Source organism: Lactuca sativa, chromosome 8 (assembly GCF_002870075.4).
Source record: "Lactuca sativa cultivar Salinas chromosome 8, Lsat_Salinas_v11, whole genome shotgun sequence".
In the NCBI taxonomy this organism is placed as follows: Eukaryota; Viridiplantae; Streptophyta; class Magnoliopsida; order Asterales; family Asteraceae; genus Lactuca; species Lactuca sativa.
In genome coordinates, this window is record NC_056630.2 from 227278028 (window position 1) to 227350116 (window position 72089).

Here is a 72089-nt window from a genome sequence, read left to right on the forward strand (position 1 = left end):
TAGCAAGATCGGTATTCCGCCATCCAATAGAAAAATTTTGTTTAAAAATATAGTTTCAAGATGCTTCATGTTTTTACCCAAATTTTGATTGTTCAAATGTTATTTTAAATTTCAATTATGTTTGTAACCCCGTATTAAAATTCCTGACTCCGCTACTGGTCAAGCTTGTTAGAAGTCACTATTTAAACATATGCTTCACAACCACATATCATTAAGTAAGACATTGATGGAAGTTTTCCATGCCATAACTCGTAGGGACTCTTAATAACCTTTTTAGTTGGGACAATGTTTACAATTTGAGTTGCGGTTTCAAGGACATAACCCCAAAATGAGTAAGGAATGGAAGTAAGACTCATCATCGATCATACCATATCAAGTAGAGTACGACTTTTCCTTTTTAAGACACCATTATGTTGAGGTGTTCCCGGTGGAGTGAGTTGTGACACTATGCCGTAATTCTTGAGAAGTTCATAAAATTCTTAGCTTTGATATTCACCACCACGATTTGATCGTATAGTTTTAATCTTTTTACCAAGTTAATTATGTACTTCATTTTGGAATAACTTAAAGAAATCCAATTCTTCATGTTTGTGTTTCATGAGATAATATATCCAAATATATTGAAGTCATCAGTAAATGTAATGAAGTATCTTTCACTGCTTTTGGTCATTGTTCTAAAAGGTCCACATACATCGGTATGTATGAGTCCTAACAGATCTGAAGCTCTTTCACCAAAACCAATAACATGAGCTTTTGTCATCTTGCCACATATACATGATTTGCATACTTCAAAAGACTTTGAGCCTATTGATTCTAAGATCCATCCTTTTGAAGCTTAGCAATGCGAGTTTTGTTTATGTGCCCAAGTCGACAATGCCATATATAAGTTTTATTTGAGTCTAACGTTGTTTTCTTATTTGTTAAGTTTTACATTGAATTATCCTTTTGGTATGAACCATTTAAACTGATTTCATATATTCCATTATTAGGACTAGTCTCAAAATAGAACACCTTATCTTTAAACATAAAGATGTTTTCAGGATCAAAGTCAAACTTATAACTAAAACCTTGTTCATAGAAAAGAGAAGTAGAGATAATATTCCTAGTTCTACTAGGTACATAACAAAAATTGTTGAAAATAATAGTAATACCATTTGGAAGCAAAAGATAATATTGTCCTATGACTTTGACAGCTACTCGAGTGCCATTGCCCTCATGGAGTTCCAAATCGCCATCTCAGATATCTCTAACATTATTTAGTCCATGCAAATCGTCGCAGATGTTAGTACCACTTTCAGTATTGTCACACCCACAAACCTAAATGGCGGAAACGTTCGGGGGCGGAGGACGTCATGTACAGTATCACAACAATGCATAATAGTAAACGAGCAACAACATCATCCATTATATTAATAGTAATATTTAATACAAGTGTGTTCTGTATAGTTTATAAGACACCAAAAATATGAATTCAAAATAAAAGATGAGTCTTGAATGTGCTCCATCTTCTCAAAACCTGGCATCGGTACCTGTCTACTGATGACCTGAGAATACAAGTTATTTTGAAAGCGTAGATCAGCATTTAAGCTAGTGAGTTCATAAGTATTTTAGTGTCATTGCTTGTATGAATGTATTTGTAGTAAATGTTTGTAATTGTATTGTAAATGTTTGTATCTCCTAGAAAATCCTATATTTTCTACTAAAAGTAGCCTTCTACCAAGACCCAAATGTTCTGTATATTATTTGTTTGTAAAAGTGTGTAATTTTCCCCAAGTACAGACTATCATTTACCAGAAATGTAGATTACATTACCGTTTATGGAGTAGCTTACTATATGAATGTAATGGGAAAATAATATTGATGTGCTTGTAGTATTAGTATATAACTACTACCATTGTAGTAACTACCTTAAAACCATTGTTTTTAATTAAGGCAAAATGCGATATAGTTATAACCATGCTCGATCGACTAGTTGAAACACGACGCTCTAAGGCATCGAAATGGTATGACATTAGTCACCCGTAGACCTGCTAGTCCCACTATAGCTAGCAGCAAGGTGTAGGATAGTCAGTCACGTATAGATCAATACACCAATTCACGCTCTCCCTCCAAGAGACTCTGGTTGCAAAACACAACACGGAAATTGCTTTCCATGTCATGAAGTAGTGGCACACATTAATGTTATAGTGTTCTATTGTTTGTATGTTCTCTCTGTACTAGTGTAGTGTATTGTATGTTCTCTTAGTTTCTCATCATAGTATGTTCGTTCTGTTTCTCATAATAGTAAGTTTGTATTGACTCATGAATGAACTGGCTCTTGTATGTTTCATTGTACTAGAAATAGTGAGTAGTGACTTCCTAAACTATACCAATTATAGTTTACTAGTAAAGTTGTTAGTATAAATGAACATGTTTGTACACCTTTGCTACCTAAAGGTATTGAACCGAATGTTTGAACTTTAATATCCATATACATACACATAATATATAACTAAGATTCAAACGACCGTCGGACAAACAACCGAATACCCTAAGTCCACAACCAAACAAGGAACAGAAAGTAAGGCGAGTTATCAGTCCTAAGTCCTTTCAATCCTACTTATATAACTATATATGTATATAGATATGATTTTGAAAATATATAAGTTTGAAAGAGTTTAATAAGTAGTTTCGCACGTAAAAGAGTTTGTAAAACGATTTGAAACAGTTTGTTTGATAACACAGTTTGAAGTATAGTAAATCTGTTTGTTTGATAGTTATTAATCACATGTGATTGATATAATGACTATAATGTTTCTACTTGTATTCCCCCCCCCCCCCCATAAAATCATTTAAAAGATAAGTTAAGGGGTATGAACTCACCTGCTGTGAGTGATATGAATGAAAGATCAGTTTGTAGGATGCTAAGTGTCAAGTGTAGACTTGAGCACAACGGATCCTAATAAGCATATAATGACACATATATGTATATAATTAGTGTTTAAACAACTAATTATGCAAGGAAATACACCCTAGGACGTAGAAAACACTTAGATTCAAGTGCTAAAAGTACCAAGGGTGGTATATAATGGTTGTATGGCCATACCTTGGAGTGTACAACCAGAATAGGGTGTTTCATGTGTGTGTACGGCCAGAGTGTACGGCCCAAGTGGGTGTGCGGCCGCACACTCATGGTGAAACATGCCCATGAGTTATTTAAAGTCTTATTAAGCATCTAGGAAGGGTGTTTTGACCCATACTTAGCTTAATTGAGAGTTGGTTGCCAGTTTGGGACTTAAAAAGGGTGTGTACGGCCGTACACCCTTGATGATGATGTAAAAGTGGTCAAAAGTGTATTCCAAGTCTCTATCTTGCATCCTATAAGTGTTCTTGATCATGTGCTAGCATAAAACATGAGTTTTGAGGCCATTGAGCACTAAACAAAGGGGTGTACAGCGACATGGGGTGTGTACGGCCGCACAATCCTTGATGATCGTGTTTTGGATGGTTTCTAATGAGTATAACTAGTAAATAACAAGCACAAGGAGTGGTACTTATGATATGGAAGCCTTTAAGGGTATTTGAGGTCCAAAAACTTAGTAGGTGTTCTTGGTGAACACTTGAAGATCTAACCAAAAAGAATCACTTCCTGGATGAAATGTTAGATCCTTACTAGATAGTGTAGTGAATCAACAAATCATAGAAAGAAACAATTACAACTTGAAGGTCTAGAAGGAAAATCGGATGATACTTGAGAGAGAGAAGTTGATTTATTGGCTGAGAAGTGTGTAAAGTGATGAAAAATGGAAGAATACATCATGTATACACATGAGTGTACATCTAGGATGGGTGTACGGCCATACGCCCATGTGTGCGGCCGCACACACCCAATTAAGGGGTGTTTGGCTCCATTGAAAGGTGTTGAACCCAATTTCACTCATCCTTAGCCCCATTCCTTGATTATACTAGGCTTTAAACCCTCAAATTGACTCTAAACAGTGCCAGAAGATAGCAAAAACGAGTCTGACCTTGATTGATTTGAATAAGTGTAGAAGATACAAATTTTGGGTTGTCACATCATCACCCCCCCCCCCCTCGTTAGAGAGAATTTTGTCCCGACATTAGAGTTGAAGCATATAAGAAGTTATAAATAACTAACCGAAAAGATGAGGATATTTTAGTTTCATTTGATCCTCACGCTCCCAAGTGAATTCAGGTCCTCGTTTGGCATTCCAGCGAACCTTCACTATTGGGATACGGCTTTGCTTCGTTTTCTTGTCCTCTCGGTCCATGATCTTTACAGGTTCTCACTACTAGAAAAACAGCCTTTTACCACGCGCAATCCATGTCGTAAAACGCTCAGATGACGTGCAAATGCCTGTCAAGAAAGACCATGTCATAATGAGACACGACACGCTTTTGTGCGTCGTCTATAGACGACACGCACTTACGACGCGCATTTACGACACGCATTTACGACGTGCAGTTACGATGCGCAATGCGTATCAAGGAAGCCCCTGTCATAAAGGAAGACGACACGTATTTGCGTGTCGTAAGTTTACGACGCACGTTTAGGGCACGCATTGCATATCATTAAAACCCCTGTCATTAATAAAGATGACATGCATTTGCGTGTCATAAGCTTCAGCAACCATTTACGATATACATTTACGACGCATCTTTATGATACTCATTTACGCATAATACAAAAATATGGAAACAAATATATACCAAAACAATCAATATCATCCATAACATCATGTCAAAAAATTATAATACATTGGTATTAAGGGGATCTGATTGTACACTGTTAATAAGAGGTTTTCCCTAACTATATAACCTAATACTACATTGCTATTAACGGACACCTTGTTTCAGATATCATGTCAAAAAAATCCTTCATGTCAAAAAATTGGCTGTTGTCCACCGGGTGTAGATGGCAAGTAATGACTTGAACATTAGCTTAAACAAAAAAGCTTTTATTAATCACACAATCAACATCATTTATAAGTACATCAGAATGCATATGTATACTAACAGATGTGATATAATATATACGATCCTGTAAAAAGAAAAATAGCCAAAAAAAAAATTAAGGAATAGATTGCCAATGATAATAAATAATAAAGAAAAGCCTCTTACCTGATGAGAGCTAGTCATGTCAGTTGACTTCAAAACACAAAAAAGATGTAAAAAATTAGTTGTAAAATTAAAACATCATTTTTACCATCAAGAAAATCAGGAAGAAATCCCAGCATATCAATGTCTGGAACATTGTCCAACACTGTGATCCATCCCACCAAAAATTGGCGAACATATGGATTCAAGACAGTCATACGCTCTCTCAATAATGGTATAAATTCTTCAATGCTGGCCAAAAAAACATAAAATTATTAAAAAAAGCCAAATATTACAAGGGTTTAAGTATTAAAAAAAAGATGATCACCTGAACTGATCGTTATCTGTCACAATGTCCTGTTTCCAACAAGTAGCAAAAAAGTTCAGAAGACTGATTAACAGGCATTACAAAAAGAAAAGGTTGTTTACCTTCACAAGTCTATCTAAAAGATGAGCAGCACTTTGTACATTAATTGGGATCCGAGTCTGCTGAAAGCTTACACAATGCATCAAATATCTTGTTGAAGTGTACAATGAACTCTCCTCTCACAACCTGCAAAGAGGCATGAAAAAAGCTCAAAATGTGTTGTATTAAAGGGACTTGTCAAATTTAAAGCCTGAAGAAAGCTTGTTACTATTCTTGATTACATTTACATAATTTTTTTTTGTCATTTATATGAATCGTTAGAGATTTTTATAAAATAAATAAATAAATGGCATGAAACCATTAGTCAATCTTCTACCAGAAACATTGGTGTCAACAGACTCCACCATTCTCCATATAAGATCGAGTGATTGATCTTTTCTCCATAGAGTGCTGGAAGTGAAAAGAGTTCAAGATCCGAGTTCTTTATTGGACTTGCAATTTCAAAGAGATAAATTGCAATGTTTATGGACACCATCGTGCATCTGCAATGTGAAAAACAAGAATTATCAGAGGCAAACACAAATGCAGTATCAGAACTCCATCTTGAATACAAACAATTACCATAAACTGCAACTTAAACCACACTACCAAATGTCCACCAAAACAAATTACCATAATACCCCTGGTAAAAAAGAAAAACCTCAAGCCACCCTAGGAACCGGGGTGTTCTCTGGCACTGTAACTGAGAAGAGAAGAGAATATATTACTTATATATTTGTTTAGAAAAGAAAAAAAATGAAGCTTACTTTTCGAGGAGTAGGCCGTTTTTTCGGAAGTTTTGAACTAAAAAGACAACAAGGTGATGAAAGAGCATGCACCTCGAGCACCAAGAGCACTACATGTTAAATATATATTTGTTTAAAACTGATACATGATTAAAAATATATATAAATATTTAATGAAGAAGAAAATAAAAGATTACCTGATCAGAGGGATCTGATAGGTATCCGATAGTGCTTTAAGAAGTGTGTCAAAAATATCATTAAAAAAACACAGGACCTGAATTACACGTATAAATTAAACTTTTTCTTTCTTATTGGCAATAATTTAAATAATTATATGAAAATGGTTTGTGTACCTCTGTTCGGTGTCTATTTAAAAGGGTTGAAATCCAGTGCAATGATTCAATACAGGTGGCTTCGTATTCACTCGATAACTGCCTGAAAATTGAGAAAATAAAAAGTAAAGATATATTTGTTAATAAAGAGAAAAATAGTTGAATACTTGTATATTTTATAGTAAAAAAAGAGAGAGATTGGACCTTTTTACAATGGAGAGAATTGCTCCAACATCAAATAAACACACAATGGAATCGAATCCCAAATTCCAATTCCATCAGAATACACAAACTTACAACACGTATTCTTTCTTCTTTATCAGCTATGCAAGGCAAGATAGCTCCTAATATATCAGCATAATAAGGAACCAATTGATCACCCCCCAAGTTTTCAAACTCGTTTATCTGCATAAATTTAATAAAAAATTGCAGGAATTCTCAAAAAATCTCATTACAGTGGAAACCCTATTTCTTAAACCTTCTCTTCTCACGCTATGTTCCCTCACACTATGTTATCGGGACGCTTGCTTCCTTCTGGAAAAAAGAACAAAAGATAAGAATCCATACAATGAATTAAAATACTTAAAGTAAAAAAGTTATTACTTGGTTATCTTGATAGCCTCGTTGATTGATCGGTCATAATCATCTGCAAAAGTTGCAATTTTTATAGTGACAGGAATAAAATATAAATCATGAATAATAAGATTGAAAATGAGTGTGATTAATGTTACCAAAAGTGTAGGACATGGGTTTTCTGCAACGTAGGGAACGCCCTCGACCAAGTGCATCAATAATCATGCTATCAAGAAGAAGAGCTTGTCTATGCTGTCTCTTGAGCAACTTCTCATTCCTCTGTGCACCAACAACAAACAATTACACCATTGCTTCTCTCTTATTTGACTTAATGTACAAAGAACGACTTAATAAAAAAGTCATAAACATGTTTCCCTGGACACCCCTCTTCCAACCAACCAACCAAAAAGTCAAAAATACCCCCAACACCACAAAATAACAATGTTTCTTGTTTTTCAACATCCATAACCATCAACCCAGATGGCAATTTCGTAATTATCTAAAATAATCACTCTTTCAAGAATATGCTACAGGGTCTGTTTTTATTCTTGTCTTGCAGAATATACACTTCATTTTCTCTCTAGTAAAAAAAACTTTTTATATACAAATGAATTGGTCAACAGCAACTTTTCTTTTTTAAACTCTAGGAGGGCCCACCTTGCAGGTAGGAGATTGTGTTAAGCAACAAATTAGTATCTTTTTTGTATGTTTTTCTTGTATTTTAATCTTCTTAACCAAAAAACCATAATTCTTTAATGGTTTTATGCTTGTGGGTTTGTCTCATCTTTTCTCTCTCTATTGTTATTATTATTATACTCAAGAACAATAAAGCTGAAGACTTTTACGTTCCTCTACACCTGGGGCTTGAAGGAATGACAACAATCGGAATCCACTAACCTCGTTTCACAATTCCAACCAGCTATGGACCCTGGCATCATCAATTCAATTCCAACCCATCAATCATCAAAATGTCAGTTTCTTTTTCCTTTCTTTCTTTCATTCTTTCTATCACTAATCAAGATATCAAACTCATAACATTCTTTAAACATGACAATGAACTCCAAATCTTCACAGGGCATAGAAAAACAAGATTTATCATTAAAGATTCAAGAAAACCATGCATGATGCAACCATGGATAAAAAAACAGTTGCATTCAGATTCAGCGGGACGAATACCTCAACTCGAATGTCACATAAGGCTTGCAATATGAGCACACGAACACCAGGATTAAGGGTGTTATATGTTTCAATCGCATCCCTGAAAGGATGTTTTATAACCTGCAAAATTAAAATTAACATAAGACAAAATAATAATAATAATAATAATAATAATAATAATAATAATAATAATAATAATAATAATAATAATAATAATAATAATAATAATAATAATAATAATAATAATAATTGTAAACAAGATCAGATACTCTGCAAAACATAGCAATTTCACCTGTGATAAATGCTCCTTATCTCCATATAAATCCTTGTTCTGTACAATAAGATCAGCTTCTATGGCCTAAAAAAAGAAAAAAAAAACTAGAAAGTAGAAACATGACTCATGAATTATAAAAGTCAAAGTTTGACATTACCTTTAGCATCCTAAAACGATCACCTAAGGGAGAACAGGTGATAGATTTAAGTGATATCAACAACTTCTCAAAGGGCTTTATAAGATGAGTATCAAAATGAAATCGAATAGGGCAATTCTTTGACAAAATTGATATTTGAAAATGAGTGACAAAAAACAGATGTGCAATACCTTGAATTCAGCAGAAGTCTTGGAGGATTCTTAGATGGATCACATACAAGATACTTCATGACCTAGCTCTTTTGATTGCAGAGCTTGATTGCAGTTGATGGATAGGCAATACGAAGGAGGGGGAGAGAAAGATGAATAAAATACATCGCTTCTAATTTCGTCTCCTTTCTCGATCTAAGATACGAACCTCAAACCTGGGAAAACGAAAAACCGCAGAAATCGCCTGAAAACAAAATCAAATCCACCCGGTGGAGGGGAAGAAGGGCCAAAAGAGGTGGTGAAGGTTGGAGGTGGTTGAGGGGGCGGAGACGACATGCCTTTTATGTTGAGTGCCCTCCGTGTATTTTTTTTTGTTCCGACACTAATTTTAAGGGCACGCGAAAATGCGCATCCTATATCCTTCAAATTTTAGAAGAGATGACATTATCTTTAGGGCACACGCTTTTGCGTATTGTAAATCACTGTGTGTCATGGTTCGCGCGTCATTAAAGGCCTATATTCTAGTAGTGTCTTCCACGAAGTTGAGGCTCTCGTTGATCTCGATCTCGTTGAGTGGGATTACAAGAGTCTCGTCGGACAGACACTTTATCAAGTTCGAGACGTGGAAAGTAGAATGTACATTACCGAGTTCGCAAGGTAGTTTAAGTTTGTAAGCTACAGGGCCGATTCTTACGAGAATCTCGAAAGGCCCTACGTATCTTGGATTTAGCTTCCCACATTTTCCGAAGCGTATCAAGCCCTTCCAGGGTGAGACCTTCAATAGAACACGGTCGCCCACCTGGAATTCCAACAGTTTCCTTCTCTTTTCTGCATAGCTTTTCTGTCGGTCTCTAGAGTCTTTTAATTGTTCACGAATCTGAACGATCTTCTTTGTCGTTTCTCGAATGATTTCTGGACCTGTGAGAGTGCTTTTAGGAACTCGTCCTTTAGCTAACTGAGTGTCACCCACCTCAGCCCAGCAAAGAGGGGATCTGCACTTTTGGCCATATAGGGCTTCAAATGGAGCAACCTTTATGCTCGTGTGATAACTATTGTTGTAGGAAAACTCGACAAAGGGTAAATAAGTATCCCATGCCTTCCCAAAGTCTATCACATAGGCTCGCAACATATCTTCCAATGTTGGAATAGTCCTCTCACTTTGTCCATCGGTTTGCGGATGGTAGGCTGTACTGATGTCTAGCCTAGTTCCTAGGGAATTTTGTAGCGATTGTCAGAACCTCGAAGTGAACCTACCATCTCTATCAGAGATAATGGATATGGGAACACCGTGTAGTCGTACTATCTCCCTAATGTAAGTTCTTGTTAGTTTCTCCATCTTGTAAGTCTCTTTGTTAGGCAGGAAGTGTGCGGAATTTGTTAACATGTCTACGATCACCCATATGGTATCGAGACCACCAGTTGTCTCAGGCAACTTGGTTATGAAGTCCATCGTGATCCACTCCCACTTCTATTCCGGTATTTTCAGTTGTTGTAGTAAACCCGATGGTTTCTGGTATTCAACCTTAACCTTGGCGCAAGTAAGGCATTTACTTACGAAGGTAGCAATCTCTGCTTTCATGTTAGGCCACCAGTATAACTTTTTAAGATCCAGATACATCTTATCTGAACCTGGGTGGACGGAATATCGAGTGTTGTGTTCTTCTGTCATGACTAAGTCTCTGAAACCACCGCGTTTCGGTTTCCAGATCCGATCCATGAGATATAAAGCTCCGCCACCCTTTACCACTAAGTTCTTATCCATTCCTCTTAGGGATTCACCCGCCACATTTTCAGGTTTCAAAGCTTCGAGCTGAGCTTCCTTAATTTGTGTGGACAAGTGTGAATGGATGGACATAGTCAATGATTTGACCCTACGACCAGAGTATTCTTTCCGACTCAAGGCGTCAGCTACTATATTGGCCTTGTCGGGATGATAACGAAATTCGCATTCGTAATCACTGAGTAGCTCGACACACCATCGTTGTCTCATGTTGAGCTCCTTCTGGTCGAATATGTGTTGTAGGATTTTGTGATCCGTAAAGATAGTGTTTTTCGTACCATATAGGTAGTGTCTCCAGATCTTCAGGGAAAACACTACTACTCCTAACTCAAGATCATGTGTGGTGTAGTTGACCCCGTGTGTCTTCAACTATCTTGAGGCATAGGCGATGACCTTACCTCGTTGCATCCAAACACAGCCGAGCCCCTGGTTGGATGCATCACAATAGACCACAAAGTCTTCTATTCCTTCTGGGAGGGATAGTATTGGTGTAGTGCATAAGGCTCGTTTCAGCGTTTGGAACGCTTTCTCTTGTTTCTTTTCCCAGTCAAAGGCCACGCCCTTCTGGGTTAATGTTGTAAGAGGTTTCGCAATCCGAGAGAAGTTCTGAATGAATCTGCGATAGTAGCCAGTGAGGCCTAGAAATTGACGATTTTCTGTAGGAGTCTTTGGTGCTGACCAGTTCTCAATGGATTTGATTTTGGAAGGGTCTACATGTATTCCCTCTTCGCTAAACACGTGTCCCAAGAATTCGACTCTTCGGATCCAAAATTTGCATTTCGAGAACTTCGCATAAAGCTTCTCTAATCGCAGTGTTTCTAAGACCTGATGCAGATGTTAACTATGCTCCTCCTTACTACGAGAGTAGATAAGTATGTCATCGATGAAGATGATGACAAACTGATCCAAGTAAGGACGGCAAACTCGATTCAATAAATCCATGAATACTGCGGGTTCATTGGTCAATCCGAACGGCATCACTACAAACTCGTAGTGTCCATAACGAGTTCGAAAGGCTGGCTTGGGAACATCCTCCCCAAGCACTCGTAATTGGTTATACCTAGATCTCAGATCTATCTTTGAAAAGAAGTTATCCCCTTGTAGTTTATCAAACTAATCGTCAATGTGAGGCAGAGGGTAACAATTTTTGACGGTTAGCTTGTTAAGTTCTCTATAGTCGATGCACATACGGAACGATCCATCTTTCTTCTTGATGAACAAGACCGGTGCTCCTTATGGTGAGAAGCTTGGTCTAATAAAGCCCTTGCTGAGTAATTCGTTAAGTTGACTGGATAGCTCCTACATCTCAGCTGGAGCTAGAAGATACGGCGATTTGGCTACTGGGGTAGCCCCTGGAACTAAGCAGATTTTGAACTCGACTTGACGTTGCGGAGGTAATCCTGGTAGTTCTTCTGGAAAGATTTCGGGAAATTCACGTACTATTGGAATGTTCTTTATGTCTTTCATCTCATGGATCACATCGACAACATGAGCAAGGAATGCGTGACATTCCTTTTGTAGGTATTTCTGAGCTTGAATGCTCGAGATGATACGAAGGTTCGTGTCGAGTTTGTCGTCGTAGATAACTAGAGTTTCACTAGACGACAGATTAAGGCGAACAGCCTTTTCGTATCACATGATGTCGGCACGATGTAGACTCAACCAATCCATGCCGATTATGACGTCGAAGCTTCTAATTGAGACCGACATGAGGTTGATTGGAAATGAATGGATATTGAGTATTAGTGTACAACCTATGTATATGCAGCTAGTGCTCTCTGTCTTCCCGTTAGCCATTTCTACAGTGAATGGTTCTTTAAGTAAACATGATTGTTGTTTAAGTAAGTGAGCAGATTTCTAATTTACGAAGCTCCTCTCAGCTCCACTATCAAACAGTATGCATGCATAAGAGTTAACGAGGAGAAACGGACCAGTGACCACTGTGGGGTCGACAACAGCTTCCTCGTGGCCTATAGCCAAAACTCTTTCCACTCCACCGACATTCCCTGCCTTTGGGTAGTTCCTTTTGTAGTGGCCCACCTCGCCACATCTGTAGCAAGTCTGGCCCACACCAACGTCGGGGACTTGGTTGATTGTCCTTGCCGGAGATTTGCAGAAACAGGCAGTGTGCCCCTTGCTTTTGCAGTTAGAGCACTGCATTTCCCGGTAGGGTCCGATGCGGTGGAAGTTGCATTTGTTGCACTTCGGCAAGGTTCCAGCGTACTGCCTTATCGGTGCAGCAGTGGCATGTCACAACTAGCATTTTTGCTAGGAAATTCTACTCTCATGCAATCATTAACCTAGTGTAATAACTTGTACTCTAAGTGAATACTATACTTCATTCTCATCCAAATATATCTCATATGTTCAAATAAAGGGTTGGAAACCCTAGAAATTCGGACTCAAGTCCTTTATGGACAAGGATTCTCTTATTGGGCCTAATGGACCAATAAACTTTCAAATCGACTATTTGGGCTCTAAATGGACCACATTCATAATACTTTAGTATTTTGGGCCATGTAGGCCTAAAATAATCCATTTTCAACTCTAAAAGGTCTTGTTGGGTCATAAATGGTTCCATTTGCCCTAGTGGGCCGTGAACCTTCTTAAGGGCCCAATAGGCCGAAAAATGCTTGGAGCTTCATGAATTCGAACAAGGCCAAGGATAGGCCCAAACATCCCTCCATCTTCATTTTCTTAAGCCCACATGTTTGGCCCATAAATTTGAAAAAAAAGGGGGAAATGTTGAATATTCTAAGCATGACAACTCATCTTTGCATGAGGGATATCAATGCAAATTATCCCACAAATAACCATGCCATCACAAACATCCATATAACCATTCCATCACACTACACTCTCTCCCCTCCCTCTCTCTTCTTAATCTCAGCCTAAGGCCATTCTCCCTCACAAAAAATCATTCAATTTTCCTTTCACTCCGAAAAACCTCAAGAACTCTTCCATTTTCTTCCATAAACCCGTAAGTGGGTGTGTGTGTGCTCAAGAAGGTCCCTCCAACTCACATACTAGGTAAGATACTTCACTTTTAATTTGGATAAATCCATCTTATGTTAGATCTTCTTCAAAACATCACAAATCTTGTGTTACACTCCTAGAACCATCCACATCTTCGATATCTTTTCAAGGAAGTAAGCTAGGCCGAAAACAACATCATTTTCTCATATCTCTTCATCAAAATCGAACCAAACCCCAAGGTGAGTTCATACCCCCTTGTTTTTGGTTTTTACTCGTTTTTGGGGGAGAATACAAGTTGATTTGTGTAGATCTATGTGTATATGCATGATTATCAAATGTGTTATCATAAAATAATATCAGAGTGTAATCCCAAAGATCTCATATGCAGAAAACCATAGTGTGATGCGCTGCGATCGAGCCGACTCCTTTCCTTTAAACACGAAGTACCTGAAACCAAAACTGAAAACCATAAGCACAAAGCTTAGTGATTTCCCCCATCATACCACATACCATAAAATCACATAGCATACATACTGCCGGGCAATTCTGGGGTGCCCGACCTACCCGTGTCAAGCCATTCTGGGGTGCTGACCTACCCGTGTCAAGCTATTTTGGGGTGCTGACCTACCCATGTCAAGCCATTCTGGGGTGCTGACCTACCCGTCGGTCCTAACAACCGACCCTCGGGGACTATTCCACCCCCTACTGCTACTATCACATATATCATAACATAAACATACTATCAGACATATTTGGGGTGCCTGAACTACCCTTCGGTCCTAACAACCGAACACGGGGACTGGTCCCCTCATACTACCTCTATCGCATATAACATAACAAGCCAGCATGCAAACATATCATCACATACTGTCAGACGTATCTGGGGTGTTTGACTACCCTTCGGTCCTAACAACCGAAATCAACTACTATCACATACAACATATCATGCTAGCATATAACATATCAGGTGTAGCAAACCTAGATGATATCACAAAGACAATCATCTATCATATGTCTCCTACTGGTGGGTCGGCATTATGGCCTTAGACCCACCGCTACTGGAAGGTAACTCACCTCACATTGCTGAAGTCCCGAAGACACAATCCTCCACTTGCTGAAATCCCGCAGACTCGACCCCAGCTGCTGGCTGACAGATTCCCGAACTGTCAACACCAAAATAACACCCAATCAATAATTGGGTCCCAATACATAACCATACGTACATTCTTTGGGTAATTACTACATTACCCCTAGCTTGGCTTATTTAAGCCCAAGGCCCAATCCGTAGGCCCAAAGTCAACTAGGAATCAAAGCCCAACACATGGCCCAATTTTCCAAATTGGGCCTAGGCCTATACATGGTCTCATTCTGAGGCCCAACATCATATAATCATTAAGGCCCAAACTATGGCCCATCTATGGCCCAATTTTCCAAATTGGGCCCAAGCCCCTTACATGGGCCTTACCCTAGGCCCATTAAATTATTCTAGTCTAATTGCTTGACTTTGGATGGCCCATTAATAACCCGATCATCAAGGCCCAAAAGGAAGGCCCAACAATAAACCCAAGTGAAATTAGGGTTTCCCATAAAATGATGATTAGGGTTAAGTTTCCTACTTAACCCATTAAGGACTTAATCCATTAAGGACTTAATCCATTAAGTCCATTATCACTTAGATTAATCTTTGCCAAAGTTTATCATTTAATATCTCAAGTTATTAAATAATTCTCGTGTGCTTCCCGATTAATTCTCAAAAATTAGAGTTTAATTGGCATTAGTGTTTTCCAACCCAAAGACTAACCCATTTATTAACTTGTTGGGCTTCTAGATCAATTAGGGCTTTATTGGGCCTACTAGGCCCACTAGAATGTTATTAAGCCCCTTGGGGTTTTATTAGGGTCCATTAAGGTTTTATTAAACCCATTAAGTCTTATTAGGCCCACTAGGGCTTCCTTGGGCCCATTAGGGTTTCAAACCCTCCAAACGAATCAACACAATCGAGACAAGGCACCACCACCCAACAAGGCGGCCGGTGGCGGTGGGAGGTGGCAGCCACCACCTCACGGTGGTGGTTATGGTTTCTTTCTCATTATTCCATTTCCTTTTTACAATTTACAATGAAATACCAAAGCTCACACACACACCCTAACTAATGTAAACACACATACATGGCGGTGTATGGTGGCAGCCACCACCTCACCGTGGTGGTGGTGGCGGTTCTTAGATTTTCCAGCCAAGTAACTACACACACAACACACCACAACAAAACCAAACACCTACAATTTCTTGAAAACTGATCCTTCCATCGATCTAGCGGCGTACGGCGGCGTATTGCGATGACAGCCACCATGGCCGGCTGCCATGGTGGTTCTCCATGACCCAACTCGACAGGTGATGAACCACACGAACTCGACAGCCCTTTGGGGTTGTGACCATGACCGGAGCAACAGAAGTGAGCCCTTGGCGGCAGATGGAGCAAAAGAAAAAGAAGAGAACGGCGGCGTCGTGACGAGTTCGAAACGGGCAGCGGTCACAGGCCATCTCCGACCATACACGACCTAACCGACGGCAACAGGTGGTGGAATGGCGGCCTTCATCGACGAAGCAGTAGGCGGACACGAGAGCTATCGAACTTAGTGATGCTATCAGCGGTTGAGGGGCTTCTATGGTGATGGCGGCGATCGAAAGTGAAGGAGGAGGGTAGCAGCCTTGCTGATCGGGAAAACGAGAAGTGAAAAGGGATGGTAGCGGCCGCATTTTCTTCTAGGTTTAGGGTTCTCTTATGGGTTATATACCCGACACCATAACATATTGCCATAATGGCAAACTTGGTCCCTCCCCATAAATTCTCTTTAAATTAAATCCCATATTTTCCCTTTCAACCCCTGCCAACTATATACTTTACAAACCAGATCCGAGATTTACAATACAGCCCCTATCTTCTAAAATCTTTACAAAGCTAATCCAGAATTTACAAAATCTCCCCTTGCTTGACAAATTCTCTCCAATTAAGGTCCATAATTTACCCTTCAGCCCTCCACTTCTAAATTTATGACAATTAGCCCCTCGAGACCATCCATTGATATATAATTATTTATTTTAGGGCTACTATTCGCTCATTATTTTATTTATTCACTTAATAAATAAACGGGGCTTTACATAAACCTTTCAACCTTCTTTGCCTCAGAAGGGACCATTCGCGGACACAGTTCTACCAGATCGATGAATCTGGCAGTGTAGGAGACTATGTCGGAGCCCTTCATGGTTAGGTTCCAGAGCTCTTGCTCCAACTTCTGAAGTTCGCCCCTTGGGCAGTATTCCTCTATCATGAGCTCCTTCAGAGCTTCCCAGCCAATAGCATTCGCCGCTATAAGAGATAGTGACTTCACATGGCCATTCCACCATGTCAGTGCTCGGTCCGCGAAGGTGCAGGCGGAAAATTTTACCTTGCTCTCTTCCGGACAGGAGCAGATCTCTAAGATCGACTCCGTCTTTTCGAACCATTGCGAGAGGGTAATGATTCCGCCAGTTCCATTGAAGGCCCTAGGTTTGCAACTGGTGAAGTCCTTGTATGAGCACTCTCTAAAGCGCACTGGAGTTTCAACAATAGTGGGAGGCACATTAATTCCACTCTCACTAGTACCGGAGTTGGTGAATTATGGTAGAGCTTTCGTAACAGCCGCATTCACAGCCACTTGGATAGTTACTAGGTTGTATTGAGGAGGAGGAGGAGTTTGATTCAGAGTTATTGGAGTAGTACGCCTCGTTGATCGACGCGGAGGCATCTTGTAGCTATGTGAACACAAAGATGAAGACATTGGTAAGAATTTAATATTGAGATTGATAAGAGTGACACATGGACTAATTCTTCATAGCCCAACAACACAAATGGAAGTATGATTGATTGTAGATCTAGTACTAGAAAGATGAAAGCATTTGGATAATAATATTCATGAGATTAGATATCTGCCAATAGTACTAGTATTACAGATGTAACAAGTTTGGGAAAAATGACCTAGAAGTAGGTCTTACATCAAACCAAGATAGGAAAATTTTTGATAGAACTAAGACCTAACAAAACTTAACAAGTTCAAAGTCTTATCATAGACAGGAAAAACTAAAACTAGAGTTTTTACATAGATCTAAGATATATCCAAAAGAGAAAGTTGAGTAGGCTCTGTCTGCGACGAGAACCACTAGAGTGACCCCTTGACTCTAAAAGACAACGTTCCATGTCCCTCATGCGCCTTTCATATGTTGCCTGTCTAACTCGAAGTTCCCTGACTTCGGTTTGGTTCTCAGAAAGTTCTCTCTATAGAGTCGCATTCTGGTTCTGAGTCCTTGCTTGTGCAGACTCCAAATGACGAATGCGTACGGTATTGACTCCCGCATTGGCATTGACCTCCATGATTTGGTTGATAGTCGCTCTACCCTGCTCCTCAATACGAGCAACCCTGCGGACTAGAATAGGCAAGATTCTGTCCATTGAGCCTCCATCGCTCAAGTTATAGAAGCTTTAGTCTCCGTTGTAAGGTAAGGGTTGACCCTGTTCGTGACTCCATCGGTTCAAGTTAGTTGCTCACAGAGGAGTGGGACCTTGAAATGTTGGACGAGGGTTAGGGTTTGGGATTTGAGCCACTGGGGGTAGGTTATTGACTTCAGGTTCGGAGTCAGAATCCTCCGAGAAGTTCTCTGCGAAGTCGTCATCCAAAGGGATTGGATGACTCTCTTCTGGCTCTGCATCGAGCCATCCTCCGTTACCTTGGTTGGGAAAGTATGGGTCTCCGGGGATATGGAATCTAGCCATGATATCTACGCGAGAATAGGGGTAAAAGAAATAGTTAATATACGCACTTAATAAGATAATTATAAGATGATGCTTATCAGTTACTCCAACATTTGCGTAGTGCATACCAGTCATATGTAACCAAAACAGGATAGACCTTCGAATAAGTGATCCTAACTCTAAGTCCACAACCAAAAAAGGAACAGGAAGTAAAGCAAAGATCACAGATTCTACGTCTATGACACCCTAGTCACATATAACCGTGGCGTATCCACTCGGCAACTATTGACATACTAATAAAGACCTGTTTAGTTTGCTAATAAGTAGTTATAGTAACACAAAATACTCCTATAGTATTTTAAGTTTATGTTTTGTACTAATGTTTTCATTGTAGTAGTATTGGTAAGTTTTTACACTTGTTGTAACACCACAACCATTCCCAGGGACATGATAATCACTCCTCGGAAAGATATAGTTGATCAGGCTATACCACTTCCAGATCTGATTATATGTTCCCAAGCCTGATTTTGTTGTTCAACAATCGTAATACTTTTATGAATGCAGGTACGTATACTTCGGTTAAATATTTTATTATTTCAAAGTATAAACTCTTGGTCAGAGTATTAATCCCGTTTGTGTTTATAGTTGTATATCTTTTATGGGTTGATATACTCAATTCACTATAAACAATTCTCTGATACCAATCCATGACACCACAAAACCTGAACGGCGGAAAAGTTTGGGGGAGGAGGACGTCATGTACAGTATCACAACAATGCATAATAGTAAACGAGCAACAACATCATCCATTGCATTAATAGTAATATTTAATACAAGTGTGTTTTGTATAGTTTATAAGACACCAAAAATATGAATTCAAAATAGAAGATGAGTCTTGAATGTGCTCCATCTTCTCAAAACTTGGCATCGGTACCTGTCTACTGATGACCTGAGAATACAAGTTATTTTGAAAGCGTAGATCAGCATTTAAGCTAGTGAGTTCATAAGTATTTTAGTGTCATTGCTTGTATGAATGTATTTGTAGTAAATGTTTGTATATGTTTGTAATTGTATTTTAAATGTTTGTATCTCCTAGAAAATCCTATATTTCCTACTAAAAGTAGCCTTCTACCAAGACCCAAATGTTCTGTATGTTATTTGTTTGTAAAAGTGTGTAATTTTCCCCAAGTATAGACTATCATTTACCAGAAATGTAGATTACATTAGCGTTTATGTGAGTAGCTTACTATATGAATGTAATGGGAAAATAATATTGATGTGCTTGTACTATTAGTATATAACTACTACCATTGTACTAACTACCTTAAAACCATTGTTTTTAATTAAGGCAAAATGCGATATAGTTATAACCATGCTCGATCGACTAGTTGAAACACGACGCTCTAAGGCATCGAAATGGTATGACATTAGTCACCCGTAGACCTACTGGTCCCACTGTAGCTAGTAGCAAGGTGTAAGATAGTCAGTCACGTATAGATAAATACACCAATTCATGCTCTCCCTCCAAGAGACTTTGGTTGCAAAACACAACACGGAAATTGCTTTCCATGTCATGAAGTAGTGGCACACATTAATGTTATAGTGTTCTATTGTTTGTATGTTCTCTCTGTACTAGTGTAGTGTATTGTATGTTCTCTTAGTTTCTCATCATAGTATGTTCGTTCTGTTTCTCATAATAGTAAGTTTGTATTGACTCATGAATGAACTGACTCTTGTATGTTTCATTGTACTAGAAATAGTGAGTAGTGACTTCCTAAACTATACCAATTATAGTTTACTAGTAAAGTTGTTAGTATAAATGAACATGTTTGTACACCTTTGCTACCCAAAGGTATTGAACCGAATGTTTGAACTTTAATATCCATATACATACACATAATATATAACTAAGATTCAAACGACCGTCGGACAAACAACCAAATACCCTAAGTCCACAACCAAACAAGGAACAGGAAGTAAGGCGAGTTATCAGTCCTAAGTCCTTTCAATCCTACTTATATAACTATATATATATATATATATATATATATATATATATATATATATATATGATTTTGACAATATATAAGTTTGAAAGAGTTTAATAAGTAGTTTCGCATATAAAAGAGTTTGTAAAACGATTTGAAACAGTTTGTTTGATAACACAGTTTGAAGTATAGCAAATCTGTTTGTTTGATAGTTAATAATTACATGTGATTGATATAATAACTATAATATTTCTACTTGTATTCCCCCCTCCCCCCCCCCCCCCCATAAAAGCATTTAAGATCATTTAAAAGATAAGTTAAGAGGTATGAACTCACCTACTGTGAGTGATACGAATGAAGGATCGGTTTGTAAGATGCTAAGTGTCAAGTGTAGACTTGAGCACAACGGATCCTAATAAGCATATAATGACACATATATGTATATAATTAGTGTTTAAACAACTAATTATGCAAGGAAAGACACCCTAGGACGTAGAAAACACTTAGATTCAAGTGCTAGAAGTACCAAGGGTTGTATATAATGGGTGTATGGCCAAACCTTGGTGTGTACCGCTAGAATAGGGTGTTTCATGTGTGTGTGCGGTCAGAGTGTACGGCCCAAGTTGGTGTGCGGCCGCACACTCATGGTGAAACATACCCATGAGTGATTTAAAGTCTTATTAAGCATCTAGGAAGGGTGTTTTGACCCATGCTTAGCTTAATTGAGAGTTGGTTGCCAGTTTGGGACTTAAAAAAGGTTTGTACGACAACACAAGGAGTGTACGGCCGTACACCCTTTATGATGATGCAAAAGTGGTCAAAAGTGAATTCCAAGTCTCTATCTTGCATCCCATAAGTGTTCTTGATCATGTGCTAGCATAAAACATGAGTTTTGAGGCCATTGAGCACTAAACAAAGGGGTGTACAGCGACATGGGGTGTGTACGGCCGCACACTCCTTGATGATCGTGTTTTGGATGGTTTCTAATGAGTATAACTAGTAAATAACAAGCACAAGGAGTGTTACTTACGATATAGAAGCCTTTAGGGGTGTTTGAGGTCTAAAAACTTAGTAGGTGTTCTTGGTGTGCTTGGTGAACACTTGAGGTCTAAAAACTTAGTAGGTGTTCGGGAGCTCTTCTGGGATAGGTTCGTCAAGGATATAGTCTTTTTTCTCAATCTTGAGGACAATTTTTAGTTGTCTGAACCAATCAAGAAATTTGGGTCCGCTCAGTTTTTCTTTTTCAAGAATGGATCAAAGGGTGAGTGATGCGGTATTTACAATTGGGGTAGTCATCTACAAAATTAGATTCATTTTAGTATCTTTGATATAATTTCTTTTAAAATTAATTACACTTTGAATTAAATTTGAAAAGCTAAGATCCATATCACCTAAAATAACTTGAGGCGGTGACCCAAAACACAAGTGATTTTGTTGATTTATAGGTTGCGATAATCAACTACAACTCTTATGTAATTCATAGATTAATGGGATCCAAAAAACATTACTTTGTTTTAATGGCATGTTGATCCCATCTATGCCTCAAAACTCTTATGCTTTGGTGACCTTTATAACATAAGAAATTGATCAAATCATTCATTTAAAAAACTTGTAAATTATATGTCACAAATGGTTAGGTGACATTTATCCCATAAGTAAATACAAAACACCTTGGCCATTTTTGACAACCTAAATGAATAAGGTGACCCTAAAATCCACAAGAATTGCACAAAAATGCTAAATGATTTTTAAGTGGATTGCATAGATTTGAAGTTTTGAAAGTAAGGGTTTTTATCAATGTTTTATTATTCTAGAATTTTAAAACATTTTGTATCATGAATATTTCATGCATAAAATATACCATCGTATGTTTGAAGTGTTCCAAAATTTATAAAGTTGAATTTATTTTATATACAATTTTACGGGTTAAATTTTATATTAAATTTTTATTCAACGTTATAACGATTGGAACTGATTTTTAACTTTTTAATAAAACAACATTTTATTATTGATTTATGTAGTTTAGATTAAGTTTAAAAATAATTTTAAACCTTTCTATATCTTTAAAAGTTTGGCTATCTAAGATTTTTAAAAATAAAACTCTTTTTAACAAAAACTCATTTTTTGACATCTTATGTTGGAAACTTTTATATAAAATTCTAAACTCCAAGTTTAATGTTATTTGTTTGTGAAAATGTTTTTAGCATGGCAAACACATTTACATACATACAACATTATAAAGAAACCAAAAATAAACATCACAACCATGCATTTTAAAGTATATATACAAAGCCATTTCTCTAGCAATATTTATTGTGAGCCATCACAACAAATATTAAGTCATTTCCTAAAGGACTTAATAGGACATTTCAAAGTCTTCAAAAGGCTCCATGTCTTCATATCTTCATAAGATCTTCATGCTCCATCTTGTTACATTTTTATAAAATAAAATACAACTAATCTAAAAGCTAACTTATTACATACAAAAATAAACAAATTAAATAATACATATTTAGCTATTACATCATCACATGTATAAATAAATAAGTAACAACCATAAATGTCCTAATGCCATCACAACAAACATATCAAAAAACAACTCTTTGTTTTTTCTAAGGCAACTTTATATAACCAAAATACATAGAAAAATGGTTATATAAAAAACTAAACACTTTTAACAACAAGCTGCCAAAGAAAACAAATATGAACATTTCTTTAGCCAAAAGGAAATCCATGTTTGTTTTCCAAAAATCAAAGATTATCATAACATGAAAAATCATTCTAACATTTAAAAGATGGCTCTGATACCACTGATGGGTTTTGATACATAAAATAAAGAGTTTTGCACAAAAGCCGACAACAGAAGCTTTAAAAATTTCTAGTAAATTTCAAGTATATAACAAAATCAAAAGCATCAATGATCCTTTTCAAGATGTTAGAATGATCTAAAACAACCATAGGGTGTTTTACAAAGACAAACTTTGAAGCCTTTGGACCATTTTGGATTTGGGTTGTTGAAGTAGATGGAAAGAACAAGAAGCTTGATCATCTCTACAAGAAATCCACCAATAAGAATAATAAGGTACCAAAAATGCTAGTTTTCTTCTTGTATTGCCTTTTTCTTTAAGCCTTTAAATTCTTAACAAATAAGCACTAAAAAAGAAGACATAAAAGCACCAAAAGCAAAGCACCAACTTCAAAAGAGAGAGAACTCCAAGCTCTTAGATGCTCATGGTTTTGTGAGAGAATGGGAAGATGTTAGAGACAAAAAAAAAACAAAAAAAAAAACAAAAAAAAACAAAAAACAAAAAACTAGCAACTTTTTGATGCATAAGAGCTATTTTTATATCCCATGCAAAGTAAAATCTTTTAAATATACTACTCTAAAGTATTGGCTACTAATAGGATCATGGGAAACAAGAGAGTGAAGGTTGACAAGCAACCACCGCTCTTCATCATACTTTTGGCCATAAGGCCCTAAAGAGGACAAAAAAAAATGTTAGTAGTCTTTTAACTATGATAGAGTAAGTAATTTGATTTAATCATGGTTAATCAAAGTGTCATAAATTTTGTACACAACTTATTATATGATACCATATCATATAATGACTGGTTTTCTACTTCTTATAATATTGTTTTCATAAAACAATAACTTTTCTCTAATTAAATACAAGAGTTGAATTTATTTATTAATAACCAATTACTTAATAAATATTTTATAAGTACCAAATTGATTAAGGTGTGACCTATATGATTATATGTCATTAGCAATATCATTCAATAATGATTATTGAGCATATAGATCCAAAAAAACCATTCTTGGTCAAGGTTTATTCTTTCCTTAACTAGAACTTTAGATCTCACTGCTTATTGTGATGCCAGTTGGTTAAGTTACCCTACTACTAGAAGGTCATGCACATGGTACTGTATTAAACTTGGAGGTTCTCCAATTCCATGGAGAACGAAGAAACAAATAGTGGCTTCTAGGTCCTCGATAGAAGTAGAATATAGATCCATGGCTAGCATTATATGCGGAGTTTATGGCTAAGGTGGCTCCTTCAAGACTTGGAAGTTCCTCAAGTGGGTCCTACACCTTTAATGTGTGACATTGAAGCTGCTAGACACATTGTAGCAAATCCGGTCTATCATGAACGGACAAAACACATTTCGATGGACTGTTATTTTGTTCGTGAAAGGGTCAATAGTGGGGAGATCAAAACGCTTGCTATCAGGTCTCAACTTCAAACAGCCGACATTTTTACTAAAGCATTTGGAGCGGATCGTTTCAAGTTTCTCTGTGGCAAGCTGGGTGTTCGAGATCTACACACTCCAATTTGAGAGGAAGTATTGAGATTATAATTATCTCCATATTCATCTTGTTTCAAATAACATGGTATTTATCTGAGTTGAAGACCTTATCTAGGATTTTGTTTTTTCCTAGTATATAATCATCATCCCCTGTTAAATCGGATTTTCAATTCATTAACAAGAAACCTTTTATCAATCTCAAAACTTTTTAGAGAAAACTATGGTGTCAATTAATAAAAACAAGTTAATGATTTTTGTGCCATTTACCAATAAACATAAATATAAGCATAAACCAACAAATAAATATAAGTATAAACTTAGTATAAGCAAACTTAATGGTCTAAAAAAAATCCAGTCGGCTAAATCACATACGCACTTTCTAAAATTCTATAACAACAAAATTTTGATAAATTATATTACAAACTTTCATATAATAAATGGCGATTTTTCTTGATTTGGCACCAACCGTTGAGTATCTGATAGCTCCACTTCGTTTTCTAGTGAATCGTGTTCGTTACCGAACAACGACTCAATTTGTTCCAATGATTTTCCTTTCGTCTCAGGAACAAATTTGTAAACGAAAATAACCGATAAACCAGATACCATGGTAAAAATAAAAAATGTCCCGGACATCGAAATGGCATGAGAAACAGATAAAAACGACATTGCAACAATACCACTACAAACCCTATTCCCTACCGCACCTAACGAGAATGCTTGTGCCCTTAACCGCAATGGAAATATCTCCGATGTCAAAACTCCGCAAATTGGTCCGATTCCAACCGAAAAGAACGCCACATTCCCACAAACCAATAGAATCACCAATTCCACTCCGATAGATGTTCCATTAAATAACGAGAGAGCGATTGCCAAACCACACAAACAACAAGTCATTCCAATGGTGCTCACGTATAGTAACGGCTTTCTTCCTACTTTATCTATTACTAAAATCGCCACCATGATAAAGGCGGTTTTCGAGATTCCGACGGCTACGGTTGCGGCTAAAAGCCTTGACTTGTCATGAAGTCCGGCGGTTTGTAGGATCTCAGGGCTGTAGTACACCGTCGCGTCAATTCCGGTGATCTGTTGGAAACATTGGATTCCGATTCCAGTGAACAGCATTCGCCGGACGGATGGGGTCGGAGTTAGCAATTCCCGCCAGACGGCGGTGTCTCCGGTTTTTGCTCCGGCGGATGCTAGTATCTCCGATAGCCGCTCCTCCGCCTCAGAGTCCATCTCATTTGTTTTCATCAAAACCGATCTTGCTTCATCGACTCGGTTTTGCATCACTAACCACCTTGGTGATTCCGGGATTATGAATATTGCAAATGCTATGAAAATAGACGGGAGGATTCCAACTGCGAGCATGATTCGCCAATTTGTGTGGGAAGAAAATCCAGAAAACGCATAGTTAGACACATAGCCTAGTAGAATCCCGAGGTTTATGAAAATTTCGGGAAATGAGGTGAATGAACCTCGAGAGATAGTCGGAGAAATTTCGGCGATGTAGACAGGAGCTATCATGACACCAAAACCGATGCCGACTCCGGCAAGGAGTCGACCTATCATTAGAAATTTGAAAGTAGGAGCGAAGGTCATTACAGCTGCACCAATCTGGAAGATGATTGCAGCAAGACCCATACTCCATTTCCGGCCAACGGCGTCGGAGACTCTTCCTCCGGCCAAACTACCCAATATGGAGATGACACTTAGGCTACCGATGAGAATCTCTTCCTGAAGCTCTGTGATGTTTAGGTCCTCTTGGATGAATATGATTGCTCCACTCATAACACCTACATCTGTGCATATCAAGAACATTTTGAATCAAGATTCCAAATCTGTATATTTATCTTAATAATAGTAATACCAATGCTTAGACGATGTATTTTTAGGTCAAAATTCAAATACATAAAAGATGGTTGCTTGTTGAAAATAGACATTGTACCATAAGCTTTAAAATTAGTAGAAAGAGTCGTTTTGGGTTTTTACCATAGCCAAGAAGGACATTGTTGAGAGATGCGAAAACAGCACAAGCAAAAACGTACTTTCTGGTTCTCTTGCTTCTTTGTCGCTGTGTCTGATTGTATTGTACAACCTCCGGATCCTTATTACCATAATCAGTAAGCTCAGAATCCATTCTTCTGTACTTGTTCTTTGTTCCTTTATTTTCATCATCCCCAGTTTCTTGGACACCCATGTTTCACTATCTCCTAAAAGTACAACTAACTACGTTCCCCGAGGTACAACTGAACTCATCTAAAGATGATTCCTTCAAGGGTTCTTCAGTTCTTGTGTTGATGGAAGAAACCTGTTTTGGAATTGGAATGATTCTCCCCTTTAGATCTGATTTGAGCGATAAAAACTAGTTTATTTGTTTATGCGAGTGGGAGATTAGTTTACAACTTCATTTATTAATCCTTTAACCTTAGAAATTAAAAGAGTTACAAGTTGATAATAAAAAAACACTTAATTAAGTTTTCGATGTGAGATCTAAATTTAAAGATGGAAACTTTTTGTAACCAAGACTCAAGAGTTATAATTAAGTTTTTTGTATTTTTGTAAGATAATTTAAATTCAAGTAAATTATAATTTGGTCCTTACATTTTACCAAAAATCATAAGTTATGTTCAAATTTCAAATCATCCCAACGTGATGATGTCTTAGATTTGTATTTTGTTGCAAGTCTATACCCAAATCCCTATTCTAATAAAAAAAATAGATTTAATCTTATATCGACAAATATCATATAATTATAACTCCTTATTATATTATTTATCATATCACTTGTCAACATATTAATTATCCATTTTAAATTTCAAATTTTATATTTCCACTTTAATTACATTAAATTAATAATTGATTATCAATTTTTAATTTCAAATTTTAAATTTTAAATTTTTCATTCTAATTAAATTAAATTTATAATCGATTTTAAATTTCAAATTTTCTCACTCTATTTGTATTAAATTAATAACATTAGATTGAAAAATAAAATAAAATTAATACATATTATAAGGTGATGTAACTTCACGTATTTATTTAAATCAACGATTATAATTTTATATAACTGAAAAAATATCTCTTAAGTAATAATTTATTTAAAATAATTGATTAATAATCTTGATTTTTTAATAAAATTTAATTAATTTTATAACCATGGTTCCCATAGGTTATAAACTAGAACCCAATAAATGACTTCAAAGTTTGGACTAAATTTGTATTTGAGCAAAACACAAGGTCATATCCTCAACAAAATATAAAGTTAAGGACGATATGGGGACAATTTCCAAATTTGGACAAAACTTGTAGTTTTATGTAAAGCTTAGGGACCAAATTTTTATTTTATTATTTTATTATTATATTTTTATTTAAGAAGCAAGGTGTATCTGTAAAGATCTCCGTCTCTTTTGATAAAAATTATTGATCGTGAACTAATAAGTTAGCGGTTGTTTGATAAACATGTTCATGGTTCAATTAATTAAGATTTAACATCTTCACCGTTTAGGATCTATTTATCTTTCATAAAATAAGTCATTCAAATGAATATCGTTGTTTGATAAACATGTTCATGGTTCAATTAATTAAGATTTAACATCTTGACCGTTTAGGATCTATTTATCTTTCATAAAATAAGTCATTCAAATGAATATCGTCTAAGATAGGTTATCTATTTTGAACTATATTCATTTAAAACTTCCAAACTCTTCAACTTAAAGTTACTTAAATGATAATACAAATCAAAAGTTTTTAATTTACGATAGTTAATTAATACTTATGACATATGATTGGTTGTTATATGTATAGTTCAAATTGGTACATGATCATATTGATAGGGTTTAGAGAATGATATGAAAACAAATATGATTTGAGAACACATAAAAAATCTATTTGTGGTACATGTATTTATATTAAACGGGAAAGAGGTATAAAGATGACAATTTGTATAAACTAACTCATTTGTTAGTAGTTTTCATTATGTTCATGTCGGTGTTCTTAAAAGCTATTGTATATTCTCTTTGTTATATGAAAATGATACGATGAAGATGTTGAATGTAAGTAGATTGGAGTTTGATTATTTCTTTTATTGTGTATATGTATTTTTTTAGTTTTTATATGTATTGTTTCTTGAGAAAAAAAATATAGAAGTTATAGTTTTTTTCTTGTTTCATAGATAATCCATTTATTTTAAACCACAATAATTTGAGTTTTTAATATATTAAACTTTTTTATTGTATGTTATTTTCGTGATATGAAAATGATATGATGAACATATTTAATGTAAGTATATCGGTATATTTAAAGTCTATGTTATATTTTTTTTGTTATATGAAAATGATATGATGAAAATGTTGAATGTAAGTAAATAGGAGTTTGATCATTTCTTTTATTGTGTATATGTATTTTTTAGTTTTTATATGTATTTTTTCTTGAAAAAAAATGTACAGGTTATATATATATATATATATATATATATATATATATATATATATATATATATATATATATATATATATATATATATATATATATATATATATATATATATATATAGGAGTAAGATCAAATGAGAACACCTAAAAGGTTGAGAACGTGAGAACAGATCTGGACCATCTAATTTTTAAGATGTGTGACTATAATTAATTGTTATTTTTCTAATTATTAATACATTTAAATTTTAATTTTTAAATTAAAGAAAATTATTAAGGCTATTAAGGTAAATAAACATTACCCTAATTTTGTAAACTCCTATAATTACTCTATGCCTCTTTATTTCTTGACCTAATCTCATAGAGCATTAAATCGATGAAACAGAAGCGGCCTCCTTCAACTCGATCGTCATCAGCCCTCACCATCACCAAAACCCTCCAAGGCTTCAACTCGATCTCCAATCGTTCTCCTACAACTCGATTTTATTTCATTGGTATTTATTGGAGATTCTAGACCTGCATCCTTGAATCCGATGAAAGGAAGCGGAAGGGAAGAGAAGATGATGGCAAATATGTTAAAGATGACCGCATTGAAGAAGAACAGAGAAGGAGCAAGAAATACAAAGGGGACGAAGTGAACGACTGGAGTAGGAGGGACTTACACATAGAACGTGACCATGGCTGTAGCTGTAGCCGTGTGGAAAGGTCTTCCCGATCGGAATGTCACAGAAGTAGTGTAGGGATGGAGAGAGAAAGACGGCGAGAGAGACAGACCGTCTTTGGTCTTCGCAGACGAACCATTCTCGGTGTCGGATTCGTCGACTGTCTTCTCTAAGTACTTATGCTCATCGAAGTCCATTATCTCACTTGTAGTCGTTCCCCAAGTCCTAGATTAGGGCTTTGGAGGATCGAATTCAATCGGTGAAGCTGGTGTGGATTCTTGGACAGAGATGATGGGTGCAAAAGTGCAAACCCTAGCTTCTGTAGTCTATTACATCTTTCTTATCTTTAAGTCTCCTGATCTCTCTTTATGAATACGTTTAGAATGTGTATTTATTTATGAATAACATTGTATTCATCTATGAATAGCAGTGCATTCATGTGTGAACGAATGTATTTATTTATGATTAGAGGTATTCATTTATTCATTTGTGAATAACAGGGTACTCATTTGTGAATACTAATGTAATCATGTGTTAATGAGTGTATTTATTTATGATTAGAGGTATTCTTTTTATTTTAAGTTAATTAAAAAAAGGAATTGGATTACTTGTAAATTGATATGTATTCATTTGTGATTGGAGTAGTTTCAGGTTTTTTGAAAAAAAAAAATCATTTGTGAATATAAATGTATTGATTTGGGATTGGATTTCTATTCTGTTTTTTTAAGAAAAAAAAACATGAAATAGGAGAAAATTTTGTTTTTTTTTATTATTTTAATTAAATTTTGGTAAAATGTTTTTTGTATTCCACTAATAAGAAAAATAAAAAATCAAATATTTCTTTCTTTTTGGAAACTGATCCTAAATTTAAGGGAATTCAATTGAATTTGATTTTATTTTAATTTAATTAAAATATACAATTACTTATACGCCCTTATATATTGATTGGTTCAGAACTGTTCTCCCGTTCTCAACATTTTAGGTGTTTTCATTTGATCATTTCCCTATATATATATTTGTTTCATAGATAATATACTTGTCTTCAACTATATTAATTTGAGTTTTTAAAATATTAAACTTCTTTATTATTTTAATTTTAAAGCTAACTATTTAATTTTAAGACAACTTACTTAATTTATTAGTTTATATATGTTTTTATGTAAAATATTATCATTTTATTGTCAAAATTTTATATTATTAATATTATATACTAAATTTAATAATTTGTTGCAATCAAATTATGTATTTATGTAATTGTTACAAACAAAAATTCTACAATGTTAATTTTGTAAAGTAGTTATGGAATTGTTGTCTCAAATATATAACTTTGTATTATATATTTGATTAATATGTTCATGGAGAAAAAATAATATACACTATTATATAAATAAATGCACATAAAATATTATAGACACATAACTATTTTTTTTAATAGTTGGTTTGCATGATTTTAGTAATATATTTTGACTAGAAATTAGTTGATTATGATATTCATTTAAATGAATAAACATAATTTAAATATTTTAAGCACATTTAATTAAGTTTCATAAGTATCAATTAAGTACAATGAATGCAAAACCACTTTGATTTAGTTCAAAATAATATTTAATTTGAATTTTGAGAGTTCTAATATTAAAATAAAACTTCAATGTAATTAACAAATTTTCATTATATTAATGTGGCTGAAGATATATATTTTGATTACTCTAAACAAGAATAAGTTAAATAATAACAATTTATATAATAACTTAGAGCCTTATACAATTAATATTATATGAATAAAACACATAAAATATTGGACACACATAATTAGTTTTTTAATAGTAGATTCGAAGATTTTGGTACAATATTCAGTTTACACATTAGATTATCATATTACTCGTTTAATTGAATAAACATATTTTAAATATTTACATCCCATTTAATTAATATGTATGTATATATATATATATATATATATATATATATATATATATATATATATATATATATATTTGTGTGTGTATGTATGTATGTGTGTATTCATGTATGTGTATGTGTGTTTGTGTATATATATATATATATATATATATATATATATATATATATATATATATATATATATATATATATATATATATAGAGAGAGAGAGAGAGAGAGAGAAAGAGTATATGTGTGTGAGTGTGTATGTATGTGTGCGCGAGAGAGAGATCAAAACACTTTAATTTATTATCAGCTTTTCGCTTTCAAAATTGAAATGACATATGCAAAGATAAGTGAAGTTAATTCATTTTTATACATATTTTTCAATATACAAAGTTTGATATATCCGAATATTGTTGAGACGATTTCAATTTTAATTTTTTATCAACCTTCAACTATCAACCTTTATTGCAGCATGACATAAACAAACAACATATTCAATAATTTTGAGCTTTAAGATATTATTTTCTTTATTTCATTATAAAGTAAATTTTTTGTGCATATTCTCTATAACATATACCAAATCTTCACCGTAATATTAATATAACATATTCATCGTCTTTTATGATTGAATAAATTACACAAAATATCGTATAACTCTTGTTTGCTCATTTTATTGATAAAAAGTGTTCATAAAATTTATTGATAATGATATGGAAAATGGCAAAAAAAACATATATAAAATGTAAATTTCAACATATTTTAATCATATAATTTCTTTCCAACGCAATGGCACGGGGATTCACCTAGTTAAGAATAATTTAGGAAAAAAAATAACTTTAATCTGGTGAGATGGGCTATAAACCAATTATGAAAGATATACGCTCTTTATTCTTACTTTTGTATATATTTTTCATCTTCCCTCATAATCTAATCATCTCTTTTTCTTTTCTTTTTTTTATATGTCGACTGTTACATACTAATTTTCAGAGAAATTAATTTTTTATTAACTATATAATTTAAAATAATTAAAATATTAAAAATAAATAAATAAATTCGTTAAAATAATACATACATACTTATAAGTTAATTGTAGAATTAATCTCGACTATAAAGTAAAAAATTAGAATGAGGGACAAAAATTTCATTTTAGCACAAAACATCGTTGACTTGGTTAGTTGTGATCAATTTAGAAAAACACATACGAATAGGATTAATTGTGTAAAATGGCAAAGAAGAAACTTAAGCTCTTCGCCTCTCCCATTTGAACCAAGGTTTTGAAAACCGGACCGGAGATCGAACCGGTCGTCTTACTGGTTCGATGGTTCAAGTGGTCCAACCGGTCGGACCGGTCTCAAAAACCGGAAAAACCGGATGATGCTATAATTATATTTAATTATATAAAAAATACAAAAAATGAAAAAAATAAATATTTTTTAAAATTTCCGGTTTTGACCGGTTTTACCGGTTCAACCGGACCAGTTTTTATCAGTTCGACCGGTTTTTACCGGTTCAAACAAATACTGGTTTTTTAACCTATATGAACCGGATTCGGGACCGGTTCCCGGTTGAACCGGTCGAACCGGCCGGTCCGGTCCGGTTTTCAAAACATGGATTTGAACAAAAATGGGAAAGAGAGTTAAGAGAAAAAGAGAGATGACAAATTTGAGGTGGGAAAAAGAAGAAACTTAAGCTCTTCGCCTCTCCCATGAAGTAATTTTAAGTGTTGTGAAGAGAAGGCTCGAATCATCTCCATGAAGCATTGGAAGGTACCATACTAGTGTTCTTCTCCTCCATTTTTGAGTTAGGGTTTGGGGATCTTCCCAATCAAATTTAGTAGTTATTTGTAGTGTCGTGACCTTGTCTATTCACCTTGTTTGTTCTACAACTTCAACTTCAATTATGAACTTGAGTTTTGGAACCCTAATTATGGTGGATTGTATTTTGAGGTGTACCGCCCGCATTTCCTACTAGATTAAGTCATAGTCTATAATCATTTTGGTAAACTATTGTAATCTTTATATGAATTAATAAGAAAGGATTATTCATATATTTGTATGCTTACGTGTTTTATAGGATATTATGTAAGTATTTAATAATAAAATAAATAAAATTAAAATACACGTCGAAGATAAAAGATTACTTAGGATAAGTAATCTTAACCTAGTTGTAGTATATGTTGCAATGATTCCAGAGATGTAAGGAGCGTTCAAATCTGACTTCATATGAAGAAGTTATGCTTCTTCGAAGTTTTGCGATTAAACCGGTACACTGTGTATCGTAAAAAGTCAATTTTTGATAAATTACTTTTTAGCTAAAGATATCTAAATGAAATTAATAGTAATCGTTAAACTGATAGCATGGATATAGAGAGCGTCCAAATCTGACTTCATGAGAGGAAGTTATGATTTTTTCTAAGATTCGACATAGTAGTATTCAACTCAAAAATCGAATTTTAGACTGGTCGATTTTTAGCCAAAATAATCTAAATGAGAATTGAATATTGTTAATAGAAGTCCAATGATATAAAGTTTGTCGAAAACGGACACCGGATGAGAGAGTTATGCTTTTTATACATGCTTTAATAGTCTAAGGCTGTGTAAAAAATATAAAGTCAAGATTAGCTGACGGAATCTAAATGAAAGTTGTAGATCTCGTCGAAAGCTTTCCAAGGATATAAATAACATCAAAAACAAAGTTCGTATGAATAAGTTACATAGTTTTTAAAACCTGAAAATATGTACACGCGCGTGCAGTGACAGCAGCGAAAGGGTTTTGAGTGGACTTGGGAACCCAAGGAGGAGATGTGTAACCACTATCCTGATTTGTTTGAGACTGAGGACTTTGGGGGCGAAGTCTGATTCTAATGGGGGAGAATTGTAAAATCCGATTCCTTATATTAATTTAATTTTTATGTGAACTGGATGGCCACAACGTGGTGGAAACACCACCACGACGTGGCATGACACGAATCGAACGCGACTTCATTTAAGTCTCTTACGATGTGGCACTATGTTGACCACAATGTGGGGACTATTTGGGCCAAAACCCTAATTTATAGGTTTGTGCCCTATTTAAGGGCACTAACTCCTAAGGTTTCCTCATTTGGTAGCCTCCACCCTTCGAGAAACTTCCCCATCCAAACCCTAGCCCCATTGTAGGAGATCTTAGATTGGGTGGTCACTTTTGACGTTTGAAGGAGAAGGAATCATTGTTGAAGCATTGATCTAACTTGCAAGTCTCATCATCATCTTCTTGTTTGCTTTATGGACCATTGTAAGTATCCAAGACTCAAGCTTTATGTTATGAGGATGCTAGATCTAGGTTTTTGCCTACTTTTCTCTATGTTAGGTTGGGTAGAATGCATGGATTCCATAAAGTTAGCAACGTTATAGATTGTTGAGCTCCCTTAGTGGACATATGTTCCATATCTGAATTTTGTTGTTATTTTGGGCTTCATGCATGTGATCTTTGGTGGTATTTCTTCATTTTGACCTAAGTTGAGTATTAGGCTTACATTGGACATGCAAGACTGAAAAGCACCGATCTTTGTGAAGTATTAGGACTTAGGGTTTTGGAAAGTTTGAAGGAATGGCGTAACAGGTTGAGAGTTAAATTTGTTAAGTTGTTGGAACCCAGTTCCCACGACATGGTGTTTAGGTGGCCACGATGTGGCGATTGGGGTGGGTGCCCGATTGTTTTCTCTCGGAGTGCCCATGACATGTCCTATGGGTGGCCACGACGTGGAGACCTGTCAAAGTTGACTTTGACTGTTTACTTTTTAACCATAGGTGACTTTTGGTCAATTTAGGGGTTTTAGTGTGTAGACTGAGTAGGTACTTCTTTATTGTTGTTAGGTGGTTTATAGTACCAATCTTCACTGTGTAAGAACTGTTGTGTTTTAGCAACTACCTGTGAGGTGAGTCTTCTCACTATACTATAGGACACTAGGTTTCAATTGTGTATAATGTCTTTGTGACTCTTGTTGATATGCTTGTATGTTGTATGCATGGAGCCGATCTGGGTTCGGAGTCATTACGGACTCGGGGTTGATACGGACCTAATGGAGCCAATCTGGGCTCGGAGTCAATATGGACTCGGGGTTGATATGGACCCGGGGTTGTTGTGAACCCTATACAACTACATGTTGTTATATATGTTATATGTGGTATTTTGGGGGAACTCACTAAGCTTCGTGCTTATAGTTGTAGATTTACTGTGTTTCAGGTACTTCAGATGATCGCGGGAAGGCAAAGGCTTGATTGTACACATCCATTTGCAGTTTCTATGATTCAACATGCTTTGATACTTTGATATTTTGGGATGATTGTATTTGATACTTACGTTGTTTTTTTACTTGGATTTTGTGGAAACAATGATTTTACCTTATTAAAATTGAAAATTTTGTTTTGAAAAATGGGACGTTACAGGAACATAGAGATTTCGAATCTTCTTTATGCAGATGATGTTGGTGTGATTTCGCCTTTGAGTTTTGATAATGCTAGCCATCTTATCCGTATTTTCCGTGTTTCTATATGCCTACGGGCTTAATATCAATTTACATCAAAGAAAATTGATTGGTGTTGGCATTACCTCCTTTTAGGTTGTGGATATTGTGAGATATATGGGTTGTGCTTTAGACTCCTTCATGTTTGTTCATCTTGGGGTGCTAGTGGGTCAAAATATGAATCGGGTGAACGCTTGGTCCTCTATTATATATAGATTTCGTAGTAGACTAGCAGTGTGGAAGGTTAAAAGTCTTTATTTTGGTGGCCGACTTACTTTGATTAAGTATGTTCTTGGTTCTGTGGGTAGTTATTTAATGTTGGTGTTCCTTACTCTAGTTATTGTTCTTCGTTCTTTGGAATCCTCGAGAGCTAGATTTTTTTGGGGTGCAGATTTGGATGAGAGGCGGATACATTGGGTTAACTGGAACAAAGTTATGGCTTCTAAAGAGGTTGGAAGGCTAGGAGTGGGAAATCTTTTTGTGTTTAACAGAGCGATGATGTTTTGGTGGAGTTGGAGATTTTTTTCATGATTTTCAGTTGTTGTGGGTGAGGGTTGTCAAAGCTATTTATGGGTCTGATGGTGGTCTTTCTTCTGTATCGATGTGTGGTTATTGGTCGGGCCCTTGGAATAATCTTATTTGTATGCTTTCTAATCTTCAGGATTGGGGGATTGATCTCCTTTCCTTATGTCTGATTAGGGTGGGAGATGAAACTTCTACGAATTTTTGGCATGATAAATTGTTGGCTAATATGTCTCTTGTAGTTTCTTTTCATAGGATTTTTCCACTGGATAATCATAAGAGTGACTTCTATTAGAGATTTTTTTTCTCTTAGGTTGGACCCTTGTATCCTTCGTTGTCTTCCTAGGGGAGGTATTGAGCAGAGCCAGTGGGATGATCTTATATTTTTGTTGTAAAATTTTCCGTTTGTAGGATAGACTTGACAAATTTGGTTGGCTTGGTGATGTGTCTGGTGTGTTCTATGTTTCTTCATCTCGTTTTGTTATTGATTCTGGTATGCTCGATGTTAGTGGTGCGGAGACCAGGTTGAATGATTGGGTTCCTATCAAGATTAATATTCTTATTTGGAGGATCAGACTCGAGAATATCTCTACTAGGGAGAGATTGTCTTATCGAGGGTTGGAGTTGCATATGATCATGTGCCCAGTTTGTCATAACGTTGTGGAGACTATTTATCATCTTTTTGTTGGTTGCAGGGAGTTGACAAATTGACAAATTGCTATATGGTGGGACGTTCACCTTCCTGATCAGTTCACCATTACTGATCAGTTCACCATTACTGATTTTATTTCTTGGTTTGATTCTGTTCTCTTGAGGGGTAGTCAACAAAAGCCTTTTGATGCAATGGTGTTATCGGCTTTTTGGTGTTGTTGGAACTTCAAGAATTCCATTGTTTTGGAATGGCTCTTCCTAGGAAATCCTTTATTTTTGATGAGGTTGTTGAGAGGGCATTTTTTTGGATTTCCAATAGGTGTAGTAAAGTTAAGCTTGGTTGAACTGTTTGACTTCATAATCTTGCTTTAGCTTCTATTTTGTTGTAATATGCTTTTTCTAGCTCATTGCTAGTTTTTAATAAAATCTTCCACCATTCTAAAAAAATTCTAAAATATAAACACACTCACCTCTTGCCAAAAAATTCTGTAGATATTACTACGAACTTCAGTATGATTGTAAAGATTTTCTAAAAATAGTAAGAAATTTATGTGAAGAAAAAAACTACTTCTTTAAATCATCAACTGTTCGATAAAATGCCCAAGTAAAAATGAATGTGAACTAATCTGTCAATATGCTAGAGGGTTTGTTGAGTGATTTTGTAATCTGTCTTGATAGTTACTAGACAACAACCCAATCAAATTTATTATTATGTTAAGAAACATATTATGGTTTCCAAACCCCATATAGAATGGTATGTATATTCCCTTTACAAAAACTCCTAATTCATTTATGTTTCTAATACAAACGATCAATGACCACATTACAATAGATTACTTTCTCGATAAAATGATTCGTGTGCCTACAATTCCAATTAATGCGCATCAACTGATAGTTAATTACACATAAATCAAAATTAAGAAAATTATAATTCAAACACGTCTCTAAAATCATTAGGATGAGAAATACATTGCTCTGAAAAATTCCTACAAATCACTTTAAGTCGATCATCTATTTGCAATCCTACTTGAGAAGCTAGCCAGTCCACATATTCAAACTGTCATAGAAACCATCAATTTCAAAGTTTAATACATAGTTCGTTTGACAACCAAACTCAAAGAGGAATGAACATAATCCAATCATACCTTTTTTAATGATACTATAAGTTTTTTTACCCTTAGTAGCATCATAATTATGTTTTTACCCAAAACAACAATTTACTTACGTTTATCTACCAATAACAAAAATATATTTTTATTAGTTTACCCATAATAACAACATAATTGTTTATTTACCGATAATACCAACATCCTTACATTTTGCTCCAATATGGGAAATGTATATTATTTTTTAAATACTGTATTATCGGTAATAGAATGTGATTAAAATTTTCTATTGAGTAACGAATCATAAGTATGTTGCCATTTAGTAAAAAAGGTGAAGTACGTTGCTATATTTTCTATGTAATATTCATAGAAGAATCAAGATAATCACCTTAAAACCTAGTGAATGAGTGTAGCGCTTTGGGATCCCATTGTCCTCCATTTCTCGATAATGTTTGTGAACGTCGGCTAACATCTCATCTTCCGATGGTAACGATATCTTCCCGGACAATACAAGTGCTACCCACTTTGATTGTAGCTCAAACATTTGAAAATGAACACCTTGATCTTCATAATGATAGTATACGAGTGTTTGTTACTCAATACAGAAAGAACAACTTAATAAAGAAAATTAGAGAAATAAATCTTTTAAGTCCAAAGTTTTATAAACGTGCCCTCGTTTATCTCCCAAACTACGTCGTCATTTTCTCCAATATTTTTTAAACATCATTTACCCAAGCAATACTTAATAGAAAAAGGAAAGAGCAACATTGTTTTAATTAACAATGTACGTACTATATGTTAGTCCAACGAAAGCAAGTCTAGGTGCGAGTTGTGGAGGGAACACATGTTTGTAGAGTGGTCCAACACGATTGTCATCCACATGCACAATGTTGTTTGTTGTTAGAAAGGGGAAATGAAACTTGTACCTATCACACACTAAATCAAATAAGAGTTTTGCGGTGTATTTTCATAGAATTTAAAATAAAACGCATGTTTTTGGGTAAAGAGTGTTGGGTGTAATTCATACCCCGTGCAATGTAAGATAATATCCGCTTCAATTGAATCTCCATCTTGGAAGAAGATCGTTCCGTCATCATAAACACGATTAATCTGTTTAAATGTCAAAATTGTGTTCATAATGGTCCCATTTGTTACACATTTGTTCATAATAGTCCCATTTGTTACACATTTGTTGTACTGTGTTTGCCATAAACTGGACTAACACAATGTTAATGGGACAAATATTGCATTTTTTTTTGCACCGCCTAAAAAGGTGTAACATGCTCTCACTCTCCATATCTCATCCTCATCATGAAGACAAGAGAGGTCGTACTGCATTTGATGTGCATTAATGGACTAACACCCAAAAAAAAAGTTTGTCTAAACCTATAAAGACTTGGATGTACCTTTGAATGTTGCCATATATTTGCATACCCATCCAACTTTGAGACTTTGACATTTAGAGATCTTGACGAAAGACGAACCTCTTTGGCAACTGTTGCGATTTCTCGAGATATATCTAATGCACTAGTCCCATTCCCAATCACTACCACCACCTGTTAATGTATCGAAAATCTTGATACACTTTTACTTATTAGTTAAAATGAAACAAAAAAATATGAGAAAGATGTAGACAAACTTGATCTCGATATGGTTCAGGAACACGATAATTGTGACTATGAGTTTGTTTTCGTGACCATTTGTCGATACCTGATTCGATTTTATATGCAAAATAAAATTTAGCTATTAGTTTTGATGAATAATAATTTAAATCTTACGAAATATAATTTATGTTTGCTAAATTCAGTCTGTTGAGAATTTATAAAGGATGATCTTAATAAACTCCTTGTCACTTCTATCACAACCATAATTTTTCTTGAAATGTAATTATTAAAATAAAAAAAAACATAGTTTTTCTTGAAATGTAATTATTAAAATAGAAAACTATAGGGCCAAATATGCAACTATTCCATTATAGCAGGGTCATTTCTGTAATTACGAGGTATGATAGCATCAATCATCGTATTATACTATAATATAGTAATAACAAAATAAAAAAATAAAAAAATAAAAAAAAAAAAAAATAAAAAAAAAAAAGAGGTAGTTAAAAAGTCACGTGAGCCGGCCGATCTGTAAAGTTACATTACATACCAGGAACATCATCGGCAATTCGAGGTTCAGTATGGTGGCCGCTGCAAACCACCACCGCATCAAACACCTCCGCCACCGAACCCACCTCCATCGTCCTCCACTCCACCACAAAATCACCGTCTAATGAGTCGACTCGCACCACCTCCGAGTTAAACCGAATCACCTCAGTGATTCCGAACTCGTTAGCAAAATCCTGCAAAAACTTTAGAACCTCTTCATGTCCGGGGAACATTCTCGGATCACCGTAGGATTTGTCTTCAAATGAGTAATAGGAGAAACCCATGAGTGGCCGGGGGATATTTGTTCGGAGGGACGAGTAGAGACTGCTGTGGACAACGGATCTATTGGGGTCGAGGTGAAGAACATCGCCGGCCTCGACTTGGGGTTCGTAAAGCCAGGTTCCACCGAGACGGTTTGATTTTTCAAAGACGGTGACTCGGTGGTTCTCTCGGAGAAGCTCCCGGGCGGTGAGTAGGCCGGAGGTGCCGGCTCCGATGACAGCGATATTCAGAGAATCCGTCATGGTGATGGGGCGGCGTAAGTTAAGTGGGATTGGGTAGTGAAGGAGTATGTTTTTTGGTTAAGTCGATTTGGTTTTTGGGATTTGTCTAAATTTGACAAAATAAATATTATATAAATCAAATTGTATCAGAATTTTGTTGCGAGGATTATATAATATAGTAAATGTAAACCCTTGTGAACAGTTTTCACTGCAATTGGTGGAATTTTTTTAATGGTTTCTGTACAAAACTGGCGACGATGAGGTCTACAAATTAAATGTGTAGGACAAGGTTTGGTTTTCAACGACACCCACCTCCACCATCGCCCTCCGCCTACGTCCGCCTTGGTAAGTTCCACTTCTGATTATCTGAAATGGAATTAAACTTGAAATTGTCTACGAAATCTGTAGGACCAGGTTTGGTTTTTTGATTTTCTAAGTTATTTTAAATCAATTTCACCATGGAATTGCCTTTCAAATCTTTATGAACATGAAGTTGACTTCAAATCGAGTTTTGCTTCATTACAGGTTATCTTCATTTTGATATATCATAGCACTCCAGCTCTGTCAAAGAAGCGACACCTTCTTGGCAATCGATCCTCTATCTCATTTGAACAGAACATTAAACTTCCATGTGAAATTCTACTGGTTTCTTTTTCTTTTTTGTTCTGAAGGAGAAAGAGGTTATCAGAGCTGCAGCAAACAGTGAAAGTTGCAAACTTTAACATGCCTATACTTTGTTTCATCAAATCCTTTCTTAATCTATCATAGGCCCTTATGTTGAAGAACACCCTGCTGATGATTTAATTCAAGCAACTGAAGGATTTTTTGGGTAGGTTTCTATGCATTTGATATGATATTAAATTATTGATGTTGTAGAATGACAGTAATCTATTCTATTACTATAATAAATGAATGTTTTTTTTGCTATATGTCCTCTTTTCCTTCATTTGGACACATGCATTTTCTAGAATTTTTAATTTTTTTATTTTCCACTTGTAATTTTATTGTATTTTTCATTTTATTAAATTAAAATTCCACATTTAATGTGTAAGGTAATATATATGTAAAGTATTTATTAGAAAAAGATTATATATGTAATGTATTCAATACATTAAAGTCTCATTAATTTTAATAATTCAAATTTTTCTTATTTTTCTTATAAATTCAAATTTTTCAAATTGTTAAAATTTTATATTTATTTTTTTTAATTAAACCCATGTAATACATGGGCCTCACACCTAGTCTATGAATAATTAATAAACAAATGAATAAAAATAGGTTGCTATTTTTGGCAGGTGCTTCCTTTAGCACGTGAGTGTTCGCAGCTGCTTCTTTGTGCTAAACTAATGTTGTTTTATTTTGAAGGTGAGTATACAATGGTTCATAATTTTTTACAATAGTTTATTATTTTTTATAATCTACCAAGCAATTTGATTATATATTCATTGTAGGTTTATATTATCATATATTAAAGCATGCAGCAAACAATTCTATGAATCAAAGACTGAGGTATATCTGAACATTCTCTAAAATAAATTAAAAACATCAAGTACTAATATTCAGGGATTCTATAATATGCACATATGAGATACTTTGCATGTTTCTATTGGTTATATATATGATTATGTTATTTAATCTTTTAATTATATGTCCAAGTTAAAAACAACGTTTAATGTTGGATGGCTTATATTTTGTTCTGTTAGATGGGCATAAGTGAAAATTGTTTTCTTTTTAATAAAACTCATTTCAAAGTTTCTAAACATTTAACTGTTTATATTGGTTTGGTATAATAATAGTGTTTATTATCTAACATATTATACTACTACAATTCATATCATATTCTATAAAAAAGATTATACTAATTACATAAAAAAAAACTAAATGGCATTTACAGGTTAGATTGCTTTTTTTTGAAATATACCAAATAATTGTAAACAAATAAATAAAAGGAAAAATATACTTATACGGTAACAATGGATAAGAAATAACTAGACAAAATTGCAAAATTGGTCCCTGTGGTATGCATTTTTTTGGAGTTTTAGTCCAAACTTCGATTTTTTTGGCTTTGTAGTCCTTTTGAGCTAGTTTTGTTGTGTTTTTTGTCATTTTGAATAGTGAAATGACTGTAATACCCTTGGGGTATTTATTTTTCATTTTTCTTTCATTTCTTCTCAAATTTAATACTAATTTATTTAATTTAGTAATTAAAAAAAATAAGAAGGGCCCACCTTCTCTCTCTCTCTCTCTCTCTCTCTCTCTCTCTCTCTCTAAAAAGAACACATACAGTTGAAATTGGTTTTGTAACTCAAGAACTTAAGACTAAAAGCATCAGATGCACACCTATATTTTGTTTTTGAAATCGATTTTGTATTTCATTTATGAAACCGATTTTGGGTTTCTGGAACTTGATTTCAAAAATTAAAACACACACGCACAAACAAATTAGTTTTGGGGGATGAACTCGTATGCACAAATCGATTTCCAGAATCGATTTTTGTTTCAAAAATGATTTGAAGATTCCACCTGTTACTTGTGATTTCATCGCCCTTGACCCAATCACCACCGTCAGCTGCACTCTATGATTCCCCCCACCCATTGTTGTTGGCAATCCGTAGCCACCACTGAACGCCTTCGTTCTCCATTTCCACTGGCATGTAATAGATCTGCAGCATCAAGAGGAGCAACTATAGCGACCTTGTCACTGGAAAGCATCTGCATCACCAGGTGGGGGAACACAAAGATGGAGGGACGATCAACAAGACAACACCCATCTACATCGTTTTTCCCTCACGATTCAGGTTTCAGAACACTACTCAAATATATGTTTCTATGAAGAGGATGAAAGATCATATATATATATATATATATATATATATATATATATATATATATATATATATATATATATATATATATATATATATGTTTGAGGCTTTTCCCAATTGATTTTTTTTCCTCACTTGAAATTGTAATCAACCCCAAAATTAAATTAGAATCGATAAATGTAGCCACCGTTAACTTTGAAGCTTCTGATAATATCCCAGTTGGTATCCTTATTTCTTGAATCTCATAACTATCGACTCCAACTCACCATTTTCGATCTTGATTACGAACTATAAAATCAGCGACCAATTTTGAACAGTTTCGCATCATAACGGAGGAATTAGGGTTGTTATGTTCAAAAAATATAACAAATCAGGGGGTAAGGTGGAGATCGAAAGAAGAGGGAAGGTTCGTCTGTTTGTGGGCGATGAAGAGATAGCTCGGGATCAATGGCGAGTATAGAATAGAAATCCAAGTGGTTCACCAACTAGGGTCGGTTCAAGAAAAAAATCGAGTTTACCTAGAAAAATAACCAATTCAACATGTATAAAAACTAATGGCGAGAGAACCGAGCCCAAACCGATCAACCTTAATTATTTTTACTAAAATCAACTTAAATTTAAAATAAAACCGATTTGTTAATTATTATTCACACATTGAATAGTCACTAATAAAAAACGTGTGAGTAAAGGTTTTTCTTTAAAGAAAAAATGATATGGACATCTATTTAAAAGTAAATAAAAATAAAAAAGAAATTAACAAAATGGATTTAAATTCACGATCAAATTGGAAATGATTTATCCGCAAGTTCCCCAAAGCAGCAAAAATCAATAACATATATGTTTATTTTTATTATAACTCTAAATATAAAGTAAAATATAATAATATGCTAATGTAATAAAAGAGAGTCCATTATCCTTAATGGAATTGGGAGCTAAAGTAGCAAAAAAACCTATTATTCCTAAATAATTTGAATTGTTGTTCCATTGCCTCGCCCTCTGTTTCAACAATTGAGTTTTTTTTCTTTTTTTTTTACCAACCCAAAATCTCTCTTTCTCTTTTTTTTTTCTTTTTCTTTATAAGGTAGGTCTTTAGAAAACCTTTAGGTAGTTCCTCAATATCTTGGTATAGTACTGTTACCAAATTTTGACCCATCAGATGTATTGTGTAACCGCACCTGATTTATATGTAAATTTTCAACACAATATCACTGATGACGAAATAGTTGTTGGTTAACAGGCTGGACAAAATTATTTTTGCTAAGGATTTCTCTATGGACATAAAATTCAAAATGTATGTTTTTATATTCCAAAATTGGTTTTCTCTACCACCATTATTCGTTGCTTAATGCATTTTCTTCATCCAATTTTGATATAATATTATCCTTGCACATGTCCTTCAAACGTACAACTTATGGTCTTCAACATACATTGGTGGGAATTGTCAATAGATCTCAAGGTGAAGAGAGTAAAAGTAATTTGCTGAAAGTATTATTGGCATTTGTGCAATAAAATGGTTACTAAATAAAATCTTTCTGTTATTTCCAATTCTTTGGCGTTCAACCCTGCAAAACGGGGTTCTTCCCTAGTTTGTCTATATTTGACAAAAATAATATAAATTAAGCAAAATGTACCATAAGTGCGTTGGTTAGAAATTAGTTTTGAAAATAAAATTAACGCTTGATGAAATAAATTTATGAAATCTTCACTTTTGATATGAATTATCAAACACATTATTCATATTTTTAGCATGGGGCAATCTAACATTAAAATTTAATTGATTAAAAAAATAAAAATATATGCCATACACGTAATTAACAGCAACTAAGGGGTGAAAAACTTATCTGTAAAATCTTCAACTCATCGGAATCGGATGTCATTTCTTCTTTTTTCCATTCTGTCTGAAATACATTTTGAATTGTTGAAATTAATCCTGATTTGGTTCATGTTTAACTAGTTTTTAACGCATTAAAAATAAATAAGTGGTTAACATATTATTAGGTGAATGTGGTTAACCAGGTAGTAACGTATTTCGGTTTCAGTTCTTTAGTGTAAAGCTTTTTATTTCAACTTTCAATGTAGTAGTCTATAAATTTTCAATCTCTGTTTTACTGTCAACAAAGCATCATAATAAAAACTTCCTAAAGTTTTTCGATGTGTGTGTACCTTTGATTCTTAACTCAGTTTACATGTTTGAGTGTATAGCTTGATCTCTTACTGTCTGATTTCCAACATTTGGTATTGGAGCATATGGTTCATGCCCAAATACATCCGCTACGAATCCATGTCGTCATTCAGCCAACTTGTTATAAGAGATAATGGTGGAGTGCCATTTCAATGTCTGATCTTGATTCCCACAAACTACACTACGTGGGCAATCAAGATGGATGCCCAGGGAATATGGGAATCCATTGAACCAACAGAGGGAGCAGTTTTGGACAAGAAAAAGAACAAGTCGGCTCGGGCTTTTCTTTTCCAAGCAATATCAGAAGACATCTTGTTATAGGTGGCAAAGACGAAGACAGCAAAGGAGGTGTGGGATTCTTTAAAAACGAGGTATCTTGGTGCTGATCGAATACAAAAGGCAATATTATATACTCTTAAAAGCGAGTTCGAGCCATCGCAAATGAATGACGCAGAGTCTATAGACGAGTTCACATGTAAATTGAGTGGTATGATCTTAAAGTACATCAGCCTTGGCACTACCCTTGAAGATGAAGTATTAGTTAGAAAGCTTCTCGACTCGGTACCGGATAAGTATCTCCAACTGGTTGCATCTATCGAACAGTACTCGGACATCGATACTATGTCGTTTGAAGAAGCCATTTGTAGACTCAAGGCATATGAGAATCGCATTCGACTCCGGAGTGGGATTCCAAGCACAGAGGGAAGTCTTCTTCTTTCTAGAACTGATGGTCAAGCTGTTCAGAAAACTTCAGGTGGAAGTTCATCGAATGGGAGAGCTCGTGGTTCAGCGTCCCATGACAGAGGTGGACGGAATGGTGGACGTGGAAAAGGAAGTACCAGGGATAGGGGAGGACGTGGAGGTTCGGGATGGCAGAAAATACAGGGAACAACTATAAGAGGAGTATAGATAAGAAGCCTATAAAATGCTTCAACTGTGAAGAATATGGCCATTACGCATTTGAATGTAAAGCACCAAAGAAGAATGGAGATAAAGCTAACTTAGCTCACTTAGAGGAACATGCCTTACTTCTAACTATATATAGAGAAGAAAACGATAACATGGTGTTGTTAAACGAAGAGAATGTGTTTCCGAGAAAAAAACGAGGCAAAGAATGAGAAGGGCGAAGATATATGGTATTTAGATAATGGGGCAAGCAACCATATGATAGGAGTTCATGAGTTTTTTTCCAATCTTAATGAAAACATTACCAGGCAGGTACAGTTTGGTGATGGGTCTAGAGTTCAAATATCGGGAAAGGGTTCGATTTTGTTGCAATGCAAAAATGGCGAACAAAAATTGACCACTAATGTGTATTTCATCCCAACATTATGTAGCAACATCTTAAATCTGGGACAATTGACTGAAATTGGGTATAAAATCGAAATGTTGCATGAGTACTTGAGAGTACACGTTGAAGGCGATCATTTAATTATGAAGGTGCTAAGATCAAAGAGCTGGCTGTATAAGATAGTGCTTCAAACCTCCAAACATGTGAGTCTCTTAGCAAGTCTTGATGACATTGAATAGTTGTGGCATGCCAGACTAGGCCACATAAAATTTCAAATTATAGAATCCATGGTACGGAAAAACCTAGTGTGGGGTGTTCCACGCATAAGGCATCCTGCACAAGTATGTGAAGGGTGTCTAGTGGCTAAACAAACTCGTCAGACATTCCCGAAGGAAGCATAATGGTGAGCAGGTAAGCCTCTTGAACTAGTCTATGTCGATATGTGTGGCCCAATCATTCCATCAACAATCGCATGTAATCGTTACTTCATGCTATTAGTTGACGATTACAACCGTTATATGTTGGTTTTTGTTAAAAAGTAATATTATATGCAAACTTATCATTTGAGATATTTGGTTGTTTGGGTATATTTTGTTGTTTATTATTTTTTCTAGGGGTATTGTGGTATATCTTGTAAATGCAGGTGAGGGTTTATGCGCGAGTTTCTAAACCCGAACCTGTTTCTAATGTGCCACAGGTATTTAATGTTGAGATGCAGTTCATTTGGATATAGATTAAGTTGTACTCTAGTTGTATTCTCCCCAGATTAGGGTTTCATATTAGGGTTTCAGTTCAGGTTGATTCAGAGCTTTGATCTTATTAACTTGTTATCAAGTGTTCATCTGAGAGTGAGGGTGATTGTAGTGAGTTTTCTTTTGTATTTGTTTGATGTAAACCAACTGATTCATAGTGAATGAAATGTTGATGTTAGGAAAATATTGAGTTTACACTTTCATACATGGTATCAGAGTTGTAGGCTCCGTCGTCTTCTTCGTTGGTGTTCTTCGGTAGTCTTATCTTCAGACGATGTCATAAAAGGTTGTTTCTAACACTTTTTGTGTTTTTTCGTCTTTACGAGTTTACGTCGATCTAAAGGTTTTATAAATATTTTAGATCTTTCATTAAAACTATTTTGTTTTAGTTGATTGTTTGTTTAAGATCCTGGTACTGAGAGGTTTTTTTTGTGATCTCTTGCAAGATCGCTTCATCTATTGGATGTGTTGATCGCTTGCTTCTTGAACTTCGGTCGATTAATCTGTTTGTCTAAAATAACTCTCTAAGGGTCGGATTTCATCACCGATAAACCCTAAGTAGAGAACGGGCAAATAGAGTCGATCCTTCGTTGCTTCGTCTTAATAGCACTGTGAGGGGTTTCTTCCTTCGTGGCTTCGTCTTAATAGCACTGTGAGGGGTCTCTTGTTCTTTTTTCCCTTTAATGTGTTCCACATATCTTGTGATTGGGAGTTTCTGTTGTCTTGTACACCATTTATTATTGTTTGTTCTTGATCTTGTTTTTTTTAACTCTGTATTGATTGTCTTGGGCCCCAACAAACATGGTGACCATCTGGACTTTAAGTCAATACATGAGTTTGTTTCCGTTTTTTGTTTGTTTGAATTTTTCCTTGTTTGACTAGTTGATTCTTTGTGATTTGCTTGATGTTATTCTTTGTGAGCCTTGTCTGTGACTTGTTGTTCTTTCCTGTGTTATGGCTGGTCCTACTAATCCTCCAGGAGGAAGTGGAAAGGATGAATCAATTAATTTTGATGATCCTCTCTATGTCCATCCTTCTGATAATGCTACTACAACCATTGTTACTGTGAAACTAACTGGTAATGAAAATTTTCGTATTTGGAGGAGTTCTATGTCTAGGGCTCTTAAAGCTAGAAACAAACTAGGGTTTGTTGATGGCACTTTTAGAAAGAATAATGTTGAAACTAATAAAGAATCAAAATGGGAAAGGGCTAATGTAGTTGTGTGTTCTTGGTTGTTGTCTTCAATTAGTGATTCAATATATGCTAGCCATGCTTATTCTGATAATGCTCAAGAAATTTGGGAAAATTTATTTGAAACTTATAATAAAGCTGATGGATCTGTAGTTTTTAATGTTCATCAAAGAATCAATTCTTTAAAACAAAATGGTTTGTCTATTTCTGATTACTTTAATAAACTAGATACTTTGTGGAACGAGTTTGATGGATTAACAAGTGTTACAGAATGTACTTGTGAGGCTGCTGTAAAACTAAATGATCATTCTAAACTAATGAAACTCATGCAATTTCTTAGTGGTTTGGATGACTCTTATAACCAAGTTAAGAGTCATATTTGCTCATGGATCCACTTCCTAATGTTAAAACTATTTTTTCAATAATCTCTCGTGAAGAGTCTCTTCAAAGGAATGGATCCCTGTCTAGTGATTCTCAACCTGGTCCCAAGAGTCAACCTAGTGCCTTTAATAGTAAGTTCAATAATAAATTTTCTGGTAATACTGGTAATAGAAACAAAGGTCCAGTAGTTCAGTGTAAGAATTGTGGCTTAAAAGGGCATACTATTGAAAAATTTTATAAACTAATTGGGTATCCAAAGGATTTTAAACCTAGAAGTGATATAAATCATAATAGTCAAGGTAAAAATTTCAATGCAAATTCTTCTATTGTTGCTCCTGGGTCATCTGATGCTGGAGAGTCTGAGTTTCATCAACTTAAACTTATATATTTTCAAATGCATGTCTATATATTTATAGTTATATAAGTAATGTTTAAAGGACTTGGGAACGATAACTCGCTTTATTTCCTTTTCCTTGTTTGGATGTCGCCTGAGAGTATCGGCTATTTTTCCGAATGTCGTTTAAATTTCAGTTATATATTATGTATACATATGTAGATATTAAAGTACTATCAATCAGTTCAGTATCTTTGGGTAGCAAAGGCATACCTTCATTCATTCAAACAACAGAAATTACTAGTAAACTATAATTGGTATAGTTTAAGAGAACACTCTCATATACAAATACTATAACAAATAATATTATAACAGAGAATACTATAACAGAGAATACTAGACAGAGAATACTATACAAAGGATAATATACAGAGAATACTATTACTATAACAAGATTCAGAGATAACATAATGTGAGATACTACTTCATGACATATCGACCATTTCATTTTGTCACGTTTTGTAACCAAAATCTCCTGGGAGGAGAGCGTGAGTTTGCGTATAGATCTATACTGGATTGACTATCCTACACCTTGTTGTTCGCTACAGTGGGACTTGCAAGTCTACGGGTGCCAAATGTCATTTCTTCCGACGTCTTTCATCGTTGTGTTATAGTCGGTTTAGTATGGTAACAATCATATCACATTTTTCCTTAATTAAACCATTGGTTTTAAGGTAGTTATTACTTCAATAGTTAATACAAATAATACTGCAGTACATATACATCTTCCCATTATATTCAAATTGTGATCTTCTCACATAAAGGGTAATATAAAAGTATATTTTGGTAATAATAGTCATACTTGGGAAAAGCTTCCACTGTTACAGAGAAACAAACATACAAAACAGTCGGGTCTTGGTAGAAGACTACTTTTTTTACTAGTAGAAAATATAGGATTTTCTAGGAGTTTTCAAACATATACAAACATTTACATTGAACATTTACAAAACATTTTCATCAAACTTATACAAACATTGACACTAAATACTTATGAACTCACCAGCTTAAATGTTGATCTACACTTTCAAAATAACTTGTATTCTCAGGTCACCAGTAGACAGGTACCGATGACCAGGTTTTGAGAAGACGGAGCATGTTCAAGACTCGTCTTTTATTTGAATTATTCATTTTTGGTGTCGTATTACTAGTAAAGAACACACTTGTATCGAATTATACTATTAATACAATGGATGATGTTGTTGCTTGTTTACAACTTTGCATTGTTATGATATTGTGCATGACGTCCTCCACCCCCCGAACGTTTCCGCCGTTCCGGTTTTGGGGTGTGACAGATTAGTATCAAAGCATTGTTTATAGTGAATCGAGTATATCAACTCATAAAAGATATACAAACTATAAACACAAAGGGTTTAAAATATTATGACCAAGAGTTTATACTTTTAGTACTAAAATACTTAACTAAAAGTATACATAATTACATACCTACATACTTATTATAGAACAATGTCATAGTAGAACATAACAAAAGTATTTAATTGTAGGACACAACAGTCAAACCTTGGCAGTTATATAATCGTATATGGGATGAATATAGTCTGATCAACTATATTTATTTGAGATACGGTGAACGTGTGTCGGGAGCGATTAGGGTGTTGCAACAAACCTAAAACTTACAAAATTATACATATACATCTTCATATACAGAAGAACATGAGAACAAAACATAAAGTAATATACTATAGGAGTGTTTTACGAACTATTCATTCAAAGAACAAACTTATTAGGATTAGCAGTAAGTTTCTCTCATAGAAACTTTTTATTTGTTTATCGCTTTATTTTAGAATTGTTAAATAAATTCCTTACCCTTATTTCTCGTCTAGATAAATGGTTGGATTCCACCTCCCCGGCGACCCTTACTTTCCCAGCCAAGAGAATGGAGGAGGGCTAAATGCAGAACCAGAAGCAAAACCTGAACTCCCCTTAGATGATGATATGGCAGAAGACTTTCCAGAAGATCTTGATCCCGAGCCAGAAGTTGAGAATCTACCCCCAGTGGCTCCAATCCCAAATCCTAACCCTTGTCCGACTTTTCAAGGCCCGACACCTTCGTGGGATGGGTACTTGGAAAGGTGGAGCCATGAGCAGGGCCAACCCTTACCATACAACGGAGACCGAAACTTCTACAACGAGAGCAAAGGAGGATCCGCAGATTGGATTCTTCCCATTTTAGTTCGCAGAGTGGCTCGAAATGTTGAACTAAATGTAGCAGCCATTCAACAAACCATAGAACTCGAGGCGGACACAAATTCCAATGTGGCTTGTTATCGCAATATCGAACTTACTCTTAGGAGAGACAATGAAACCCTGCTGCATGCACTAGCTAAAACTCGAGCCGAATTCATAGAGCTCCGAGTACGCCAAAGGGTGTACGAAAGACACCTACTTGATGTGGAGCGCCAGCTGGCTGAACTAAGGGTTCACCCGAGGGATACCCGTCACCAGTAATAGATTACTCTACCTTTTTTTCTTTGGTATAAGGAATCGTCTTCCTATATATGCTCCAAGTAGCACTTTACTATGTAACTGTCCTTGTACTGTAATTACTTTTCGTTAGGCCTTTGTCTGTCAAAACTTTTCTACTTCGGATATGACGTAGACCTACTTCAAGGTCAAATTTTCCCGAACTTATTACACCTTAAATATCAATGATATGGACAGATGACTAATTCCTGTGACAATCCTTGTTCAAATACTTTCATTCTAATATCGTTAGAATTCTATCAAAATCTCACTCTCATCAAATTATTGAGCTATGGTAATTTAGCTCAAGGATCACTTTCAATTCTTGTCGAAGGTTGGATCATGTTATCCACCAACCAACGATAGCCTAGTTCGGAATAACAATCGTCTAGTGACCATTCTATGAACTTACTTCAACACTTTACCAGTACTGTATCATAGAGATGTAGGTCAAACCACCGAGAACAGTTTAACAAAACGCAAAATTTACATTTACATGAATGAGTAGAATACATCTAGGCCGACCATAATCACTCACGAACTCATTTTCTTATCGTATAACAGAATCATGTTGTCATCCATAAATAGTTAGCCAAACGACGAAACCCCGATCCTTCATATAGACGCAGCTACCTTCCAAGTCGCGGTAACAGCTGCCGTGACAGCTGTCCTAGCACAATTCCACGCTGGTAATGCAAACAAAGATGGAAAAGGTGTTGACAGTTTAAATTTTTGTAACAACCCGGGAAATTCACAAATGACAGTAGTCACAAACCCCCAAGTCCACAAATCTGAGTATAGGAAAAGAAAGCGTCAAGCCAAAAATGAGCACAAGCGATCTCAAAGACTCGCCATGCAACATCAATAAATGGCGACCCTTGCCACTTCAGCACCAATCAAACAATATGAGGGAACACTCCCAAAGTGTGACAAGTGTAACTTTCATCATAACGGAGTTTGCCGTGAATTGCAATGCAGCAATTGCAACAGAATGGGGCACACTGCTCATGTTTGTAGAATGCCAGCACGAACCATGTTCCAAACCACTAGCATCGGAGTCAGCCCATCTTGCTATGGTTGTGGTGAAATTGGACACTATAAAAGGAATTGTCCAAAAAGGAGGAACAACGAAAACGCTCGTGTCCACATAACTTCCACCACCGATGCTGGTGCAAGCCAGATATGTCATATATGCAGTGAGATAGGACATCTCAAGAAGGAATGTCCAATAACAAAGAACTCTGGCGCAGACGGGAAATTACTATGGATCACCGCCGCATGAGAGACTACTCCGGACCCACGTTGAAATACTAGTATGTTCCGTAGCGAAAGTTATACTTATAAACTGTTAAAAAATAGTGCAACTTGAATCATATCATTTTGTGAGATCCCATCAGTTCAAGGGACTCTCGTGCTGCATATACTTGCTTTTTGCAGTATACCTTGTTTGCAGCAGTAGTTTCATAGATAAAACTAATGTACTGAAACTCTGACATAAGTTGCACCGTTGTGTTTTTGTAACACCCTTCTGAACTAGTCTAACGCCAGTTATTCCGAGTAGTCCGAAATTATCATTTGACTTGAGTCAATTCGATCCTCATAGTGCCAGTTTCATGCAAAAATTTTGTTCTCGGTAATTGACTTTTTAACAGAACCGTCGCTCCAGAACTCCTAGGTACTCATGTGTGGAGTGCCTTACGTTTCGTATCCTTCCCAAAGAAACCTCAGCAAACCTCCACGGAATACCACTCGTACGGTACATCAAGTTCAATCTGAAGACCCATACGGTTAATCTATCGCTGAGGAATGTATACGTAAGGGTGGTATATAATCAAGGTTCTACATGCTTAGAATTGATGATTCCGCATTATCTTCTTTTCCTTGTTTGGATGTGAACTTAGAGAAGAATCGTTTATTCGACTGTCTTTTCAGTCTTAATTATATACGACTCGTATACACGAGGATGTGATTGATGAACCAAATATGAGTTCTAATATGAACTTCAGGACAGAGACTGCTCAAGACTACGAGTGATCGTGTTGTCATACGAATAAACTTAGAAGCCAAACAAATGCCTTTCCTGCCCATCAGGACAAGAGATGTAGATAGAACAGAAGTACCTATCCTTTTCCTTAATTCATGAGTAATCATACTTTCTTTTCGATCTTCACGACGTCATAATCAGTATGAATTGGTTGAGTCTACATCGAGCCGACATCATGTGCTTTGTGAAAGCAGTTCTCCTTAACCTCCCTAACAACAAAATTCTAGTTATTTACAGCGAGAAATCAAGTACGAACCTTCGCATCATTTCATGTAGTTAAGCTCAGAAGCGCTTACAAAAGGAATACCATGTATTCCTTGCACAAATCACCAGTTACGAGTGCTAGAGGAGGATGTCCCCAAGACGACCTTTTGAACTTGTTTTGGACACTACGAGTTAGTAGTGACGCCGTTCGGATTAACCAACGCACCAGCTGTATTCATGAATCTAATGAATAGGGTGTGTCGTCCTTACTTGGATCAGTTCGTCATTGCTTTCATCAATGACATACTTATCTACTCTCGTAGTAAGGGGAGCATAGCTAACACCTACGAAGGGTCTTAGAAACATTAAGATCGAAGAAGCTTTATGCGAAGTTCTCTAAGTGCGAGTTTGGATTCGAAGGGTCGAATTCTTTGGGCCACGTTGTTAGTGAGAAGGAAAATTTATGTGGACCCTCCAAGAATCAAGGCCATTGAGAACTGGTCAGCTCCGCAGACACCTAAAGAAATTCATCAATTTCTCGGTCTCAATGGCTACTATTGTAGGTTCATATAGAACTTCGCTAGCATCGCGAAACCGCTTACTACATTGACCGAGAAAGGCGTGGCCTTTGACTGGGAAGAGAAACAAGAGAAGGTGTTCCAAACACTGAAACAAGCCTTGTGCACCGCACCGATATTATCCCACCCATAAGAGATAGAAGATTTTGTTGTGTATTACGATGCATCCAACCAAGGGCTTGGTTGCGTGCTTATGCAAAGAGGAAAGGTCATTGCCTATGCCTCTCGTCAACTTAAGACACTCGAAGCCAACTATGCAACACACGATCTTGAGTTAGAGGCAGTGGTATTTGCTCTGAAGATCTGGAGACACTACTTGTATGGTACAAAGAGTACTATATTCACAGACCACAAAAACATTCAACACACATTCAACCAGGAAGAAGTATCATCCCAGTGAAATCAAACAAAAGAAAAAAAGTTGTATCCCGATGGTGAAAGGTTAGCTGGAATGCCAAGCGAGGAACTGAATTCACTTGGGAGCACGAGAAACAAATGAATCAGAAATATCCTCATCCGTTCGCATAGTCTTCAATTCTTGCTTAAACTCTAATTTCGGGAAGAAATTCTCTCTAAAGGGGGGATGATGTGACAACCCGAAATTTCTATCTTGTGCAACCATTCAATTCAATCAAAGTCAGACTTGTTTCTGTTATCTATTAGCACTGTTTAGAGTCTGTTTAAGTGTTCTAAGCATAGTACATTCAAGAATCGGGTGTTAGGAAGTATCTGCTTGAGCCGCAAGTGTAATAAGCAAGTTTTAACTACATAATTTGGAGTTTACGACCACTCCAACATGAGTTTACGGCCGTAAACTCATGTGGGTCGTAAACTCATGGCTATATAATAGAGTCTTGGCCATTTTCAACTCTTTTAATACTTTCAACTCTAGAACTTAATTTATCTCTCAAGTATCATCTGATTTCCATTTTGATCTTCCAAATTTGTAAGAATCCTTTCCTTTGAATTGTTGTAACATCTCTTTATCTAGTATGAATCATTGATTTCATCCAAGAAATCACTTCATTTTGATAGATCTTCAAGTCTTCTTCATTTCACCAAGAACACCAAGAACACACACTAGTGTTCTTGGACCTTATTCACCCTTACAAGCTCCTAATACGTAAGTACACTACCCTTAGCTTGTTATATGCTTGAATCACTTAGGTGCTGTTTGTTTTTTTTAAAAAAAAACCACTTCAGACCACTTATTTTTGTGTCGTGCAGCACACGCGCAACAATTGGCCTTTCGCAGCTGTTTGTTTTCCTGAAGACTTCTGACATAAAAACTGTTGCGCGTGTGCTGCGTGGCGCAACACTAAACCAACTGCTTCAAACCTCTTCGTGCCTTACTTTAACTTACTGCAGCAGTCTGTAGACATTAAAAACAAACAGAATTTTTATTAAATGTTGCATCCTTTTGTTCCACCTCTTCTGCTACAGAGGATTGCAGAGGTGGTCTGCAAACTTAAGACATTTTCGCTTCTAAAAAACAAATAGCACCTTAGTTTACACCTTGAAATCATCAAGAAATCAAGAACAAAAGGCGTTTACGGCCAAGACAATCTCCTTTGGCCGTAAACCCAAATTAAGGGTGCAAATGAGCCCTAATCTCCTCCTAAGCCTTGGACTTGAGTCTAGAACACTTCATTGTAACTTATAAGACTTAAAAACACAAAATGATACAAGATACCATGATTTTACAGCCGTAAACTCTTTGGGTCGTAAACTCATGGTCGTGAACTCCCTTGATCATGCCATCTTGGCCGTAAACTCCTAAGTGAGGCCATACATCCCTTACATTCAAACCTATGTGGTTTAACACATCATTGCAAGTGTTACCTAGTACCTAAGGTTGTTGAATTTCATGATTAGATGTTATAAACACTAATTAGATACATATATGTATCATTATATGATAACTAGGATCCGTGTGTGTGCTCAAGTCTTCAGTTGACACATAGCATCCTTTATCGATCTTACGTTCGAGTTACTCACTACAAGTGAGTTCATACCCCTTAACTTATCTTTTAAATGATTTTTAATGCTTTTATGGGGGGTAATACAAGTGGAAAACATGTTAGTTATATAATCAATCACATGTAATTTATAACTACATTTCAAACAAAGGATTTTATATACTTCAAACTGGGTTTCAAACAAAGGATTTCTTATACTTTAAAAATGTATTATCAATCAAACTGCTTTTAAATTGTATTATAAATTGACATCAAGTCATCAATATTTATTATTAAAGTCTTCAAATGTTTTACAAAACTTCTTTTTTTAAACTTATATATTGTCAAATGCGTGTCTATATATGTATAGTTATATAAGTAATGTTTAAAGGACTTAGGACTGATAACTCGCTTTATTTCCTTTTCCTTGTTTGGATGTAGCCTGAGAGTATCAGTTATTTGTCCGAATGTCGTTTAAATATCAGTTATATATTATGTATGCATATGTAGATATAAAAGTACTATCAATCAGTTCAGTACTTTTGGGTAGCAAAGGCATACCTTCATTCATTCAAACTACATAAATTACTAGTAAATTATAATAGGTATAGTTTAGGAGAATAATATCATATACAAATACTATTACATAAAATACTATAACATAGAATACTATAACAGAGAATACTAGACAGAGAATACTATACAAAGGATACTATATAGAGAATACTATACATAGAATACTATTACTATAACAAGTATACTATAACAAGATTCAGAGATAACATAATGTGAGATACTGCTTCATGACATATCGAACATTTCGTTTTGTCACGTTTTGTAACCAGAATCTCCTGGGAGGAGAGCGTGAGTTTGCGTATAGATCTATACTTTGTTAAACTTTGTTTATAAGTCTTTTCATAGCTTTGCTAAACTTTGTGTTTTTGGTTATCTTTGTTTTGCAACAAAACTGAATAATTTTGACAAATTTTCTGAACGTGCTAAAAATTGTGTTTTACTTGGTTATTCTTTGGAACAAAAAGGTTATAAAGTTTTGAGTCTTGATTCAAATTTTGTCTTTGTTTCCAGGGATGTCAAATTTTATGAGTCTGTATTTCCGTTCAAGCTTAAACCTTTAATTGGTGATAAAACTAATACTTTGGTTAATCCAAGTGACCCATTTTCCTATGATGAGCTAGTTTTGTCTAGTTCTCTTCAAGAAAACATTAGTTTAGGTGACTTAGGAGTAACCCTTCAGTCTGTAAGTACTGGAGCAGTTCATAATATGGCTGAGACCTCTAATGATGTGGTCAAAAACCAGGGTGACGAGGCAGGTATGCCACAGGTTGTAGTGGATGTTCCTAGTTTATCTACTATGGCTGAGGAAAATATTTTAGAACATAATAGTCCTTCTGATGATCACTTATTAGGGGTCACTCGGTCTGGTAGAAATGTTTGTTTGCCAACAAGGTTTAATGACTTTGTTGTAGAAAGTTCTCACAAGTATGGTTTAGAAAAATCAGTGAATTATTCTTTGTTACCTAATGATAGTAAATGCTTTGTGTCAAATCTTAATAAAACCTTTGAACCAAGTACTTATTCAGAAGCTTCCACTGATCCAAAGTGGATCAAAGCTATGAATGAGGAAATGGAAGCCTTATATAGAAATCATACTTGGGATATTGTTGATCTTCCTAAGGATAGAAAACCTATTGGTTGTTATTGGATTTATAAAATTAAGTACAAATCAAATGGTGAGGTTGAGAGATATAAATCTAGACTAGTTGCTAAAGGTTATAATCAAAGGGAAGGAATAGATTATGAAGAAACTTTTTCTCCTGTTGCTAAGATTGTTACTGTAAGAGTTTTCATATGTGTAGCTGTTAATAATTATTGGCCTCTCTATCAATTAGATGTTAATAATGCATTTTTATATGGTGACTTAGTTGAAGATGTTTATATGACCTTGCCAGAAGGGTATCACACTAAAAATGATAGTAGAGTGTGTAAACTTGTTAAGTCCTTGTATGGTTTGAAGCAGGCTCCACGAAATTGGAATGAAAAGTTGTGTTCTTCTCTTTTAGTTTTTGGTTTTGTTCAAAGTATAAGTGATTACTCTTTGTTTGTTAGATCAAAAAATAATACCATTGTTATTTTGCTAGTTTATGTAGATGATATAATTCTGACTGGTAATAGCAATGTGGAAATTGAAAATGTTAAATTGTTTCTTAAATCACAATTTAGGATTAAAGATTTAGGTCTATTGAAGTATTTTTTGGGAATTGAAATATTACCCACAGATAATGGTGTTTGTTTGAATCAAAGGAAATATTGTTTAGAGTTATTACATGAGTTTGGTATGCTGGGCTGTAAACCTGTTAAAATACATTTGGAAGTTAATGTTGTGTTTAATAGAGATTGTGATGATAATTCAAATCTTGTGAGTAATATAACTGAATTTCAAAAACTCATAGGAAACTGATTTATCTCACAGTTACTAGACCCGATATTAGTTAAGCAGTTCAAGTATTAAGTCAATTTATGCATAAGCCCAGGAAGTCACATCTAAATGTTGCTTTCAGATTGTTAAGATATTTAAAAGAATGTCCTGGAAAAGGTATTGTGTTTTCTATGTCTAATGTTTTTGGTGTTGTGGATCTTAAAATTTTTAAATGATCTTGGATATAAATATTTAACTCCTGTTAAATTGTTTTGTGATAATGAATCTGCTATTAAGTTAGCATTAAATATAGTTTTTCATAAGAAGACAAAACATTTTGAAATAGATGTTCATTTTGTGAGAGAAAAAATTGAAAGTGGAGTTTTAAAATTAGTGAAAGTTGATACTTCTAATCAAAATGCAGATATTTTAACTAAGTCCTTGACTTCATTTCAACATGAGTACTTGTCTAAAAGACTTGGACTTTTAAATTTGTTTTCTGGAAAATAAGTTTTTCAAATGATAAGTTTGAGAGCGGGTGTTAAAACGTAATATTATATGCAAACTTATCATTTGAGATATTTGGTTGTTTGGGTATATTTTGTTGTTTATTATTTTTTCTAGGGGTATTGTGGTATATCTTGTAAATGCAGGTGAGGATTTATGTGTGGGTTTCTAAACCCGGACTTGTTTCTAATGTGCCCCGGGTATTTAATGTTGAGATGCAGTTCATTTGGATATAGATTAAGCTACACTCGAGTTGTATTCTCTCCAGATTAGGGTTTCATATTAGGGTTTCAGTTCAGGTTGATTTAGAGCTTTGATCTTGTATTAACTTGTTATCAAGTGTTCATCTGAGAGTGAGGGTGATTGTAGTGAGTTTTCTTTTGTATTTCTTTGATGTAAACCAACTGTTTCATAGTGAATGAAATGTTGATGTTGGGAAAATATTGAGTTTATACTTTCGTACAGTTTTCATGATAAAGACGAAGGATGAAGCCTTTGTAACCTTCAAAAGTTTTAAGACACAGGCAAGGTTTAAAAGTACGGAATCACGCCTTGAGGCGTTTTCCCTCCGCCTCATGAGGCGTAAGCCTCAAGGCGGAGTGAGGCGTAAACCCGAGGCGGAATACAATATATATAAAATTATATATTTATATAAAAAATAAGATACTAAACATGTCCTTTTAAGCTAATTTCACCATCAAATCCATTAGTTATAAAAAACACATTCAAAAACATAAAATAAGTCTAGAACATCAAAGTCTTAAACTCCAAAACAACAGCCACTTAGGAAACACACACAAAAAAACACAAGTTAGTGAAAAGTTCAAATAAAATAATCAGCATCATTCGCATCATTTTCAAACCGGTCACCCTCGTCATCGTCAATCAAATTCACTTCATCCCCGTCATCCTCGTCAATCAAATTCACTTGAACATTTTTCCTTTTCCTAGTTCCACTCCCTTCCCCAATTGTCCCGCCACCTCTAGGTCTTCCAATAGCCCTGCCCGCTCTAGCACTTCCAATTACCCCACCATCTTCCTCCCCTAATATCCCGCCACCTCCAATGTCATCTTCCTCACCATAACTTGGGGCGGCTATCCACTCATCATCTGCCAATACATAATCAACAACTAAGGGGTCATCTTCTTTTAATTTAGTCCTCTTAATGAACTTTTGCTTCAACTTTTTATTGTACATGATGTAAACCAAGTTGTTCATTCTTTCGGTGTTTAACCGGTTGCGTCTCTTGGTATGGACTTGATTGAACGTACTCCAATTACGTTCACAAGCCGAAGAATAAGAAAATTAACCTTGAATATGAGCAGACCTCCAGAAGAAGTGCAGAACCGATTCAACTGAAGAAGTGCAGGTGAGATGCGATTTTGAGATGAAGAGATGAGCGGCGATTTAGATTGAGCGAATGAGGTGATTAGGTCAATAAATGAAATGGGTTTTCAGTTTTATTATAAAACCGGTCAATAAAACAAAGGTAAAAAGGAAGTCGACGTAAAAAAGTCAAAATAGTCAAAGAAAAATTGAAGGCGTACGCATCTGGAAAACGTTCCGCCTCAATCGATTCCTATGCGCTTCACTGGTATGAGGCGTGCGTATCAAATCTTACCATTGAGGCGGCGCCTCTAGTTCGATCAACCTCCGATTCGCCTCAAGGCGCGCCTTAGGGCGTGCGTTTCTCATGTTTTTTTAAACGATGCGTATGTATAACCCTAAAGAAAATAGAGTTGTGGTGACACTTGATGTTGTTTTTAAAAGAGAAAAGAAAGTGGGATTGGTTCATGGCCCGAGGCGATGAGCCAACATCAGACCGGTCTTGGTTTCAAACATTTATTAATAATGAATATGGAAGAGAAGCCCACCAGCAAACTATAGGCGGCCATGTTGAAAACCCTACCCATCAAGACAACGATGACTGCTCCACCATCACCACCATTCACATCACCAATACATCAAATGAAAACTATTGGTTTTCGAAATTTGTTTGAAATCTATGACGAGGCAGAGCCAATAGAACTTGAACCAGAAGAGTTATTGTTTTTTGGTGAAGAACCAACGAGTTACTCAGAGGTAGCAAACGATCAGGCCTGGCGGGAAGCAATGAAGAAGGAACTTGATTCAATTGTTAAGAATCAAACGTTGTACCTTGAGTAATCGATGCAATCTGACTTTGTAGTTGATATTTCAGCGGACCATTGCTTTCTCCAAAGTGTTCTTCCAATTCCAACTATAATTCTCTTGCAACAGTTGCAAATATGAATGATCCAGCAATTTCTTTTGAAATTGAATTAAATATCCAAGAACATACCATGCAATCAGTTCCAATCCATTCATCTAACTCATTTTCTTTAGATTCGGGTTGTTTTGTTGTACTATCAACATAGCCGATCTTCTTTTTTGCTCCTAACGCCAGACAAAATTGAGAATTTCCATTGAATCCAGTTTTCGTTACCAGTAAGAAATGTAGAAACCAAAAACATGCTTGGAGAATCTTGTCCTTTAGGGATAAGTGTAGAATTGAGTGAATTAATCTTTGAATTGATATCCATAACTGGATCAATCTTCATCTTTTATAATAGAAATTAATTTGGATTAAAGAAAAACAGATTGTAACTTGCTCTGATACCATTATAACATACAGAGAAAATATGAAGAAGAAGATGAATAGTGAAATGAGAATCTTACTCTGTTATTACTCTTCAGCTTCTATTTATATTACAGAGTACATTAATATATGGCTATTACTAATCAGCTAACTAATGAAGTAACTAATTAACTGATCTAACAAACTTGAATAATTACACACGTGTTTGAATCTTTATAAATGTCCAAGTGAAAATTGATGTGAAGTAATCTGTTAATCTTACAAGAGGGTTTGTTGGGTGATTTTCTAATCGTTCATGTTAGTTACTAGAAAAAAAATCCAAGCAAATTTATGATTATGTGAAAAAAATAAATTATGGTTTCCAAACCCCATATAAAATAGTATGCATATTCCCTTTATAAAAACTACTAATTCATTTGGGTTTGGAATAAAACGATCAAATGCCACATTACAATAGACAACTTTCTTGATAAAATGATTTATATTCCTACGATTGCAATTGATATGCACAAATAAAAATTAAGGAAATTATAATTGAAACACGTCTCGAAAATCATTAGGATGAGAAATCCATTGCTCAAGAAGATTCCTACAAATCACTTTAAGTCGATCATCTATTCGCAATCCTACTTGAGCAGCTAACCAGTCCAAATATTCCAACTGTAAAAACCATCAATTTCAAAGTTTAATAAGTAGTTAGTTTAACAATCAAAGTCATAATAAGAATGAACAAAATCCAATCAATATATTACTTGAAAGAGAAAATTACTGAGAATAGCATATTTTTTCTATGCAGTATTCAAGAATTGAGATGATTACCTTAAAACCTAGTGAATGAGTGTAGCGCTTTGGGTTCCCATTTTCCTCCATTTCTCGATAATGTTTGTGAACATCGGCTAACATCTCGTCTTCCGATGGTAACGATATTTTCCCGGACAATGCAAGTGCTACCCACTTTGATTGTAGCTCAAACATTTGAAAATGAACACCTTGATCTTCATAATGATATTAAATGAGTGTTTGTTACTCAATACAGAAAGAATAACTTAATAAAGAAAGTCGGAGAAATAAGTCTTTTAAATCCTATGTTGTTAAAACTCGCCCTTGTTTATTTCCCAAAATATGGCGTCGTTTTCTCAAATATTTTTAAGCATCATTTACCAAACAAGTGATGTAAATAGAAAAAGAAAAGAACATGGTTTAGTTGACGGATGTACGTACTATATGTTAGTCCAACGAAAGCAAGTCTAGGTGCGAGTTGTGGAGGGAACACATGTTTGTATAGTGGTCCAACACGATTGTCATCCACATGCACAATGTTGTTTGTCCTTAGAAATGGAAAATGGAATTTGTACCTATCAAATACACCGAATCAAATAAGAGTTTTGCGGTTTATTTTCATAGAATTTCGAAAATAAAATATGGATTCTGAAAAAAAGAATAAAAAAAAAGGGTTTTGGATGTAGTTCATACCCGGTGCAATGTAAGATAATATCCGCTTCAATAGAATCTCCATCTTGGAAGAAGATGGTTCCATCATCATAAACACGATTAATCTGTTCAAATGTCAAAATTTTGTTCATAATGGTCTCATTTGTTACAAATGACAGATAGGTTGTACTATGTCTGCCATGAGCCGGACTGACACAATGTCAAGAGGACAAATATTGCATTTTTTTTTGCACAATCTAAAAAGGTGTAAGAGGGTCTCACTCTCCATATCTCATCCTAATTATAAATACAAGATAGGTGATACTGTATTTGATGTGTATTGGACTGGCAGTCTGACGTCTAAAAAATAGTAGTTTAAACACAGAGAGACTTGGATGTACCTTTGAATGTTGCCATATATTTTCAAACACATCCAACTTTGAGACTTTGACATTTAAAGATCTTGACGAAAGATGAACCTCTTTGGCAAGTGTTGCGATTTCTCGAGATATATCGAGTGCACTAGGCCCGTTCCCAATCACTACCACGACCTATTATTGTGTAGAAAATATTGATACTATTGTGTTTATTAGTTAAAATGAAACAAAAAAAATATGAGAAAGATGTATACAAACTTGATCTCGATATGGTTCAGGAACTCGATAATTGTGACTATGAGTTTGTTTTCGTGACCATTCCTCGATACCTGTCTCGATTTATGCAAACTAAAATTTAGCTATACATTTTTATGGAATAATAGTTTAAATCTTACGAAATATAGCTTGATGTGCTAAATTCAGTTTTTTTAAGAATTTACAAAGGATGGTTTTAAATAAAATACTTATCACTTCTATCGCCATAATTTTTCTAAAAATATAAGATTTTTGTTCTTTTTTCTTTATATTATTATGACCAATATTTTTAAATTTAATTAATTAACATGATACATTTCATTTGTTTGTTTTTCTTTTTAACCATCAACCGTCCCCATATGATCTGGTCCGATAAAAAAATAAAAATTTTAATGATTAAATCATAAAAGAAACATATTCATTTACTGTTGAATATATATTTGATTCAAAATTTTATGAAGTAAATTACTTTATATAAAAACAATAAAATTAAAAAAAAAAAAATGAAAGATTTTATAGATGGTTAAACCAAAAAATTTCGAACTAAAATGACTTTTACCGAACTTGGCCTTTAAAATATATTACCAATTTACAAAGATTAGCAATAAAGTATTATATAAAGTGGATTCAACCACAAAAATGATGAAAATTAATATATGAAAAATATATTATTGATTTATAAGCATTATAGATTATAAAATTTACACATAAAAAAAATAAAAAAATAAAAAAGAAGAAGAAGAAAACTACTTTCCAGCCATTATTAATAGCAATTCTATAAAAAAAAATTTAAAAAGAGTATTAAAAATATCATGAAATGTACTAAAAAGACAAAATACATAACAATATGAGATAATATATATATATATATATATATATATATATATATATATATATATATATATAATCAATAACAACATTTGAAAAAACAAAAAAAAACAGAAAAAAAAAAAAGAAAAAACATGGTTAAGCAGTCACGTGAGCCGGCCGATCACTGTAGAATTACATTACATACCAGGAACATCATCTGCGATTCGAGGTTCAGTATGGTGGCCGCTGCAAACCACCACCGCATCAAACACCTCCGCCACCGAACCCACCTCCATCGTCCTCCACTCCACCACAAAGTCACTGTCTAACGACTCGACTCGCACCACCTCCGAGTTAAACCGAATCACCTCAGTGATTCCGAACTCGTTAGCAAAATCCTGCAAAAACTTTAGAACCTCTTCATGACCGGGGAACATTCTCGGATCACCGTAGGATTTGTCTTCAAATGAGTAATAGGAGAAACCCATGAGTGGCCGAGGGAGATTTGTTCGGAGGGATGAGTAGAGACTGCTGTGGACAACGGATCTATTGGGGTCGAGGTGAAGAACATCGCCGGCCTCGACTTGGGGTTCGTAAAGCCAGGTTCCACCGAGACGGTTTGATTTTTCAAAGACGGTGACTCGGTGGTTCTCTCGGAGAAGCTCCCGAGTGGTGAGTAGGCCGGAGGTGCCGGCTCCGATGACAGCGATATTCAGAGAATGTGTCATGATGATGGGGCGGCGTAAGTTGAGTGGGGATTGGGTAAGTGATGGAGTATGTTTTTTTGGTTCAGCTCGATTTGGTTTTTGGGATTTGTCTAAATTTGACGAAATGAATATTATATAAATCAAATTGTATCAGAATTTTGTTGTGAAGATTTGTCTATATTTGACAAAAATAATATAACTTAAACAAAATGTACCATAAGTGCCTTGATTAGAATTTTGTTTCGAAAATGAAATCAACGCTTGATGAAATGAGTTTCTGAAATCTTCACTTTGATATGAATTATTAAACACATTAATCATTTCATTTAGCATTTTCGGTAATCCTACTTAATAAAATCAATCTCATAAATTTTGACACATGTCATTTTGTGGTGTTTTTTAAATAAATATTATTCCCTTTTCAATTTTTGGTTTGTTTCAATTTTTAAAATAAAAGTCATATACTTATATATCTAAGTATTAAATATGATATATGATATTAAATTGCAATAAATATGTATCTTCCTTATTTTAAAGTTGTATATTAAAAAATATTTTTTGTTTATATTTTAATGTTTAATTTTTTTTAAATCAACCCGTGTGATATACGGGTTTCACACCTAGTATAACATTAAAATTTAATTGATTAAAAGGAGTAAAAATATATACCATACACATAATTAAAGTAAGGGGTTGTTTGTTAGCCTCTTAATCTGTAAATTAAGAGGCAAACTCTTAAAAATTCAGATTTAGACCGTTTGTTTGGGTATTAATTTTTGCCTCTTAATTTTGTTAATACCTCTTAAAGTTTCAGATGTAGAGCCATGTCTGAACTTAAAAAAAAAAAAACGCGCTTTCCCCTTCCTGCCCTAAAATTTCAACACTCTTTTTCGTCACTCCATATTTCACGAGACCAACGTCCATTTCTCCCACTCAACCCCTTTCCGAGCTGCCTCCCTTCACCATCGACTTCGCCGCCGACAACCCCTCTAACGAGGCCGCCTTTTCCATCGCCGTCGGTAGTGCCGACTCCCTTCGTCGAAGTAGCCAAATTTTCCGATTCCAGGTGAAATTTTATTCCTTTGCCCTAAAACTCGATAATAAGATCTCTAGTTAATCGATCTCTGTTTTGGGTGAGGATCTAAGACGAAGTGGTTGATCTCATGGGAGTTAATCAGTGAGTTGCTATGAAATTTGTGACAAGTTCTATATATTGGGTGCAATGACTTGTGGCTTTCCTGGAAATCCATGAAATTCGACATGCTACTGTGAGGCTTCCTATTCAATACATATTCATTATGTATTATACAATAATCAAATAATTTATTATGGTGGCATCAATATGTTACATCATATGGTTAAACTTGTTCATATACAAGATTTAGAGGGCTCATTTTCTGGTTATAAACTTCTTCTATTTATGTATTCCATTTGAAATTCAAATCAATGAGAGTTTGATTTATGCATTTGGCAACAAAATCTATAGTGTATATGCTTTGGTGTTTGTATGTTATTCATTTGTGATATGCAGGTGGAAGTTAAGTGGGCTTTGTGGAGGGAAGAACAACAAATGTCTAGACCTGAAGCAATGTTGGGAGGAGCTCCAGGGGTACATGGACATAAAATTTTATCAATACTTTGAAAGTTATGGCTATATAACTGATGTAGTAATCACGTTTGACCTTCCATGAACCCAACAAGAATTTTGTTGAGGTGAAACGAGCACTTCCTAAAGACGTTATTCCTGGCAGCAATTTTGGCTATTATGATATTCAAATGGATGTTAATAGATTTCTGCAACAAACCTCTGGTTTGGGGCAAGAGGTGGTGGTTAAGATCAGCAAGAGGCAGGTGGTGGTGACAATATGGGCGTCAGACAAACAGGTTACTAATAGTTTGTATGTCATTTTTAAAAGTGTGGTTGGTAGGTGGAAATGTGTAGCTCATGTTTGCAATAGTTGTATCTGATTCCATTTATCAATTGTGTACATCTTTTTCATTTTTAATGTTTGCAATAGTTTATCTATTTCTATTTATCAATTGTTTACATCTTTTTCATTTTTAATGTTATTGTGGATTTCTTATGGTGGATTTCGTTATTGTGGATTTCTTATGGTGTTGGTGTTTATATTTGGATTTTGTATGATGCTTATATTTTTTTATAACTATTCAATAAGTTTTTTATAACTATTCAAGAAGTTGGTTAAATTATTATATAACACAGAAACATTGAATTTAGCTGAAAATAATATAGAAGGGTAAAATGGTCATTTTCCTTGTTTAGCACATTAATTTAGAGGTTTCAACCAAACAGTATGTTAAAAATCAGATCTTAAAAATTCAGAGCCTCTTAGAAATTCAGACCTCTTAAAAATTCAAAGCTTAAAAATTGAGATCCTGTCAAACAGCCCCTAAATGAGTGAAAATTTTACTCGTAAAACCGCTAACTCATCGAAATCGGATGGCATTTATTGTTTGCCCATTTTGACCAAAATATAAAGATATTTTTGCATACATTCCGAAGTGTCTTATTTACTGTCCATTAAGTGGAATATGTTGGGTTAGACATCTCCACTCCGAAATGCCCCATTCAAAATACGTAGTTATTTTTCAAAAAAGAATAATAATTGTTAATTTATTCAAAATGTCTTAAACATTGTTTAGGTTATTCAATTTCCCATATAAATGTGGTTAAATTTAAAGAATGACATCCTTTACGGTTACACCAGAAATTCTTTTATTTTGCAAAAAGGTTACCGTTCTAGCTTCCTCTTAGTGGAACTGCTAAGACTAAAACTCCATATTACGTAAAGTAAGTTGAACTCTTAATTTTTTGCAAATATACCATTTGGAACCAATTTTCTACACATGGAGAGTGAGTCTCCCTTGTTATGTTTAGGGTTTTAAGATTAGAAGGGATATATTTATAAAGATAGAATACCGAAAATATCCATGTCAGCTTGGCTTTTGAATCCTACATATGTAATCACTACATGAAATATTATGTGATTTTTTGTCTACTCTAGCTTTTGAATAATCAAATGCAACTACATGTTAACTACACAACAATCACCCTTAACAATTTAACGAATCAAGCTCCAGCTAAATTCGGCTCGAATGCACTCACTTGACAAATACATTTTCAAACAAGACAATATACTAGATGAAAAAACTAGTATATTTCATTTACAATATATATGTTAATATCATCATCTTCTAAAATGGCAATACAATACCAAAAATAGTGTCCCACCTTTGTGTAAATAGAACAAAAAAATTGCATTTTTAATCTCATTGAAATGGTGGTTACCTCAATTTCATGTCAAACACGGTGTAATATTGTGATACAAATGGGGGATCTTTGTATTTGTAAAATCCCCAAAATCAAGATAAAAATTTTCATTTAAAAATTAAAAGAAACCACTATTTTCAAACAAAACCCATATCAAATCAAGTATCAAATACAAATATCCCCAAGATCAGTGTATCATAAAGTCTCCAAAAACATAACATCGAAGGATATATATGATCACGTCTTTGCTTTCCCACGATCATCTGAAGTATCTGAAACATAAAACTTAAACTGTAAGCAAGAAGCTTTGCGAGTTCCCCCCAAGTGCTATCACATAAACATATAACATCATGCATATTAGGTCTACAACTAACAGAATGAATTACCCCTGAGCCCACAACATGAGTTTTGCTTGCCTTACTGGCCCAGGGCTCATGTCTAGTTTGCTCTCGAGCCAACAACATAAGTTTGGCTTGCCTTACTAGCCCACAACTTATATCTGGATTGCTCCCGAGCCCACAACATAAGTCTGGATTGCCTTACTGACCCACAACTTATGTCTGGCTTGCTCCTAGGTTTGTTGGATTCCGCACAGAGCAGGATTACCTCAACCCAACCATACTATGTCAATATATACATAATCGATAACATATATCCAACAAACAGATAGTCATATAACCAATCAGACAAACAGGAAGATCTACGGATCACTACCTCATAGCAACATCCTACATACTAGAGATCTTAATAGATCACTACAACATAACAACATCCTCTATACCAGGATATATATATAACCTAGTGGGACAACATTGGTGCCTTCGACCTACAAGTACAATGAGAACTTACCTCTCAGTCTGAAAAGATTGTTGAATAGAAAATTGTTCCGTTTATCAGCTCTATTGGTCAATTATTCATTGGAATATGACCAAACTTAACTTATAATCAAAATACCCAAAAATACCCTTAGGTCAAACTTGGTCAAACCTTGGTCAAAGTCAAAAAGTTAAAAGCCCATCTAAGTCAACTCAGATAAGTACGCTGGCCATGCTCAGCTTGTACGTAGGGCGTACTCGAGCTTTGACCAATTACAGGGTGTTGACTGCATATGGTCAAAGCTCGACATTGTTCCGTTTATCAACTCTATACCAGGATACATAACCTAGTGGGACAACATTGGTGCCTTCGACCTACAAGTACAATGAGGAGAACTTACCTCTTAGTCTGAAAAGATTGTTGAATAGGACATTGTTTCGTTTATCAGCTCTACTGGTCAATTATTCATTGGAATATGACCAAACTTAACTTGTAATCAAAATACTCAAAAATACCCTTAGGTCAAACTTGCTCAAACCCTGGTCAAAGTCAAAAAGTTAAAAGCCCATCTAAGTCAACTCAGATGAGTACGCTGGCCATGCTCAGCTTGTACGCAGGGCGTACTCGAGCTTTGACCAATTACAGGGTGTTGACTACATATGCGCATCGTACCATTTGGTACACCTAGTGTATGCGACTACCTCTCCACCCTTTTAGTAAGAGCTTAATTCTTTAAGCTATTTCATCTAAATTCTAGATCTAGTCCTCAAATGTTATCCTTAATCATAAAGTTCCCAACTTTATGGTCTTGCATGGCTATTAAGTGCTTAATACCAAAAACACTAACTTCTTAACTCATTAAGACATCCTAGTTCATGCGTGGAAGGAAGCTATTGATCAAGACCACATTTTTATGTTTCTAAACACACCAAAACATCTAAAAGGACAACTTATATGAATTAGAGTAACCCATACTCATAACACCAAGCTTATGGTACCAAAAGAACACAAATTCATGGCTAAACAAGATTTAATCAATACTTCAGCAAGTTTAGAGCTTTTTACCTTCAAATGGTGTCAAATGATGATGTGATTCTGGATCCAAAGTGTTCCACTCTTTTAAGATGGTCACCTCTTCTTTCTTCCTCCTTCAAGATCACTAAAACATACAAAGGGCTCAAGATGTTATCAAATGGATTAGGGTTGTAAAGGGGTCGAAATGGGGATAGAGGCTGATGAAAGAAAGAATCCTTGAGAGTTAAGGATGTTTAAATATGGTCCGAACCCTAAAAATTAGGGTTTGCACCCCAGCTACCTATGCCCAACGTACACATGAAGCCACCAAAATTTACAAAAATGCCATTGGGGCCAAAATGAAAACAATTCTCATACTAAG

The 72089-nt window shown here is 35.1% G+C and overlaps 3 protein-coding genes and 2 long non-coding RNA genes across 5 annotated transcripts; 2 read left to right on the top strand and 3 right to left on the bottom strand.

Annotated features, from left to right (window-relative positions):
- Positions 1–25030: 25030 nt before the first annotated feature.
- On the bottom strand, positions 25031–27112 carry LOC111882379 (probable polyol transporter 4). The gene is made up of 2 exons (XM_023878739.3): positions 26720–27112; positions 25031–26529 (listed from the first exon to the last, which is right to left on the bottom strand). Exons 1-2 carry the CDS (start codon positions 26925–26927, stop codon positions 25157–25159), a joined length of 1581 nt encoding a protein of 526 aa, XP_023734507.1. The 5' UTR covers positions 26928–27112; the 3' UTR covers positions 25031–25156.
- Positions 27113–38150: 11038 nt separating this feature from the next.
- Positions 38151–41366, bottom strand: LOC111882383 (flavin-containing monooxygenase FMO GS-OX5). The gene is made up of 7 exons (XM_023878745.3): positions 40660–41366; positions 40148–40218; positions 39915–40064; positions 39536–39618; positions 39301–39434; positions 38897–39072; positions 38151–38459 (listed from the first exon to the last, which is right to left on the bottom strand). The coding sequence occupies exons 1-7, from the start codon at positions 41180–41182 to the stop codon at positions 38328–38330; spliced, it is 1269 nt and encodes a 422-aa protein (XP_023734513.1). The 5' UTR covers positions 41183–41366; the 3' UTR covers positions 38151–38327.
- Positions 41367–41378: 12 nt separating this feature from the next.
- LOC111882385 (uncharacterized) lies at positions 41379–42833 on the top strand. The gene is made up of 4 exons (XR_002847149.3): positions 41379–41506; positions 41687–41990; positions 42457–42526; positions 42613–42833. It is a non-coding gene; the product is annotated as an uncharacterized LOC111882385 (long non-coding RNA).
- A 20545-nt stretch (positions 42834–63378) lies between these two features.
- LOC111882382 (flavin-containing monooxygenase FMO GS-OX5) lies at positions 63379–66714 on the bottom strand. Its single transcript, XM_023878742.3, has 7 exons — positions 66084–66714; positions 65072–65142; positions 64838–64987; positions 64479–64561; positions 64227–64360; positions 63825–64000; positions 63379–63665 (listed from the first exon to the last, which is right to left on the bottom strand). The coding sequence occupies exons 1-7, from the start codon at positions 66604–66606 to the stop codon at positions 63534–63536; spliced, it is 1269 nt and encodes a 422-aa protein (XP_023734510.1). The 5' UTR covers positions 66607–66714; the 3' UTR covers positions 63379–63533.
- Positions 66715–67313: 599 nt separating this feature from the next.
- LOC128128056 (uncharacterized) lies at positions 67314–68650 on the top strand. Its single transcript, XR_008225656.1, has 2 exons — positions 67314–67853; positions 68117–68650. It is a non-coding gene; the product is annotated as an uncharacterized LOC128128056 (long non-coding RNA).
- Positions 68651–72089: the final 3439 nt, after the last annotated feature.

What these genes read in the sequence shown, in the direction of transcription:
- LOC111882379 (XM_023878739.3), bottom strand. Translation starts at nt 26,927, where the DNA reads ATGGGTGTCCAAGAAACTGGGGATGATGAAAATAAAGGAACAAAGAAC. An exon ending in CAATGTCCTTCTTGGCTATG is followed by an intron (nt 26,530 to 26,719) that starts GTAAAAACCCAA and finishes TGATATGCACAG; the next exon opens with ATGTAGGTGTTATGAGTGGA.
- LOC111882383 (XM_023878745.3), bottom strand. Translation starts at nt 41,182, where the DNA reads ATGACGGATTCTCTGAATATCGCTGTCATCGGAGCCGGCACCTCCGGC. An exon ending in AATTGCCGATGATGTTCCTG is followed by an intron (nt 40,219 to 40,659) that starts GTATGTAATGTA and finishes AAATCGAATCAG; the next exon opens with GTATCGACAAATGGTCACGA. An exon ending in ATATATGGCAACATTCAAAG is followed by an intron (nt 39,619 to 39,914) that starts GTACATCCAAGT and finishes ACATTTAAACAG; the next exon opens with ATTAATCGTGTTTATGATGA.
- LOC111882382 (XM_023878742.3), bottom strand. Translation starts at nt 66,606, where the DNA reads ATGACACATTCTCTGAATATCGCTGTCATCGGAGCCGGCACCTCCGGC. An exon ending in TTTCGTTGGACTAACATATA is followed by an intron (nt 64,001 to 64,226) that starts GTACGTACATCC and finishes ATCATTATGAAG; the next exon opens with ATCAAGGTGTTCATTTTCAA. An exon ending in CTCATTCACTAGGTTTTAAG is followed by an intron (nt 63,666 to 63,824) that starts GTAATCATCTCA and finishes TGGTTTTTACAG; the next exon opens with TTGGAATATTTGGACTGGTT.